This window comes from Vigna umbellata, chromosome 5 (assembly GCF_029865625.1).
Source record: "Vigna umbellata cultivar VRB3 chromosome 5, Vumbellata_1.0, whole genome shotgun sequence".
NCBI classification, from domain to species: Eukaryota; Viridiplantae; Streptophyta; class Magnoliopsida; order Fabales; family Fabaceae; genus Vigna; species Vigna umbellata.
In genome coordinates, this window is record NC_142169.1 from 65,661,064 (window position 1) to 65,726,263 (window position 65,200).

General features: G+C 32.4%; 8 protein-coding genes across 11 annotated transcripts; 6 read left to right on the plus strand and 2 right to left on the minus strand.

Moving 5' to 3' along the window:
• The first annotated feature begins 1,296 nt into the window (after positions 1–1,296).
• Positions 1,297–3,291, plus strand: LOC124832163 (endo-1,3;1,4-beta-D-glucanase-like). 2 transcript variants are annotated; one of them, XM_047306300.2, is made up of 7 exons: positions 1,297–1,532; positions 1,790–1,811; positions 2,048–2,174; positions 2,458–2,548; positions 2,637–2,726; positions 2,807–2,907; positions 2,978–3,291. In XM_047306300.2, exons 1-7 carry the CDS (start codon positions 1,382–1,384, stop codon positions 3,116–3,118), a joined length of 723 nt encoding a protein of 240 aa, XP_047162256.1. In that variant the 5' UTR covers positions 1,297–1,381; the 3' UTR covers positions 3,119–3,291. The 2 variants fall into 2 exon arrangements, with proteins under 2 accessions (XP_047162256.1, XP_087947628.1); XM_088091502.1 differs by having other exon boundaries at positions 2,982–3,130.
• Positions 3,292–6,611: 3,320 nt separating this feature from the next.
• LOC124832103 (uncharacterized) lies at positions 6,612–7,340 on the plus strand. Its single transcript, XM_047306230.1, has one exon. The coding sequence runs from the start codon at positions 6,612–6,614 to the stop codon at positions 7,338–7,340; it is 729 nt and encodes a 242-aa protein (XP_047162186.1).
• A 2,991-nt stretch (positions 7,341–10,331) lies between these two features.
• On the plus strand, positions 10,332–12,287 carry LOC124832381 (small ribosomal subunit protein uS8z/uS8w). Its single transcript, XM_047306580.2, has 4 exons — positions 10,332–10,478; positions 10,963–11,100; positions 11,194–11,354; positions 12,010–12,287. The coding sequence occupies exons 2-4, from the start codon at positions 10,968–10,970 to the stop codon at positions 12,106–12,108; spliced, it is 393 nt and encodes a 130-aa protein (XP_047162536.1). The 5' UTR covers positions 10,332–10,478; positions 10,963–10,967; the 3' UTR covers positions 12,109–12,287.
• Positions 12,288–19,575: 7,288 nt separating this feature from the next.
• Positions 19,576–27,395, plus strand: MPK16 (mitogen-activated protein kinase 16). Its single transcript, XM_047306540.2, has 10 exons — positions 19,576–20,360; positions 21,223–21,631; positions 21,745–21,872; positions 21,971–22,030; positions 24,457–24,606; positions 24,693–24,848; positions 24,936–25,147; positions 25,780–25,881; positions 26,033–26,193; positions 26,554–27,395. The coding sequence occupies exons 1-10, from the start codon at positions 20,337–20,339 to the stop codon at positions 26,841–26,843; spliced, it is 1,692 nt and encodes a 563-aa protein (XP_047162496.1). The 5' UTR covers positions 19,576–20,336; the 3' UTR covers positions 26,844–27,395.
• Positions 27,396–27,735: 340 nt separating this feature from the next.
• LOC124832367 (P-loop containing nucleoside triphosphate hydrolases superfamily protein) lies at positions 27,736–30,759 on the plus strand. 2 transcript variants are annotated; one of them, XM_047306568.2, is made up of 2 exons: positions 27,736–28,863; positions 30,464–30,759. In XM_047306568.2, exon 1 carries the CDS (start codon positions 27,959–27,961, stop codon positions 28,847–28,849), a length of 891 nt encoding a protein of 296 aa, XP_047162524.1. In that variant the 5' UTR covers positions 27,736–27,958; the 3' UTR covers positions 28,850–28,863; positions 30,464–30,759. The 2 variants fall into 2 exon arrangements, with proteins under 2 accessions (XP_047162524.1, XP_047162517.1); XM_047306561.2 differs by having other exon boundaries at positions 27,765–28,863; positions 30,396–30,759.
• A 5,597-nt stretch (positions 30,760–36,356) lies between these two features.
• Positions 36,357–39,190, plus strand: LOC124832323 (uncharacterized). Its single transcript, XM_047306508.2, has 2 exons — positions 36,357–38,657; positions 38,749–39,190. The coding sequence occupies exons 1-2, from the start codon at positions 36,594–36,596 to the stop codon at positions 39,172–39,174; spliced, it is 2,490 nt and encodes an 829-aa protein (XP_047162464.1). The 5' UTR covers positions 36,357–36,593; the 3' UTR covers positions 39,175–39,190.
• Positions 39,191–39,359: 169 nt separating this feature from the next.
• LOC124832356 (elongation factor Tu, mitochondrial-like) lies at positions 39,360–42,955 on the minus strand. The gene is made up of 12 exons (XM_047306550.2): positions 42,745–42,955; positions 42,229–42,304; positions 42,031–42,123; positions 41,822–41,896; positions 41,446–41,550; positions 41,242–41,332; positions 40,951–41,156; positions 40,630–40,713; positions 40,471–40,536; positions 40,319–40,381; positions 39,760–40,000; positions 39,360–39,641 (listed from the first exon to the last, which is right to left on the minus strand). The coding sequence occupies exons 1-12, from the start codon at positions 42,909–42,911 to the stop codon at positions 39,571–39,573; spliced, it is 1,338 nt and encodes a 445-aa protein (XP_047162506.1). The 5' UTR covers positions 42,912–42,955; the 3' UTR covers positions 39,360–39,570.
• A 2,010-nt stretch (positions 42,956–44,965) lies between these two features.
• On the minus strand, positions 44,966–54,614 carry LOC124832333 (uncharacterized). 2 transcript variants are annotated; one of them, XM_047306528.2, is made up of 14 exons: positions 54,180–54,614; positions 53,158–53,239; positions 52,485–52,588; positions 51,966–52,092; positions 51,418–51,512; positions 50,748–50,871; positions 50,335–50,415; positions 49,815–49,913; positions 48,979–49,137; positions 48,825–48,885; positions 48,640–48,707; positions 48,415–48,459; positions 48,069–48,242; positions 44,966–45,678 (listed from the first exon to the last, which is right to left on the minus strand). In XM_047306528.2, exons 1-14 carry the CDS (start codon positions 54,215–54,217, stop codon positions 45,214–45,216), a joined length of 1,722 nt encoding a protein of 573 aa, XP_047162484.1. In that variant the 5' UTR covers positions 54,218–54,614; the 3' UTR covers positions 44,966–45,213. The 2 variants fall into 2 exon arrangements, with proteins under 2 accessions (XP_047162484.1, XP_047162476.1); XM_047306520.2 differs by having other exon boundaries at positions 48,069–48,245.
• Positions 54,615–65,200: the final 10,586 nt, after the last annotated feature.

Sequence of the window (65,200 nt, forward strand, 5' to 3'; positions counted from 1 at the left end):
TATTAGGTTTTGACTATTATTTGCTAAATGGAGGTTTTAACACATAATGATATATTCACATGGTAAAATGGACAATTAATGATTATAAAGATACTCGGACAAAAGGAAAAAAACAAGATATGTTGAGGACTGGCTAGCCAAAGCTTCTTACATATTTGTAATGCATTAACTTGAAACTTTTTACGTATTTTCTTCAAGTTTTGAGAAAATTTCAATTGTTGACTATCAAACTTTTGAAACTAGAAGTGACATTTCTTTCGCCTTTATCCAAGATGTTTCAATAATTTTTTCATTGCCTATTAAAAAAAACTTGTTCAATAAATATATAAAAAGTTTCACAATTTGTTTCATGCATGTTGTGTGTCCTTATTATAACACAATTGGTAAGTAAAAATTTTCTCAAATTTTTTCCTTTTTTATGATGCCTTTCTCGTTAGGCTATTAAATTTTGATTCCGGTGTTAATTATAAGTTGTTAATATCTTCGTCACATTTAATATTTAATAGCACTTGTAAATATATAAGTCCCAAAAGGAGTGTGTAGGTTAACTTGTGCTGTGGCTAAATGTAAGAAACTCATAGCCATATTAATTTTATTATTAAAATTAAAATACAACCAAGGATGATATTTCATTTCATTATATACTATTTCAACTATCTTCTTTTTTACACAAAACAATAAGCAATTCAACGAAAACAATAACTAAATTATTTGAAAAAAGATGAAGTGATTAGTCACTTTCATTCTCAAATTTTCTTTGATCTAATTTTCCACGTGGTGTGCTTATTAATCATTGGAACTCCCACGTGATGTAATTTATAAATATAAAGAACTAAAATTAGACTATTTCAAACTTCAATCGTACAGTTTAAGAAAAAACAAAGCATTTAAAGTAAAACCCCGTCATTTTAATATGGAAAATGTTATTTGGACAACAAAAGTTTGACACAATTTTGACAACGGCGACGTGGCAGCTGTGCATTGGCTCAGTGAACCGGGGTGAGGGGTATTTTGGGTTTTTTCTGGTTTGTTTTCAATTCACTGAGCCAATGCACAGCTGCCACGTCGCCGTTGTCAAAATTGTGTCAAACTTTTGTTGTCCAAATAACATTTTCCTTTTAATATTTTTCCATATTCCTAAAGTTTTAAGGGTGAATCGATTTGTGCTTTGTCATTTTCATTATGGATTGGAGTTGACATTTTCAAATTATTAATATATTATGTACCTATCTCTCTGTCTCTGACGTAATCAGTGACGCTTATTTTATTTGTAAAAGCATTTGGTGACACCATTTTCAGTGAACTCCTTCCATGATCCATTAAAATTATTTCTCTTCTCTGACAAGACAACCTAAGTATCTACCAATCCCTCAATTTGGCGATGTCAAGTTCTCATTGTTTTCAGAACCCACCTAAGTTGAACTCAGGTATCCATGTAGCAGGAACTGTCCAACAACTTGGAGGACTTAGTTCTTATGTAACAGGATCTCCTGATTCCAAGTTGGCACTCATCCTTGTTTCTGATGTGTTTGGTAAGAAACCCATCTCCAATTTCTTATCTTTCAACATGTTTTACAGTAATCATATGATTAATATTTCGTTTAAATTGTTCAACTATATGTCTGCTGATTCAATCCTGAATCAAGGAATGTTTTAATCTTCAAACCATAATAATCTTCACTCATATGTTTTGGATCAAGGAAGAGGAATTCAAGATCATTAGAACATATCACATTTTGAAGATACTTCCCTTTAAATCTAACTTTCAGTTGTTTTGGAATTATTTCAGGGTATGAAGCACCAAATCTAAGGTAAATGAAAATTTCCATGAATATTGAACTCCTTGTTCCATGATTTCCTCCTTGAACTACCATGCTTGCACAAGGATTTGCAAAGAATGACCAAGTTTTATGTATGTGACCGGCTATATATTTGAAAACTCAATAACTTAGCTTATAGTGTTGGAGTCTAATACTTCATTACTGCATCATGAGATTTTCTGTATGGAATTATTTGTCATGAGCTTTGACATTCTCTCACTGTAAAGGAAACTAGCTGACAAAGCAGCAGCATCTGGATTCTTGGTTATTGTCCCTGATCTTCTGTATGGTGACTATGCTGACTTATTTAATCCTCAGTTCGATCGAGATTCTTGGCGAAAGGCTCACGAAAAGGTTTGTAAATAGTTCAGTTCTTATTACAACTGCAATTGTTTATACATCTAAATCACTGATTCACACCATACCATTCAGTGTAATTAATTACTTTGTAACACTAAGTATGATGGAACGAAATTCTCCATAAACATTTTTAAAGTATGAAAAATACCGACTTTAATTTATAACAAAATTAGTTTTTTTTTCTTTGGACACAAGTTCATCAAACACCTGCATGATACATGTAGTTTTATGTCTTTCTAAGTATGTTTATGCAAATATGATTGATGTTTTCTTATAGGACAAGGCATGTGAAGACACCCAACCCCTAATTGCTGATCTAAAGAGTAAAGGTGTTAAATCCATAGGAGCTGCTGGTTTTTGCTGGGGAGGTAACTCAATTTTTTTCCTTTAGTCAACTTCATCGTCTCAATTCACAACATGAAAAATGTTAAGACAATACCGATGAACTATGTGCAGGGGGTGTGGTAATGAAATTGGCAATTTCCAGTGACATTCAGGCTGCAGTTATTCTTCATCCCGGTCCAATCTCAGATGATGAAATTAACGGTAAACTTGAGTTTTTCATTCTTATAGGTAGATAAATAACTTCAAAGATTTTTGACAAACTTTATTTAGTTTTACTTCAGAGGTGAAGATTCCTATTGCTATACTGGGAGCCGAAATTGACCATCTTTTCCCAGCAGAAAGGTTGAAGCAAGTTGAAGAAAAACTGTCTTCAAAATCTGAGGTGAGAAATTGTGTTATCAAGTATGAATATGTGCAGTGTTCACTCCAAATTGTTAATGCTTTTGTATCAGTTAGAGAGCTTTGTGAAACTATTCCCTGGCGTTACGCATGGATGGACTGTGCGGTACAATGATGATGATGAAGCTACTGTGAAGAGTGCAAAAGAGGCGCATCAAGACATGTTGAACTGGTTTATCAAACATGTGAAGTGAAGGTTAGAATATGCACGTCCTTTATATATTGAAATAGGATGTGAAAGATTATCTGATTTGGTTGAAGAAAGACTAAAATTGTGCCACAATAAATCACATTTTGTGATCCTGACTCTTGTAAAAATTCATTTATTGCAAAATTGATACGATAAACAGACAATCTTAAATGTTCAGTAACATAAAGTCATACTCTTACAAGGATTGACTCAGTAATAAAGTTAACTATAAGGAAGAGTGAAAGAGCTTTTAGGTTTAATTTCTCTAATAATACTCTTAGAGATAAAATGTGAAGAGATTTTTCCATTCAGAATTTTATTTCAAATTACGATACTGTTAAGATTCACTCGTTATATTACTGACTTGAATTCAACATTAAGATACATAGTAATACAATATTAGATAAATAACTTCACTACTGTACCGTTTCAAGAAGAAAAGAAAATTACAGCTCAAACAATAATAGAAGTTGAGTTCATTACAATGGTAATTGAAGAATTAATATTAAGTAGATTTGGGTAAAGATAAAGGATAGAATTTTTTGTATACAACCAAGTACAATTTCATTTTGTCGTAATTCTCTATTCCATTATTGATTGAAACCTTGGTCAAATGTCGTTACCAATTTATATACAATAAATTTAAGTTTTATAATTTTTTTCCTTTTGCGATTTCTTTTATTTTTGTGTTTTCATAGTATTTAAACGGATTTCATCATAACAACTTTGGAAAAAAATTGATTTCGTTCTAAAAAAATTAAACAACCGGAATTTCGCATCTTTATTTTGAACTTATATAAACTAATTTTATAAGGAATGACCTTGATTTGCAAAACATAGAAGGACAAAACGTAGAAAAAGACACTATTTTTTTAGAGTAAATGTTGATTTCTAATAGACAACATTTATCAGTCTACTAACAGTTTAGTTATTTCTTCCTCATTTCAAACTATAAAAGTATCTAAAATGAATCTTATGTTTCCTACAATCTAAATAATTTAGAAAGTTTATATTTGACAAGATACAAAATTATACAATGTAGTTTTAATTAGAGAAGCTCCTAGATTTCTCCATGAAACACCTATAAATATTTCATATTGTATTTTTCATTTTCAAGTAAAGAGATTAGAATTCTCTTTTTTATGTCCACGAAATATAAAAGGACGAAAGGTAGAAAAAAACATATTTTAGTTTTTGGAGTAAGAGTTGATTTTTCTTAGACAACATTTGACAACACCCTAATAACCATTTTAGTTATTCCTCTACCATTTCAAAATATAGAATTTCCATTTTAAGTAAAATCTAAAAAATTTAGAAGGTTTCTGATTGAGAAGAGTGTAGAAAATTTTATAGTGGAGTTTCAATAAGAGAAGCTTTTAAAAAAGGGTCTATATCTCTTCATGAATCACTCATAAATACCCTATTGTATTTGTCATTTTCAAGTGATAAAATTTGAGTTCTTTCTTATACTTCTCACCTCTTCCTCTAACAAAGTGGTATTAAAAACTAAGTTTGAATTATAGAGAATTGAGAGAGAGAGAGAAAGATGGAGTTGAGAAATGACAAGCAATGGGTATACTACTTTCTTATTTCCTCATCTTACCAAAGAAAATTATGAAAAATGGTGCCTTCATATGAAATCATTGTTTGACTTTCAAGGTGCTTGATAAATTCTACAAAAAAACTACGAAGAATTTCAAGATGAAGATAAATGATCTCCAAATCAAATAAAGACTTTGTTGAAAACAAGAAAAAATGATCAAGAAGCTCTTACTCCAAAAGGCGTTGACAGAGTGAAGAAGATAAGGCTTTAATTGTTAAGGAGTGACTTCAAAGCTTTAAAGATGAAGGAATTTGAATAATTTAGGAATATTACTCAAAAGTAAATGCGATTGTCAATCAATGGAAGCAATATGGGATAAAATAGAAGATGTCTATGTGGTAGAAAATATACCATTCATTCCTTGACTCCAAAGTTCAATTATATGTCATGTGTGATTAAAAAGTCAAAAGATTTTGACTCCACGAGTATTGAATTATTGGAACGTTCTCTACAAGCTCATGAAGAAAGAATGAAAAAAAAATGAGAAAAGCAATTGAAACAAGCTCTCAAAGCTCAAACTTCTTTAAATAATAATGGAAGATTTATAGTTAACAAAGACGTGGACAAGAAATAGGACATGGTTGTGGACAAAGAAAGAGATCATGTTCAGATAAAGAAAGAAAGAAAAAGAAAATAATAACAATGGTTCAAACAATGAAAAAGAGAAATTATTCATCCTAAAGAGGAAGAGGTAATGGTTATTTTTAAAATGAAAAAGGGATGAGAAGTCTAAATTTGAATGCTAAATTATCATAACCTTGGCCATTTATCTTGGGAACTCAATGACATGGAGGAAAAACCTAATCTTGTGAATGAAGAAGAGCTAACTTGTTACTAACATTAATAGGTGGAAATGTGGATATTAATTGTTCCTGATACTTGCACAATAGTAATGTAAATCACATGTGTGGATAAAGAAAATGTAAATGGAAATATGACTTTGAGACACTCAACAAGTCTTCCTAAGCAAAATCTAGACGATTTAGAAAGTAGAACAGTGTACAAAACTTTATAAGGGAATTTGAATTAGAGAAGTACCTAAAAGAAAGTTTTGATCTCTTCATGAAACACCAATAAATGCCTCATTTTGTCATTTTCAAGCAAGTGGATTTGAGTTCATTCTTCTACTTCTCGTCTCTTCCTCTAACAAGAATGATGTTGGTTTATAAAACATAAGATGAAAGGTGGAAAAAAAAAACTCTTTAATGTTGATTTCCATTAGACAACATTTGATACCAACCCACCATTTCATAAAAACAGATTCTACTTCTATCTGGATTATTCATCCATGCGTCTACCCAAAATCTTCTTTTCTTATTTTTTATTTTTAACTTGACTTCCCTTACAAACCATTTATTTTAAAAAGGATATTTATGAATGTAAAAAAAGTTTATCAACACTTAATATATTTAGAAAAAATAAAAATAATAGATTCATAGATTATATAATTTAATATATATTTAGAAAAAATAAAAAGAAGAAAAAAATAAAAAATAAAAATGTAATAAGTATAAATAAGATAAAGATATATACCACTACTTTTGCCCTAATTATTGTCTCTATACAAACTTTTCCAAATCCATGTACATGTTAAATAAATAACAAAGAACTTCAAATTAATAAGACCTAAAGTTGGTTTTAATACACTTCCATACGTTAAATTTTAAAGGATTTTTTATATTTTTAAAAATGGTTTTTTAACTAAAATGTTGAATAGCCTAACTGATTTAGTAATTCTCAAAAAAAAAAAATAGAATACTTTTGAAAAAGAAAAGAAAACGGCTAAAAAATTTAAACAGAGTTGGTTATATTTTGAAAAAACACTCACAAATCAGAGATATATATATTTCGGTTTCTAAAAGTGCTCATATCATCTTCTAACCTAAACCAAGAAATGTCGAACCACAATGATAAGAATGATAGTGATGATGAAGGTTTGCTCACATTCTCCCTCTCATGCGGCACCAGTCGAAAGAGACCAGCGAGAGACTCTCCACCAACAAGGCAACTCGTGAGGGTACCATGCACACCCTCCATCGTTAATGATATCGACGCTCCTCCACCGGCTAAGTCAAATCTTCGCCCACCCCGCCGCCGTGGTCGCTCCTCATCCGGGGCGAAGAGCGAAACCATCCCTCCGCCGTTCCCCTGGGCCACGGACCGGCGCGCCACCGTTCACAGGCTGGCCTACCTTTATGAGAACGGGATCCACGCCATCAAGGGGAAGGTAGAGTGCAAGAGGTGCAAAAACAAGTTCGAAATGGTTCTTGATCTGGAGTACAATCTGAGACGGGTGATGAAATTCATTGATGAGGAATTCGAGAAGATGTACGAAAGGGCACCCGAGGTTTGGATGCGGCCTGAGCTCCCAAAATGCGAGCATTGCGGACAAGACAACAGCGTCCAACCTTCGTTTGAAAATACGAAGAAAAAGAACATTAACTGGTTGTTCTTGTTGTTGGGTCAAACCATCGGGTGCTGCACGCTCGCACAAATCAAGTATTTCCTCAAACACAACGACTACCATCGCACTGGCTCCAAAGATCATGTTCTTTATGATTCCTACATCTGCCTATGCAACCAGCTTATTCCTCACTCCTTTCCTCATCGTAACAAAACGTGATGTCCTCCACAAATCATTTCACAATCCATGCTAATTATTCTCATTATTATGTTTTTTCATTTCTAGTCCACTATATGCAAAAAGATTCTTGTTAACCAGGGTTTTCATATTTTATAATTTATGTGTTTGATGGAAGAATGTTATAATATCATGTCAAATATGGACCGTGAATATTACATTTCTCAAACAAAATATGGATGAAAGAACATTAATGTTGTAACGAAGAAAAGATATTTTTGACATTAGAACTTTCATTATAAATGGCATCATGCAAAACGATTAATCCTTGTGCTTTTTTCAATTACACTTACACCATGTTTTTAATGGGTTAGTGTTTGTATAGAAATTTTTTAAACGGTGTCTTAGAAGGTTGATTTACCCTTCTTGTCTAATGATTTCATCATGCAATTCTAATTTTTAAAAATAACTTTATATTCATCGAATTTCAAAATTTAAAAAAGAAAATCATTTTCTTCGTCTTTCTTTATCGAATTTCGGATGAAAAAATATTTTTTTATTAGATTTTGATATTCGATGAAGTAGAACAAAATGGACGTAGAATTTTCTGAATTTTATAAGACAATTTTAAAATTTTTGAAAGATTTGGAAGTGTACAATAAAATGATTGGAGATATAGGATAAAAACAACCTCTCTTGAAACTTGAGACAATTTTTGAGAATGTGAATGTAGGTTAACACACTTAACAGAAGGGGTGAAATGCAAAAGGTTGTTATTGAAATTAAATATAATAAAAAGCTTCTTTAGTGTAAAATTTATAACATCATATTAAAAAACTTGAGATTGGTTACAATATCAGACTAACTATTCAGTAAGATATTTGTTTTAACTGATTATTTATTTAATGGTATTTTAAGTAAAAATAACTAAAAATAATGTTGTATTAATCTTGAAACTAATTTAAGTGTTAGTGAATATCAATATGATATTAGTGATCTTGACTTTTCTTTCTCACAAGAAATAGATCAAGGAAATTGACAACATCCTATTAAAAATACTAAAATATATTAAAAAAAATTGTTAAGTGTTCAAATTTGACATGGTTTGAACTTTTATATCAATGGTAAAATAATGATTGAATAAATTACCCGGCTTTTAATAAAAGCTTAAATAATAAATACAATTCTAAGTATAGTAATGGAATCTTTGGAATAATTGGTAGGGAAAAATATGTTTTCATTCAGTTAAAATGATTACTCGCACTTCACACCAATTATAATAATATAATAATATATATTAGTATTTAAAATTTAAAAATAAAAGAAAGTTAAAACATTAAATTTTAGGCTATTTTTTTTTCTGATTTTTGCTTAGCTTATTCAATTTGGTTATTTTATTTATTTTTGAATTAAGTGTCGATTTTTATTAAAACAACTCAATTAGGTCATTTCAGTTATATATTAGTGTTAACATTGTTTTTCACATATTACTTTTCATTTCGTGGTATTTCAATTTTTTTTATTTATTTTTTAGTTTTTCTTTTACATGTCAGTTCTTATTATGCAATGTTACAATGATAGTGTTTATCAGAAGTCATTGTCACGTCACATTTTATATAAATGTAAGGAGATCTTTTTCATTAAATTAACATTAATATAATTTAGAAGTAATAAATTTAAAAGTAATTAAAAAAATTAAGTCCCAATTGACATATAATATTCAACAACACTTCCTATCCAATAATCCAATAATAATTTTCTATGATGTCTGCTATTGCTTAGTTAATATTCTCTGTCAATTAAAATTGTAATATGTTATGACTATGCTTACCTTTTATGAAATATGCCTTTTTCATCAAAATATATGAATAAAATTGAAGTATTACATAAATTAAACTTTAAAAAGTAGTTCAAATAAATTAAATGAAATTATACAATAATTTAAATTGATTAAATAGAACTAAATTAAATATTTTAAATTATTTATAAATTTAGATGTTGAATTATTGTTAATAAATATTTTAAAATATATTTCTTAATTCTATAGGTTATAAATTTAGCTCACTTCTGTTTAAGAAAAAAAAATTGATATAACGATTCAGTTTATTTTTTAAACAAATCAATTTTTCTATAATTTAATTAGCAGTTCATTTTTTTTAATAAACAAAATATGTTTATAGTTTAATTCAATATCACTTTAGTTTAATTTAAACATTTGGAAGAACTCTAACCATGATACTTTAAATGCTTTGAATTTTCGTACCACTAAGATAATATTCAATCGACAGTTTAAAACTAAGAAAATACTAATCCATGCTTTTTAAGTCACCGAGTAAAACATATCATTGTTTTCAAATTATTCATGTAAGTAAATTGTGGTTAAAGTATTCATACTAGGATATTTATAAACTGTTACACATATTTCAACTGAAAATTTAAAGTTATATTGAAAAATAAAACTTTATATGCACTGGTAACAAATTAAGAATGCAAACCAATTAAAATTAAGTGAACAAAAATATGAATAATTTTTCTTTGAGCTTCATATATACATACATACTTAAACTCAACTAAATGTTTATTTTGTATAATTAAATTTTATAATAAATAAATATTTGAACATATATATTATATTTTATTTATTACAAATGGTTTATATTGTGATTCACTATTATTTTTAGTTATTGATAATTTATTGAAAAATTCAAATTAATGTATAAATTAGATATATTAAAAATTATAGATTGAGAGAGATAAGAAACTAAGAAAAATCACCAAAACCAGTCTATCATAAAAAAAATTTAAAGAATTGTCATCAAAGATTGATAATTAAAAATACGGTTCTAATTATTTACACAGAAATCAATTAAAAGTAAGAATGAAGTACAATTTTCATAAAATATTATTGCATATTTAAAACAAGTAGGACGATTTATTTATTTTCGAATAAATGTTCTAATCTAATTCGTTTTCATATACTAACAATGAGATATTGAATGCGCCAAACAATTATGGGCCTGAAGGAAGGGCCCAACAAATGGAAACTGTCATGGGCTCAAAACCTTTGATCCCTTCCAAACCCTAAACACACGTAGAAGTTGCTTTATACCCAGTGTCCTCCTAAATTGTTTGCCTTCTTCAGCACCCAAGCCGTTTCTGTGCCTCCATTGTACTATCACGGTAAGATCCGATTCCTGTTTCCCTGTTACGAAATTTGGTTCTGGGATTTCTAGATTTGCTTTGTTACCCTTCTTATCTAACCTTTCACGATGCAGAAATGGATTCTAAAACTTGTTTATGGTGTTTAGATTCATGTTGAGATCCTTGACCTTTGTATTCTTTTTTTGTTGCGGGAGCATGTTAAAGGATACCTTGCTAGCAAAATTTTACCTTTTGTTGAAACACTTTGCTATTTTGTTATTTCTGTTTTGATCACGAAATGCATACACAACTTTACTACTAGTATTATTGGCGTTTAGAATGATGTTTAGTATTAGCTTTTGTTCTTATTACATCTGTTGTATCTCCTATATCAAGGGGGTCTAGATACGGGTGTATTGTGGGACTGTGGCGATTTAGGATTTTGAAATTGGAAAACGTGTTTACATTGATTGGTATAATATTGGTTATGCCTTGTGGTTAATTCTTGTGAAATTCCTGACAGTGACAATGGTGAGGGTCAGTGTCTTGAATGATGCTCTCAAGAGCATGTACAATGCTGAGAAGAGGGGGAAGCGCCAGGTCATGATTAGGCCATCCTCCAAAGTGATTATAAAATTCCTCTTGGTGATGCAAAAGCATGGTACATGTTATCCCTTATTTCTTGGTAGATATTTCTATTTGACCACTATTTGATTCTTAATTTTTCTATATATTTGCTTTGGTTTCTTTCTAGGGTACATTGGAGAGTTTGAGTATGTTGACGATCACAGAGCTGGGAAAATTGTCGTTGAATTGAATGGTAGATTGAACAAATGTGGGGTTATTAGTCCCCGTTTTGATGTGGGTGTCAAAGAGATTGAGAGTTGGACTGCTAGGCTGCTCCCCTCAAGACAGGTTAGTTCAAAAGCATTGTCCTTTTTCGAACATCAGAAATGTTATTGTTCTTGGTACTTGTTATAAAAGATAGTAATCTGTTTTTGACAACAAACTTATTCGAGTCATTTTCTTGTAACTTTCTTGTTTACAATTTTGAACTTAAAACCATTGTTTGATAATTTGAGAGTTTAAGTGGCATATGATTATTTCAGCTAGTTACATTCTGAATTATCAATCTTTCTTTTGGATGATTTTGTTTATATTTTACCAAGATTTTTCATAGAAGGAAGAACACCTTTGAAATGATGGCATAATATTGGCCTCCAGTGCCATTAGAGTCAGATACTCGGGCACATTGGTTTGATAAAATAATCACTGTTTTCAATTTGTATCGGTATAAGTATTATTAATATAGAGATAGCAACTGGAAGTTATTTTTATCCTCATGTGTAAAGTTTTTAAAATGGGGAGCAAAGTTAAGCCAACTGACCAATGGATTGGTGTTATGCTACAATTTTCTTGGAATATTTTTTGTTCTGTTTCATTAGTATATTCGTGTTTCTTTAACAATGTTGTGCTTGTATATTAAATTTTTTAATAGTAAGGTACACATAGTGGCTTTCGACACAATTTAATTGCTGATGCCTAACCTTTGATTACACAAATGTTTCAGTTTGGGTATATTGTGTTGACTACCTCTGCTGGCATCATGGACCATGAAGAAGCTAGGAGGAAGAATGTTGGAGGGAAAGTGCTTGGTTTCTTTTACTAGTCTATAGTTTCCTTTGAAAGATTTTGTGTTGATTTCAGTTTTTTTTAAACTTACCGTTGTAATGATCAATGTTAGACCCGTAGATTGAGTATAGCATAGCAGGAGATGTTTTTCTGATGTGCTTTGTTTGTTTGCAGAACCAAATTTAGCTATAATTTATCTAATTTTTGGCAGTTTTAGCCGAGGCTCGATTCCTTATTTTTATTTTTATTTATTTATTTTATTTTATTATTAATAATAATATTATTACTATTATCTCTATAAAGGAAATTACAGTAATTATCGAGAAGAGGGGAGTGAATAATTTTATAAATAACTTTTGGTGTTCAGTAGTTTGAAATTTAAATTTTAAGATGGTGTAATAGTTCATTATGCTTGAGATTCGTGGATCTTCTCAGTTTGGGTTAAATTTTTATCTCAGTTTTGATGTGATCGAGAGGTGTGTATGAAAAGAGTGTGGGGGAGTAATCCTTAGCTTCAGAAGTTATAAGCAAACTTTAGATTTAACTTGTTTTGTGAGAAACTAAATTTAATTGTTTTTAGTTTATGAAATAAGTTTGTTTAGTTCCTTAAAATCAGAAGTTATAATTTGTCTATTTAAGGGACTAAAGTGTATTAAGATATAAGGATTAAAACTACTATTAATTCTTTGAATTTGTGATCATTTTGGCTTGTTTTGAATTAAAAGAAATTATTATAGTTTCTAAATACTAAATTTAAGGGACTAAAATGTGTTCTAGGATCTGCGGTTTTAAATTATTTTTAATTTCATCATTTTAGTTCAAGTGTTTAGGGATTAGAATTGTATGAGCTGGACTACAGGAATTTAAATAAGAAGAACTAAATTTAAGATTATTTGGAGGAACTAAAGGTCATGATTAATCTGATAGATTATTTTTCTACTATTATATAAGTAGTTTCGTGTGCCCTTTATTCACAATATATAATGTGTATTGTTATTAGCACAATATTAAAGTATTGATCTTTAGATATTGTATTCACAAATTACTTGTCTTCTCATGCAAGTGGATGGATTTTGTGATCTGCGATGTTGAATTGATTTCTGGTGATAGAATACTACAAATAAAAATATTATATATTTACTCGACGTGTATGTAGATAAGAGCACACAACACATGAATTTAATGCTAAATTCGATCAATTCTCTTTTAAGATACAGTCATTCTATATGATTTCTGAATTCGTAAAACTATCTTAATGAAATCTATATAATTATACTATTATTGTTATAGTTATTATTATCCTGATGTTTAGCTTCGAAAAAAACAAAAGCGAAAAAAAAAAGAATAATAACAAACATGGAGTTTTGATTTTTGATGTTTCAACGTCTAACTCAAAAGCATTTCCCAGCAAGCTGGGAACTAATAATAATAATAATAGTTTTGATTATGCATGGGACATTGGATCTTCACTATTTGTGAGCACGTGAGAGTAATCATCAATAATGAAAAATAATTGAGATACAAGGACTTCATCATCAACTTCCATTGTATGCATAAATATAAACCCTGTTTCGAAAATTAAAAAAAAAATAACCATCATTATTATTACAGCACCGAGCTAACATGTTTACAACATTGATATACGAGGATTAAAAGCCTTAAAACGAGTCTGCACATTCCAAAACAGCAAACATAGCATACATATCTGTGTTGGATTGAAGAAACCAAGCGTTAAGTTGATTTGGACAGTTTAATCAGACACAGTACGATAATAATTCAATCTTACGACGTATTTAATCTGAAAAATAAATGTGGTTACTACTATGATTGTGGTGGACCTGATTATAGTACAAACGTTGAATCACCCATTCGTTGACCTTCTTTGGTTTCTTGGAGCATCTCTTGCAATTGCAACCCTAGTGTGGAAGAACAACCCATACTTTGTCCCCACTCTAAATTTTTCATGTCAGAAGTTTATATTTCTTCTGTTTTCTCCATTTGACAAAAGAAATTGACAACTCTGCAATGATTTTTGGTTCCCTGGGAACTATTTTGGGGCAAAACAAACAATGATTCAGTTTCATAAAAAAAAATGAACAATATTTTGTTGATAAACTTCTTTTTAATACGTATATTTTCAGTACCGAGAGGATTCAAAGCTTTGTTTTACTCGAAATAACATAGGTCGGTGTTTATCTGTTTCTACTCCAAATCAGAAGCAACAAGTGTCTTTTGCTTGAAGAAAGGATTTTAAAATTCTCCCAATAAAGATATATAGCATGATTTATTTATTCAAGGACAAAATCGTTGCTTCACTGTTTAAATGAAAAACTAATTTTCAATATAACAACACGAAGAATTCTTGCCGTTCGAAGTTCCACGTCAAGTCAATTTAGAAGATACATGCAAATATCATTTTATAAATAAATCAATTTTATAAGATTGAATTAAATTTAAAATTCAATTAAAAATTAAGTTTTTTAACCATTTATGTAAAACTTAAAAATTAATTTTTTTAATTCTATTATATAAACCAAAAATGCCTTAAAATTTATGAAAATTAATGAGAACAGCTTGAAAAATGTCATAGTTGAATTTAAAAGATAAAGTTTGGCAGAACCGAGTCTATGTATTATTTTACACCTAAAAGCCACCGATTCACGATTTAAGAATTATTCAAGCCATGTGAGGCACATGCCATATGAAATTACTGAATCCTAACTTTGATTTTTTCACATCAATATCCATACTTGCCTTATTTTGTGGCCTTTCTTGAATAAAACCTTCGTCAATGTTCTTGTCTCTATTATTTGTCTTTCGCTTTGAAATACGAGGAATTCGAAGGAATGATATATCTATTAAATTATTTCATGATGTTCTTGTTGTTGTTAACAGAACAAGAAATATATCAGTGACCACACTAATTCCCTATGTACGTGTATGTTTTCGAAACAAGTAGAAAACTTTTAAGAGTAAATAAATAAATAATTATGTTTTCATTTTTTTTCTTATTTTTGTGTGAAAAGAGAAATAATTGCTTATTTTTTCTCTGGTACCAAAGATATCTAATTTTAGACATCCAAAACCAATTCCAGGAAGCGGGACCTGTTAAGATATGCTAAATATTCTATTAAAGGATATTAGGCAATCAAATATTATGTTAGTTATAATTTAGATATTATTATAATTTGTGCAGATTTGTGCACCTTTCATTCCTTTAATAGATGAAGGATTATAGGATCCTTAAATGTATATATATGGTACTCTACTCTTTGAAATAAAATATCAGAATTATTCTTTAAACCTTTTATTATGGTATCAGAGCCAACACTGATATCCTCTAAGATATAGGAATCAGTGCATATTTCTGATGGCTTCTTCCGATGACAATCAATCGGAGAAACATGATTCTGGAACTTCCGCTGCTTTCAAGAGTTATATTTCTACTGCTGTCGGATTTGTGACCAAGTCAGGTGTATCTAACTCTGCCCTTAATCTTTCTGTTGTTACTAAGGATAGTAATTAGATAATTGATTCGGGTGCTACTGATCATATGACTTGTGATCCTCATATATTTACTAATTTTTCCTCTAATTGTTCTAAAACTGTTATTATTAATGCCAATGGGGTCTCATCTCCTATTGAAGGTATAGGTACTATATCCCTCTCACCCTCTTTATGGATTCCTGATGTTTTATTTGTTCCTACATTAAACTGTAATCTTATCTCCGTCAGCAAGTTAACCAAATCACATTCTTGTGTTGCCTTATTTTACCCAACCCATTGTCTTTTTCAAAACATCCATTCCAAGGAGAAGATTGCTAGTGGTAGAGAGAGTGAAGGACTGTATTATCTTGAAAATGTCTCACAATCAAACCATAATAAAGGATTGACTTGTCTTGCGAACGATCACATACAAGATAAAAACAAAAAAGAAATTTGGTTGTGGCATAGACGGTTGGGACATCCCTCTTTTGGTTATTTAAAAAAACTATTTCCATCACTATTTCATAAATGCAATATTTCTGATTTTTTTTGTGAAACTTGTGTTTTGGCAAAAAATCATCGTGTTGTGTTTCCTTTAAGCAATAACAAAACTAATTTTCCTTTTTCATTAATTCACACAGATGTTTGGGGCCCTGCCCCGCAATCTACACATAATGGAAAAAAATGGTTTATCAGTTTTGTTGATGATTGTACTCGGGTAACCTGGGTATATTTGCTTAAATATAAAAGTGATGTGTGTGATGTGGTTCGTTCCTTCTATCATTTGATTGTTACACAATTTAACACATCTATTAAGGTCATTCGATCAGACAATGGAGGAGAATATTTTAAGACTGAATTAATAGAGTTCATGAACTCTAAAGGCATCTTGCATCAAACTACATGTCCTTATTCACCACAACAAAATGGAGTGGCTGAGAGGAAAAATAGACATATATTAGAGATGACAAGATCACTTTTGATAGATGGTAATGTCCCATCTCATTTATGGGGTGAAGCTGTGAGCTCTGCCGTTTATTTAATTAATCGAACTCCTTCTAGTGTGCTTAACTTTCGAAGGCCTTTTGATGTGTTGTCTGATCATTGTATCCTTCCTCCCATAGTTTATTTACCACCTCATATTTTTGGATGTGTTATATATGTTCACTTACACCCACATCAACGTACAAAGCTTGAAGAACGAGCGATCAAATGTGTTTTTGTTGGGTATGGATCAACTCAAAAAGGTTATCGTGCTTACCATCCACCATCAAGGAAATTTTATATTTCTATGGATGTGACATTTAATGAGCATGAATTTTTTTATGTTGATTCTCCACTTCAGGGAGGCAATGAAAGTGAAGTGCATAATCGTGATGTTGGTATGTTTGATTGTGAAGATAAATTATTGTGTGAGGATCATTCTGCAGGAAGTGAGCCAATCCTAAATATGGACCCTTCTTTTCTGGATAATACAGTGTCTTCTGATCATAACCAATTGGCTCAATCTTCTCCACAGGTTCAACTTGACTCTTCAGAGGTACCTTCTGATACTATCTCTGATAATACTAATGAAATTGATCATGAAATTGATTCTTGTCTGCGTGAGACCACCAGCACACCAAACACTGAGTCTACTACTGTTCAATATATTCTTCCACCTCGTTCTAACCGTGGTCAACCTCCAGTTAAATATGAACCAGACCTCCAAGCCAAAGTTAAATATCCCATTAGTAAATATGTGTCATCTCACAGGTTATCTCAGTCATATGCATCATTTGTATCTCAATTATCTTCAATTTCTATTCCTAGTAATGTACAAGAAGCTTTGGCAGATCCTAGATGGACCGAAGCAATGGTTGAGGAGATGGCAGCTTTAGAAAAAAACAACACTTGGGATCTTGTGTCCTTACCAAAAGGGAAGAAAACTGTGGGCTGCAGATGGGTCTTTACAATTAAGCATAAAGCTGATGGAACTGTTGAGAGGTATAAAGCACGACTTGTGGCTAAAGGTTATACTCAGTCTTATGGTGTAGATTACCAAGAGACGTTCGCACCAGTAGCCAAACTCAATACTGTGAGAATACTTTTGTCGCTAGCTGCAAACCAAGATTGGCCTCTTCTACAATTTGATGTGAAAAACGCTTTCCTACACGGAGAAATTTCAGAAGAAATTTATATGGATTCTCCACCAGGCATGACTGATTCAATTGGAATGAAGGTTTGCAAATTAAAGAAGGCTCTATATGGATTAAAACAATCCCCAAGAGCATGGTTTGGAAGGTTTACCAAGTCTATGAAGGCTTTTGGCTATAGAGCGAGTAACTCTGATCACACCTTATTTTTTAAGAGAGGAAAAGGAAAAATTACAGCTTTGATTATATATGTAGATGACATGATTGTTACAGGAAATGACCAAGATGAGATTTCTAGTTTACAACAATACCTTGCATCTGAATTTGAGATGAAACAACTTGGAAATCTTAAATATTTTTTAGGTATTGAAGTAGCTAGATCAAAACATGGTATTTTTCTATGCCAAAGAAAATATACTATTGATTTACTATCGGAAACTGGGCTGCTTGGGAGTAAACCAGCTGATACACCAATTGAACAAAATCATAAACTTTTTCAATGCTCAAATTCAGAAAGCATAGACAGAGGAAGATACCAAAGGCTGGTAGGAAAATTAATTTATTTGTGCCATACACGTCCAGATATCACTTATGCAGTGAATGTTGTTAGTCAATTTATGCATGACCCACGGAAGCTTCATATGGATGCTGTTGAAAGGATTTTGAGATATTTGAAGTCCGCTCCTGGAAGGAATTTTGTTCTCAAATCATGAAAACTTAAAGGTAGAAGGGTACACTGATGCAGATTGGGCAGGTTCAAAAGATGATAGAAGATCTACCTCTGGATACTTTACTTTTGTAGGAGGGAATCTTGTAACTTGGAGGAGTAAAAAACAACCTGTAGTAGCAAGATCTAGTGCTGAAGCAGAATTCAGAGGCATGGCACTAGGTGTATGTGAACTTTTGTGGATTAAAAATGTGCTATCAGATTTGGGCTTTACACAAAATGAACCTATGAGTTTGTACTGTGACAATACTTCGGCTATAGCAATTGCTCACAATCCTGTGCAACATGATAGAACAAAGCATGTGGAGATTGATAGACATTTCATCAAAGAGAAGCTTGAAGCTGGAATAATTTCATTTCCTTTTGTAAGATCAGAATTGCAGTTGGCTGATGTTCTCACCAAAGGAGTATCAAGAAGATTGTTTAATGAGTCTTTATTCAAGTTGGGAATGTGTGATATCCATGCACCAACTTGAGTGGGGGTGTTAAGATATGCTAAATATTCTATTAAAGGATATTAGGCAATCAAATATTATGTTAGTTATAATTTAGATATTATTATAATTTGTGCAGATTTGTGCACCTTTCATTCCTTTAATAGATGAAGGATTATAGGATCCTTAAATGTATATATATGGTACTCTACTCTTTGAAATAAAATATCAGAATTATTCTTTAAACCTTTTATTAGGACCCAGGGAAAAATAATGGCCCACATATATGACAATATAAAATCAATTAAATAGTTAAATCAAACTAATAAATTGAAAATCTTACAATTGATTTTTATTAAACATTAAATTAAAACATGTATTACTCTTAATTTGTTTGGATTACCTTCTTCACTTTTCACTCTTTGAGATTAACAATCATAAGAGACATGTAAATTTTTTATCTCTGTGAATCAATCAGAAGCTAGTTAAGCAACAATTATTGACCATGAGTAAGGAATGGCACAGGATTCAAACACCCCCTTCCACATAATATCTTATCCAATATCTTAGAAAAAAAAGATGAATCAAAAACGAGAAAATAAATTAGAAAAAGGGAGAAATTGAGTGGCAAAGACACACTCATACTTTTCTGCAATAATACTCTTCCTTTACATCACACTCCTTTTCAAAATTATTATTATATTATTAAATTAAAATTGTTAGTATTATTTTTCTTCTATTCATCCCTCTTTCTCCCTTGCACTTTCCAAAGCTCTGCACCACAATCTTCTTCAAGTTGAACTTGTAGTACGCGACTTGTGTGAGATCCAAAAGTTTATGTACCTTTATTCACTCAAATTTTCCATCACAATCTTCTCCTTCAATACCCCATTAACGAGAATCTTATTCTGCTAACTTCCACCCTTTGTTCTACGCATCTATTTATTCATTTCCTTTAGCAGCGTTAGTGGTTATCGCCGTAGCAGATCTTCCAAGATTAGTTTTTTCCGCTGATTCTTAGCTTAACGCTTTCACACTCCAGCTTGATCTGCTTCCTTGGCCTTTTCAGCTACATTTCGACTCTTTCTCCATTTGTTTTTAGCTTTGGGGGTTCCTTGTTCCCCATTTTTTTAATTCTAACAGAGTTGTGTTCCAGTACGTGTTCCTGTTTTTTAATTGCAGTTGCTGTATTCGCCGCTAAAATTTTCTGGGTCGGTTTTCTTGTCGAGTTCCATTCAAGTTTGAAATGAAAGATTTTCCTTTTACTTATTCCTTTCGATTTTCTCTTTCTTGGTTTGCATTTTGAACACCCTCTTTTGATCTGGGGCGTTCTGGTGCCGCTGGGCTTGTCTCTTTTATTTTTCTGGGATTCTGAAGTGGAAGTGGGAGTTTGCGTGATCTGAATTTGAGTTGAGTTGAGGGGTTTGTTGGATGCACCTACTGGCTTAAATCATTTGTTGGGTTTTTATGCTTAGTTGCAGAGATGCATCCTGATCAGAGAAAAAAGGTAAAGTTGCTTAACTGATATGTATGTAGCTTAATTTGTGTTGTGTTGTGTTGTTGATTTGTATTGTTCGGAGAGAAATTGGGTAGGTATTGAGGGGAGTGGATGCCTTTTTGTTGAGTTCTGCATCTCTAGGACATGGTTGGAATTTGTATTCTCTATGATTTTAAAAACATGTTTTTTTTTAATACCATCTATCTAGCGTGGAGGTCTAAATCTTCCCTGGAACTACTTTTTGGTTTTTGGACATGAGAACCGTTTTTAGTTTAGAAGAAACAACGTGACTAGTAAATGTCTATATTTCTCTGCCATATGCCCAAGTCTCCAGTGTTTGTTTGTGAAAGGTCCTGCAGAAAGTTTTCCTTCATTTAAGATTTGGTTGTCTACTTTTTTAGTTTCTATGGTATCTGCAAACTATCGCAGTGGATTATTTTAGTCCCCACTTCTCCTTTTTTATGTTTCATTTCATTTTAATATTACAAAATCACTAACACGTAATAACGGTTTTTATTTTATCTTCACAATTCAGCTTTTATCCCTATGAAATTGAATCGTACCTAGCAAATTCGGCATCTGGGATTTAAAACCTCCACGAAATACGTTTTCTTCTCTTTGAAGTCTAATGTACACTCCGTGGCTTTTGTGCAATTTTAAATTAACTATCTTGATATCCATCTTTAAAAACTTTGGAGCTACTTTTATCCTCTGTCGTTCATGGTCCCGTCTGCAAATTTAAGACACTAATCTAGCAACTTTCTGGTGTAAAAGTGTGGAACATAGTGTTGTCTTGTCTCCCTTCACTTAAACTATTGATGTTGAGTTGGAGTTTGCTTGGTACAATAACTTGGTTTGTGTGTTTATGCAGTCATCCGTGGATGTGGACTTCTTTACAGAATATGGTGAGGGCAGCAGATACAGAATAGAGGAAGTAATTGGTAAAGGAAGCTATGGTGTTGTCTGCTCTGCATATGATACACACACTGGAGAAAAGGTTGCAATAAAGAAAATCAATGACATATTTGAGCACGTTTCTGATGCTACTCGCATTCTTCGTGAGATTAAGCTTCTTAGACTTTTACGCCATCCAGATATTGTGGAGATCAAGCATATTCTCTTACCTCCTTCTAGAAGGGAATTCAAAGATATATATGTTGTCTTTGAACTCATGGAATCTGATCTGCATCAGGTCATCAAAGCTAATGATGATCTGACGCCAGAGCATTACCAGTTTTTCCTGTATCAGCTTCTTCGAGGCTTGAAGTATATACACACTGGTCAGTTAGGGACTCTTTGATAGATTGTTTGCTATAGCCTATATATTTTTTACTGTATAAACCTAGTTGCTACAATCATTTCGGATAATTTAAACTTTTTTATGAACTTGTAGCAAATGTATTTCACCGTGATCTAAAGCCAAAGAACATTTTAGCAAATGCTGACTGCAAGCTGAAGATTTGTGACTTTGGACTTGCCCGAGTGGCTTTCAATGATACCCCCACTGCTATTTTCTGGACAGTATGGTTCTTTTTCCCTGCGACTAATAAACTAATACCTTCAATTGAACATAGCTGTCCTCAGTTCATTGCTTCTCAATTCTGTTTGTTTGCTTGCAGGATTATGTTGCAACCAGGTGGTATAGGGCTCCTGAGTTGTGCGGATCCTTTTTTTCCAAGGTGCAGTAAATGCTACGACTATTAGTTAGTATCGCTAGCTAGTCATATTTATCAAATATTTAACTTTTTTTATGTAGTGATTGTTGAGTTACGTAATCAAAACCTTTTATTTTTCGTGATGAATGTGTCAGATACTGATAGAACACCCAATATTATAGAAAAGATCCAAGACAGGTTCTTGGATGATGTTATTATGAATTTTGTTACGCTGCCAGTGTAGCAGGGTACAACACCAGATATTCCAAACAGAAAGGTGTTTCGAGAGGACCTAAACTCTCCCAACCCTTTTCCTCATAAACCCCAAAAACTGAAACTAGCAACAGCCTACACACAGACTACTTATAATAGTCTGTTTTACAAGGTTAAAACCGTAGGGATTATAACTGCAACCTTTATTTATTTCTCCTAGTATAGAATTTGCCACTGAACCTATCAATACCCCACCCTTGAAGTTTCACCTTGTCCTCAAGGTGAAAGTCTGGAAATTCTGTGTTGATGACAGCTGCAGACTCCCAGCTATATTCACTCTTGGGAAGTTGCTGCCATTTTGGTAAGACTTCCATTTCACCAGCTGCATTCTTACGGGTATCCAAAAACTTTTCTGGAGTAACATCCAGCGTATATTCTTTGGATAGCATAGGGGGTAAAGGTTGAGGGGATAGCAACGAAGTCCTGGCTGGCTTGAGTAAAGACACGTGAAAGACAGGGTGGATGTGACCGTGTTCTGGTAGGAGTAATTTGTAACCAACCTTCCCAACTCGTTCCACCACTTGATAAGGTCCATAATAGTGTGGACTTAATTTTTCATTTGGTTTTCGTGCTAAGGATTTAAATCTATATGGTTGTATCCTTAAGAAAACCCAATCACCTTCATTATAAACCACAACCCTCCTGTGTTTGTTGGTTTGAAGCTTATTTTTCTCTTGGGCTTTGCGCAAATTCTCTTTCAACTCTTTCAAAATCTCATCCCTTGCTGCCTGCATCTGATTAACACTTTCTACCTTGGATGGGATTGCTGTGCCTTTCAAAATGACAGGAGGATCACATCCATAAAAAGCCTTGAATGGTGTCATCTGGGAAGAGAGGCGCTGTAGTTGGTGTTGAACCAAAATTCAGCCCAAGGGAGCCTAGTGGGCCACTGTTTTGGTTGAGTGCATGTCATGCACCTTAAATAGGTCTCCAGACAGCTATTCACAACTTCCGTTTGGCTTTCCGATTGCGGGTAATAAGCCTTGCTGTACTCTAGTTTAGTGCCTGCTTGTTTGAAAATCTCCTTCCTGAATTGGCTCAGAAAAATTCTCTGTCTGAAACAATGGATGAAGGAAATCCATGCAATCTGACAACTTCCTTTACAAAAAGCTGAGCCACCTCCATTGCTGAATAAGGATGAGATAAAGCAAAAAAATGAGCGTACTTCGTGAAAATGTCCACCACCACACAAATGGTGTCTTTTCTCCAATAAAATCCATGGAGATGTCTGACCAGACTTGTGTTGGAATTTGTGGGGGTTGTAGGAACCTAGCAGGGGCCAAGGTCTCTATTTTATTTCCCTGACAAACTTCACATTGCATAACAAAAGATTTTATGTCTTTCCTCATGCCTTCCCAGTATAAAACACCCGCGACTCATGTAGGAGTACGAAAATAGCACTATGTCCTCCTATAGGTGTTTCATGCAGCTCCTTAATAATTGCAGGAATTTTGGAAGAATTACTATTTACCTTGGTACAACATTGTAAGTATTATAGCCGTGGTACAATTTCCCTCTTTGTTTGAGTTGTACCCTTTTGTAACAGATAAAACTTGAAGCATTCATCCATTTTATCCGCCCTTTATGGTTTTTACATCCACGTGGTCCACGAAGGAATGTGTGCTGCTCCAAAATTCCAATTCGTGTTGAGTATAATTAATTTGAAAACAACTAGAAAGGTAGGAAATAATAAAAAAATTCATAACATTCCTCCAGATCAGAGTTGCCATTTGCATGAGTTTTGTCAAAGTACCCATTTTATCTTCTTGATATTGAGCTGTTTCATCAACTATGGTTAACAAGGTCTTTTGATGTCTTGTGGTTAACTCTCAACTGGTTTTCTTCTTTACTATCATTCTCTTGTTTTCACAAGGGTACTTGTGTTGAAGAACAATATTTTTCACAAATACTTAGGTCCTTATCTTGTACAGGACACTTTAGACCTCAACAACCTGGTTCGGGGTCATTTTTTTTACTTTTAATTACTTTATAAAGTCTATTTTGGATAGTTCTAAGACTTAAATAGGAATCAGTATCATTGTTTGTTTCACATTCTAAAGTGTTAAGTTGATGATGTTTGTGAAATGAAAATGGATAATGTCTCCATGTGTCTTAATGTTTTATTGTCTGATGTTGGAGTTATTAAATAAATTTTATCATGAACTTTTGTTTTTCAGTATACACCGGCTATAGACATATGGAGCATTGGCTGCATATTTTCAGAACTTTTGACCGGAAAACCTCTTTTCCCTGGGAAAAATGTTGTTCATCAACTAGATCTTATGACCGATCTTCTTGGAACTCCGTCTCCTGAAGCCATTGCTAGGGTCTGTTGTTTAATTTTCGTTTAGCATTTTTGTTATCTGTTTGCTCTATTTAGTCACTTAATGCAACCTTGGTATTGTATTAATAGGTACGAAATGAGAAAGCTCGTAGATATTTGAGCAGCATGCGTAAGAAGAAGCCAGTTCCTTTCTCACAAAAGTTTCCAAATGCAGACCCCCTGGCTCTTCGTTTGTTAGAGAGAATGTTGGCATTTGAGCCTAAGGATAGGCCTACTGCTGAAGAGGTTAGATTTTGGTGTCCATCTATCTATGGATCACTTGCTGTGTTATATCTGGTTAATAGGGTTTTTTTTTTTTGTGTATAATGTTAGGCTCTAGCGGATCCATATTTTAAAGGCTTGGCCAAGGTCGAGAGAGAACCATCTGCTCAGCCTGTTACCAAGATGGAATTTGAGTTTGAGAGACGTCGGATAACAAAGGAAGATGTCCGTGAGCTTATATACAAAGAGATTCTGGAGTACCACCCAAAGATGTTGAAGGAATTTCTAGAGGGAGCAGAACCAACAGGTTTCATGTATCCAAGGTATTGTCTAAATCTCTACCCAAATTTTGTTTTACACCTCATTAGCACTTCATGAACATAACATATTTGGATGTTGCTTTCACCTGATAATGTTGCTTAACAGTTCATAAAATTCTACCCTTGTGGGTTTTTACAATTTTCAGTTTCACTCATTGAGGATTCTATATTTTTTGCAGTATCTTGTACAGTTTAACGTAACTCCTATAGTGTTTACGAAGACTTGAGTTATGGCTAAAATAATCAATTTATTGAAGAAAGCACAAAAGAAAATGCTATGGCAACCCATATATTATGGAAACAATCTCCATTATCTTTTTCTCATAATGTTTAAGCCACGTCATTTTCGAGTTTCATGTTAATTTCATAGATATGAAAGTAACTACGATGTATGGATACTTGCTGTTCAGTATCTGCTAATTTTCTTTTTTGAAATAAATTACTTGGGATGTTCTGATGAGATGTGATTTTGACTACGAATTGGTTATTTTTGGGATTGTAAATTTGTGATTTTCTTGCATATTTTATTGAGATTGATGTATTTTGGAATTGGCTGGTTTTGTTACTCTTATTTCTCTAAGGTTAGCTTTTGGTTTCTCCCCCTGATTTCTTTACCTAAATTCTATTTCGGGTAGTGCTGTGGATCACTTCAAGAAGCAATTTGCATATCTTGAGGAGCATTACGGCAAGGGAGGAACTGTTGCTCCACCTGAGAGGCAACATGCATCTTTGCCCAGGTATTCTAATTTTCTGTAACTGTTTTGGAAATTGTTGCTTTCTTCTTTGGTCACATTATTTTATTATTTATATTGCCAAACTCCAAATAGAATACACCCTCTGTATCTGGTTTGGAATTGCCAACTCTACTGATTTGTTGCTGTCATGCAGGCCTTGTGTGTTGTATTCAGACAACAAAATACATAATACGTCGGACGTTGCAGATGATTTGTCCAAATGTTCCATCAAAGAAGTTGAGAAACAACCAGTAGATAGGAGTAATATTATCCCTATGTCCCGGCTTCCTTTACCAGCACCTCAAAATATTCAAGGTGTAATGATTGACTTTTACATGCATTTTATCCCTTTTCTGTTTCCCTTCCTATTTATTGGACACACAGATATGACTGGTATTATCTAACAAGAGTGTTGTGCCTTCATGATGCTTGTTTCATTTTAAGTCATCTTTCTTTTAACCAATAAGAGATTATATTTGCATCTTTACACACATGTACTTCTTTCGTCTACCACATAGTGGGAATTATTGTGTGAGCTGAAAGCTGAGGAATTTTTAAATTTTTTTGTTGATTTTTTTTTTTTGTGTGTGTATAGTTTTAAGGGATTATAGTGTAATTTTCATCCTATGATGTTATTCTCATCCGATGTACCCATTTGTGGCTCACTGTATGTAGGTGTGGCAGCAAGGCCCGGAAAGGTTGTTGGTTCAGTGATGAGATACAATAACTGTGGGGTAGCAGTGACGGCAGAGACTGAGCAGAGGAGGATGGTCAGGAATCCATCTGTTTCAGCTCAGTTCGCAGCGTCGAATTGCTCATATCCTAGGAGAAACCCAGGCTATAAAAGTGAGAGGGGGGCAGAGGATGATGGGATCGAAGGTTCAAATGGACTGCAGCCAAAGCCTCAATACATGGCAAGAAAAGTGGCTGCTGCTCCAGGTGGACCTGGTGGTCAATGGTATTGATATTGAATTATATTGAATGTGTGGCCAACTAGTGCCTTGTATTGTGCCATGAAGCTCTGATAGATAGCTGAGGTTCATGTGGTACACCTAATGTTGATCGTCAGAACTGAAATTTCACATAGCATCAGACAAAGGGGAGAGCTAAAGGGGCTCAATTCCCAGTGTTGAAGTACCTAGAGGATGATTTCTAATTCAATCAAATGCATCGTCAATTTAAAGGGTTCGCATGGTCCAATTGATGATTTTATTGTACTCTAATGTGTTAATAACAGAGTACATGGAAGATCTGAAAAGCCATGAACTTGAAGACAGACCGGTTGCTTCATTGCAGAACTGTAGTTGTTATTATACCCCAGTTTTACTTGGGTACCATTACCAAGATAATGTATTTTATTTTTTAAACAAAGACATATAGCCAAAGTCACACTCTCTTGTCTCTTTCTCTATAGCACGTCTTTGCTGTTAGGAACTTGATTTGATGTTTAACAAAAGAAACTAGTGTTGGGCCCCTATGAAATTTTAACTCCTTAATTTACACCTATGCTTGCTGAATTCCACGTGTGCAATCTGATATTTCCCTGCAAATCTTTTCCTCGGCCAGTGGAATCATATCATATTATGGACAAAAAAGTGCGCACACTTGTATGCCGATATACAGAAAACAACTAAGTTATCCAAGAGATAAGGAAACGGTTTCTTTGCAGGCCAGGCCCTGTTTGAAGGATGGAGGGTTTCCTCTGCCATTCAGATTTAACAAGTCACACTTGTTGCTCACTAACTCATCAGTCCCATCCATTACATCTTTCTCGACCAAACTATTCGCCAAGAGGTCCCAACCCAAGACTAAGAAACAATAAAACAAGTTTTCATTTTACTCGTTTCCCAGGAGCAAGCTAAGATATTTTTGACGAATAGAAAAAAAATTCACAGTTTGACGAGTTCAAAGGCATTTTTTCTACACCTCATCAAATCAACAACAAATATTGGTGAGTAAACCGAAATACCTGTTTTGTGTATAAATATGAGAAGAGTGAGTATAAAGAGCATTACGCTGTAGAAAGAAAGTAGTATGTATAGTTGTGAGTAAATTAACGACCTCGTCAATCTGATATGTGATGTGGATGAGCAGTGGTATTTACAGCGAGTGCTCGATGCTCCGCAGGCTCGTGTGCACAACTGTTCCTCGTCTTCCAATAATCTCACCAAAACCAAAACCTTACATTCTCAACTCCCTCACCCAAAAACCCCTTTCCAACGCCATCAAATCCTTCTCTTCTTCCAAAATGGGGGACGCTCGCAGACCCTTATCCGTTCCCATCCCCACCTTGGAAAAAGCCGAACGCGCCGATCTCCTCCGCGCTCTAGAAGCTTCCCTAGGCTCCCCCTTCAGCTCCGACCCTCTCTCTCCCAACCCCAACCCTCTCATCATCGTCATCAGCGGCCCCAGCGGCGTCGGCAAAGACACCCTTATCGCGCGCCTCCGCGAGGCCCGCCGCGGCCTCCACTTTGTCGTCACCGCCACATCGCGCCCTCGCCGCCCCACCGAAGTCCACGGCAAGGACTACCTCTTCGTCTCGAAGGAGGAGTTTCTCGGGATGGTGGAGCGGGAGGAGCTGCTCGAGTATGCCCTCGTCTACGGGGACTACAAGGGCGTCCCCAAGCAGCAGATTCGAGAATGCCTTGCCAAGGGCTGCGACGTCGTTCTTAGGGTCGATATTCAGGGCGCCGCCACGCTGAGGAAGGCGCTCGGGAAGTCGGCGGTGTTTGTGTTCGTGGCGGCGGAGAGCGAGATGGCCCTGGTGGAGAGACTGGTGGACCGGAAGACGGAGACGGCGGAGTCGCTGCTGGTGAGGATCGGCACCGCGAGAGAGGAGATGAAGCATTTGAAGAATTTTGATTATGTTGTGGTGAATGCGAAGGGGAAGCTGGAGAATGCAGTGAAGTTGATGGAGTCTATTATTGATGCCGAGAAAGCTAGGGTTTCGCAACGGACTCCTCTCATATAACGGACACTCACATGGTATACAATTGAAGACTATTTTTTTTCGCAGTGGTGTATCATGGGATTTGATTTGTTAGCACTTAGATAGAGGGCTGAGGGTAAATGAACTAGAAAGAATCTCTCTGAAACATTTTCTTTTACTGATTTCATAAATTGTTCATTGTGGAAGGGATTGGATTGGTCATTGGTGTTTTTGAGGGAACGACTGTTCATTCTTTCAGAAACTGGTTTGGACTTAAACTAAAAGATGCATTAACATGTCAACATTGATTCCACTATGCAGTTTGTGTTCAGAACTGAAAAATAATACGGTATGCCTGTGCAAGTATGACAATTTTTAAGCAAAATGGTACCCAGCTGCCGGATGAAGGATGGGTTGTGTATATGAAAAACTTTAACCGTAAACTAAGTAATAGAATGTATCATATGCAATATTTATTATGTTCTAAGTTCTCAAAAGAACTCCTAGAAATATCGCTGGGAAGCAAAACATCTTAAGAGGGAACATAATTTGAAGATATGAAGTAGCTGGTTCTTCATTTAGTAGCAATACATACAATTAGTATAGAAATTCAGTGTTTTGCATGAACTAACATGAACTTGATTGATATTACCAGCTCATTAAGATGTTTAATCGAGATGGGCCCAAAGGTATTTTGAAATTTGGAAAAGAAAAAGGTTTTTGAGTGATATCTGCTCATTGTAATGCTCATGCCTCTTGAACAAGGGTTAAGTTTAGATAGTTGATACTTGTCAGACTTTGGTTAAAATTGGGTGCTTGCTATATTTCACTAAGATTGGATTGTTATAAGCCGCACACAAGTTTGTGAATGGTGGTCACTTCAAATATCAGAAACACATTTTGCACATTGAAATTTTGGAATTATGAATGCAAAGTTGAGATTCACTGTATTATAAAGATGCATTTTTACATGGTGAGTTTGTTTTTGTTGGATATGATCTATGCTCTATCTTGATTACAAGTAACAGTGTTTGCTATTTATTTATTTATTTTATTTAACAAGTCAGAAGTTTTCCGTAATTTTTTATTAAATGGATTGATATCAACTGTGTTACATCTCATATGCCGTGTGGCAGTAGTTTGCAGCTGTGTTGTAAAGGTCTTGAATTCTTAATCATCAATATTTCAAGAATTTTCTATTTCCTTTTAGATTTTTGGCTAACACAACTGACTTTAAGCTCATGTTTCTGGTACTTGTAACCAGAGGAAAACACCAATACTTTGAAATAATCTGGGCCAGTATTCATGTTGAACATTTAACAGGTGTTTCAAACTCCAAGTTTCGTGTTACAATTTTCCTGTTCAATTCTATATTTTGAACTTCTATACCAATATAAATGGGATTACAATAATAATTTGACAAGTGGGATTTTTTTTTTTAATTTAATTTATACTATTTTATTGTTGTATTTCAGTTGTAATTGTCCTGTAATTTTAAGAATCACCGTAGTATTATTATATTTTGTGTGCTTTCTAACTTGCAAGCTCCAAGCACGTATTGTTATTAATGCCTTTTTTTTTTCTGTAGAATTTATGACGGATGATAACGTGGGAATGATAGCAAAATTTTAATTTTTGAGCTCCATTTATTGCCAGTGACGAGCTTGGTGTTTCTTTCCTACAACTGGTGTGATAAAGAGAAGTGGATAATGCTGGTGTGATTCTTTCAATACTGCCATAGATGAAGTACAAATGGTTAGTAGAACTTTTAATTGCAATGCCTAATATCATTTATTTATTTTATTTTATTCAGTGACATAGCTATGTAGGAAGCAAGTTGAATGTAGTGAATGAAACAGTGAATTGCACTTACACTGATACCCTTGACACAACATGTAAACCTTCTTATGAAGAAGTGATTCAAAAAGCTTATCACATCCGGTTTTTGTGCATATACTATCTTCCACTTCGTCTCCTTTTTCTCTCATTCCTTTTATTCTTGTTTAAACCCTAATATTTTAGGTATGCGTTTTTAAAAGATGAGAATGAGTGAATTGCTCTACTTGTTCTAAATCATGCAATAAAGGTGGGAAATTAGATGGCTCCTATTTGCCTCTTTTCTGTCTATTTACAGCTGGATTTGTGCGCAATGATTGTTTAAATGATTTTTTTCTATGAATTTCTCTAAGTAAAAAGTAAACTATACACGAGTAAAGTTATGATTTTCAAGAAATTAATATTGAATAGTTTCTACGAACTATTATATGCATAAATTAATTTTAATTTGCATAAAAGCTATGTCATTTCTTCTCTTTTTATGTTCTTCTTAAAATATTTAATCAAGCATATCTCTAGCATCTCAGGTCACTTTGGTTATCACCACTTGAATTTTATATATAACTAGTGTGACTCTTCAAACATTTTCTTGGTCTATCACATTGTATGTTAAGTTTTTCTAATCCATTAGTTAAGTCATATATGATATGTCTGAAAGATCCAATCCATTTTTTTGCCTTTACTGAAATGGATTGGATGTGATGTCTCTATATTTTTTAATTTATTAACTATGGGAAGTTTGGCATTTTTGTCAAAAGTTTATAAGCCCAAAATCTCTTATCATTGTTGCCATTTTTATTACTTTTTTCTTCACAGTTTTTACATTATATTAAGAAGATTCTGCCGTGGAAGTGACGTCTAAATATTATATTAAGAGTAGTAGAAGATGAATGATGATACAATTTGTTCTCGTTTAATTTAAAATATAAGTGCAAATTAAAACTAAACTTCTAAAATTTTAAATTCCTATGTCTTATCGATTATTTAAAATTACGTGTAAAAGTTAATAAAATGACCATAAATACTAATTTTCTATTAGGCAAAGCTAAAATATCTTTTTATCATTCAGCTAGTTTAACAAATTTTGGTCAGGCTCTCTGGCAAGATAAATTAGAATCAATCAAACACCTAATACGTAAGCATAATGATTAAATTAACACATAATATGATAAAAACTAAAAAAAAGTAGTATCTTTTATATTATGATTTCAACCATTAATTAAAAAAATAATTATTAAAAAATAAAATAATTGGCGCATAGAAGAAGAGAAAGGAACAAAAAAATATCTGAATTGGCTTAAGCTTGTAGTTGTAGGATAACATAACGCAGATCTGTTATACGTGTACGCGTAAAATAAAGGCATTATATTCTCCAAGCAAAATTGTGTGGCCAGGGTTACTTTAAGAAACCAAATAATCTACAATTCATTCTTCTAAATTTTTGTGGTCCTTATTTCTTTGCTCTCCCTTTTTTCTGTTTCACTTTCTTCTATTTTCTCCCTTTTTCCTACGCTTTCTGGGACCATAAACGAAAACTAAAGAACACTTCACCAAATCCTAGAGATGTCAAAATGGGAGTTGTAACCGAGCTAATTCAGTTTATCACATGTCTAAATCAGGTTGAATTTGAAAAAAAATATAATTTTTGTATGTGATTAGTTTTTAACCCGGTTCACTTAGAACCTGGCTTACCAGATTGAACTCGTGGTGAGTCGGATTGGTTAACTAATTTAATTTAATTATTTATTATTTTGTGTTTTAATATTATTAATTAGCATTTTTTTATTATATTGTACATAGTGATAAAAAAATGTTTAAAGAGAGAAAAATATTATAGATTTATCTATTTAAGACTCTAATGTTTGTGAGACAAAAATTAACAATATTAAAAACTTATTTGTTTGTCTTTGGGTGTTGCTCCCTCCACCCCCACACATCTCTTCCTCCACCTCCCCTTTACTATTTTGCCCCTTCCTCCACCTTTCCTTTACTATTTTGCCCCTCAGTAAAATTTTATTTTTAAAATTGTTGTTTTTTAATTTTATTCATTTATAACATATTTCACTGATAACCTACGTAGTTTCTTGTATGAGTAAAATATTTTTCTACAAAGCTTGGTGATCGTGAAAAGAATTATCAAACAATCTTCTTCTTGTTCTCGGTGCAGTACGTGGTGCAGTGCGTTTATGGTGTAGTGTCCTTGTCGTGGTTCCTCTCCAGGTACGTAGTCATAATCCTTCCAATAATCCTAAACCCTAAATCCTTCCCAAACTTCCAATAATCCTTTTAATATCCAAGCCTATAATCCTTGCATGAGCCGCAAAACGTAGTAAAATAAAAACGAAACGTAAAAGGAACACTGCCTATGGACGGATGACATCCTTCAACGGATGTCAACATCCGTTTAAGGCAAAACGGATGTCAACATCCGTTTAAGGCAAAACGGATGTCGACATCCGTTTAAGGCAAAACGGATGTCGACATCCGTTTTGCCTTCAACGGATGTTGACATCCGTTGAAGGATGTCATCCGTCCAGAGGCAGTGTTCCTTTTACGTTTCGTTTTTATTTTATTTGTTTATTTTATTTACAGTAATTTATATTTAAATTTATAATTTTAAATGTTATATATGGTTAGTTTTTAAACGTAATAATTTTGTTAAAATATGAATTTGTTAAAATATGAATTTGTTATAGGTGGAGAAGAAGCTTAACAGAAGAGAGAAAGGTAAACGAAAATGGAAGAGAGGAAGAGGTGCAGAGGGAAGTAAATCAGAAGTTTTAAATAAATTAAAATATTAAAATAATAAAAATAAAAAATTTTAACTTTTGAGGATATAATTGTCATTTTAAAAGGATATAATTGGCATTTTAGAAAATTGGGGAGGTGGAGGAAGAGACGTGTGGGGGTGGAGGGAGTAACACCCTTTGTCTTTTATATATGTTTTTGGATTACGCTTGAATTGTATGATACTTTTTTTGTTTGTTTTTGAATTGTCTTTTGAGTTTAACATCGTTTTAAAGTGATATTTGTTTAGATTTGAATTAAAAAAAATAATTTTTTTACTTAAAAAAAACTTATAATTAAATGAACCAGTGAGTCAACCCGTTTAAATCACCAACTCGAGTGGATCGAGTTAGGTTCGAATTTTTTCAATTTGCTAAATTGACTCACTAAATGACCAACCTGTAGTGGACCACATCTAATCGAATCGAATCAGATTACCCGTTTTGACAGTTTTACCAAAATCTTAATTTCCTTCCTCACATCATAACTGAGTACTCTTTGTTTATGTATCTGTTTTTCCCTTTTTTTTATCAAATAATAAACAAGATATATTATCCTTTATGATTATAAACAACTCTTGTCACTGTTTTTTTTACACATGCTAATCCCAATTAAGTAGTGATACAGTAACACATTTTTATATTTATTTGACATAAAAATAATAAAAAAATATTTTTTGTATTTTTTTCAAGAAAAAAAGTAAAAAAAAATATGGAATAAATGTAAAAAATTTATGTGTCAAATTATATTTCTTGTTATTCAAGTAATTCTAGGCTTAAATTCTACTGTATTGGATGAAAATTGTGGAACCAAATTTATACATTCTGATATTCTGTTATGGTTTAAGTTTAGCTCTAATTTTATTTCCAAAGACAACTCATAATATAGATGAATGTCTGACATTATGTGATCAGAACAAAATTATATAGCAAACAATACACAGTTAATGGTTATGATTAGAGATTCCTAGTTGATTAAAGATAAAGTTAAATAATGATATATAAATAAGATGCAAATATCATTTTGCAAACTAGTTTTGTGATATTAAATTATACACTGATTCATATAGTAAGATGGTTTCAGAAACATATAGAAAAATTCTACCTATGAAGAATGCTTGAGGTTGAATCTTAACAAATATTTGGATTTTGTTTATTGTAGAAATGTGTAGCACGCATGAGCAACGTAACTAACCATAAGCTACGGCCTTATGAAGTAACTCGTTTTGAATGAAAAATTGTGCGTCTGCTAATGGTTTATCCGTGCACTCCAACAACAAACCACACAGACACTTCTCCCCTGTCTTATAGCTTTTATTTAGAAAAACTAATGATAAACAAACTCAATTTTCTGTCTATTTGTTCTTCCTTTACCTTCACATAGGCCAGCCCAGTTTATTTATTATAAGTTTGGATAGGAAAAAAATCAGTTTTTTTTTTTAAAATATGGATTAAATTCAACCTAGTTTATCTAACCAGTGAGTTAAATAGATTTTAATCGGTAAAATAAATTGATTCATAATCTACCAACAACAATATTTTATTATTTATTCATAATTTTTGTTTATATTTTTAAAATTAAAATATTATTCAATAATATTTAACTAATTTTTTAATTTATTTGTTTGTATAATTATATAGTTGATATTTTATTTTTTAATTTATTATTTTTACAATAATATTTTATCAAAACTGGTGAACATTTTAAATAAATTAATTTGCTTAACTCATCAATATGTAATGAATGAAAACAGATTATAATTTTTTATTTATTTCTGATTTACTAAAAATATAAATAGAGTTACTCATTTTTAATTTAATTCATGTGAAACAAGCTTATGACACCACTTCTCTAATGCTTTTGCAATTCTTTCTCGTTTACGTGATTTTGCACACCATTCAATTCATATATATATATATATATATATATATTAACGTAAACTATGAGGAATACATTTTCTATTTGCTGTATTGTTAATAAAAATCACTTCTTGCTTTACATTTTGGTTTTGTTTTGTTGAGTAAAGAACGATGGGAAATGTATTCTTTTTTTTTTTCTTTATGTTGTTTTTCAGAAGGATAATATTGAGTTATATAAGCTTAATGTAGGAATTGAATCGTGTACATATGAGCTTAAGTAACCCACTTAATTTGTGTTTAAAAATTAGACTATAGGGTTTTTGTATGAAAGAAAAATTCGTGCAAGTAGAGTGGAATTAAGTACACCAAAATTAATGTCTAATTGTAATTATTTATTAATGTTAACCACAAGTTGAACATAAAAACTAATGATAAATTAAAATAACAACAACATCTCACTTTTGTTCAACAAAAACATTTTTAGATAAAATTATGCTGCCAAACCACAACTGGTATTTTTTTTTTTTATTTTAGCTTTTACTTAGTCGACCAATACTTTTCCATTGACAATGATTAGTAGATTTCATTCTTTTGTTTTGTAACAGCGACACGAATCTAATCAATAATGATTGCGACGGAAATCAAACTAGGTACCAGGTTATTCATACATGGTTTTCGTGCAGTTCAATTCGTAAAGACAACTTGAATTGTTTGTTTTCCAAAATAATTTATGTTTAAAAGAAAAAAAATAAGAACTAGAAATTCTGCTCATGCACAATTTTTTAGTTTAATTTTGTGTAGTGTTATTCGTTGCATAAATTTTAATTAAATTAGTATAAAAAAAGTAAATATATTTACTATGAATGATGGTTGCAAGTGCTTTTTTTTTTCTGCCTTACCAATTGTTAAAAACACTACGATAAAGGGGTTGACTTGTTACTCCTTTGAATGAAAAGGGTGTGAATGTTTGAAGCTGGTATACTACGTACTCCCTTCAGATTGTCACTTACAAGAAACTCTCCAGAAAGAGAAAACAATGCAAGCTTTGCAAGAGATAGAGAAACAAGTTAACCCTTCTTCACGTTACCAAGATTGCTACCAAAGCATAACCAACACCATCTTCAAAATAGACGAAAGTAGAGAGAGCTTGACGTCACTCTTTCCCCAACACGCCTCATTGTAAACGTGCCCTCTAAGCTCTTCATTCTCCTTCATTTCATTCCTATATATAACCCTTTCACCCTTCTCATAGACACAAGAAGCTTAGAAACATTCACTTCAAAGGTGTAACATACCATACTTTCATGGATCATACGCTTTCTGTTAAGACAGAGGGAGAGGGGAGTGTTTGTGTGAAAGTTTCTGAACTCCGAAGGCTAAGCGAGACAAGCAAAACCATCACAATGTTTGAGCCTCGTGGCCTCGGCAGCATTGAGAAGAGAGACAGCGATGCAGATAACACTTTTTCTTCCACCACGGTTCGAGCACCGGAAAAGAAGCTCACCCTCTTTGCACTTCGTCTTGCAGTGCTTGAAAAAGCAGCCACTAGCCTTGGTACTCTTGGTTTCATCTGGGCAACCGTTGTTCTTCTTGGCGGTTTTGCCATCACCTTGGACAAAAGCGATTTCTGGTTCATCACCATCATACTGTTGATTGAAGGGACACGGATTTTCAGCAGGAGCCACGAGCTTGAGTGGCAGCACCAAGCCACGTGGTCTATAACTGATGCTGGGATCAATAGTTTCAGGATGCTCAAGTCCAGTCCAAACCTGCTTCTTCAAGGTGTGAAAAGTCTTTTCAAGCCATTTGTAATGAAGAGGCAAAGGAGAGACATGGTGGAGGCTAATGTGACCCCCAGGTATAGGGATGGTACCTTTAACATAAGGACACCAACTCGCACGTGGATTAGTTCAGATGTTCCACTTCTACCGTGTGCTAGATGGTTTTTCATTTCAAGGCACATAAGCAAGCTTTTATATTGGCTTCAGCTTTTCTCTGCCACGGCTTGTGTCGTTCTTTCGTCGATGAAGCTCATCAAGCGTAATTATGGGGAGGTTGCCAAGGGAGACGCTGACAGGAGGAACCGGGAGTCTGCTTTGAATATATTTTATGCCTTGGCTTTGGCTGAGGCTTTGTTGTTCTTGATGGAGAAAACTTACTGGGAATGGAAGATCAGTTACTGCAAACTGTTGGATGAGGTTAACAGAGAGTGTGAATTGGGGCCATCGGGGGTGGTGTCAATTAGAAGGTTCTTTTATGATGCCTATTCGAGGTGTGTCAATGGAAGCATATTTGATGGCTTGCAAATGGACATTGTTTGCTTTGCCATGGATCTCTTGGCCTCAAACTCGCCTGATGAGCAGCTCATTGGAGCAAGGATTCTTCGCCAATTCGCTCTCAGCGAACGGTTTTCAGATGATACCCTTCAGAAGCTTGGAATTTCCATATCTGTTGTGGAGAGGCTAGTTGAGATGCTGAATTGGACAGACCACAAGGAGGAAGAAATTAGGCTCTCAGCTGCAGAGATTTTGTCAGCACTAGCTGGCAAGAAGCAGAACTCTCTGCGCATAGCTGGGATACCTGGCGCTATGGAATCGATTTCTTCTCTTCTCCAAACTAACAGGAACTGCATTCCCGCAGCTGATGAAATTGGAGAAAAGAAACTCGTATTTGATCATCCAAATTATGGCTACTGGACATTTAACCATTTGGGACTCCTAATTCTGAAGAAACTTGCCCGTGATCATGACAACTGTGGAAAGATTGGAAACACTAGAGGCCTGCTCCCAAAGATCATAGACTTCACACATGCTGAAGAAAGGTTGCTGAAGAATGAGAATGTTACGCCATCTCAGATTCTGACCGTGAAGAGATCACTGCAGCTGGTGAAGATGCTGGCTAGCACAACGGGCACCAACGGGAAACTTCTTCGAAGGGAGATTTCGGAGATAGTTTTCACAATCAGCAACATCAGAGATATTTTGATGCATGGAGAGAAACACCCCTTGCTACAGAAACTGAGCATAGAAATTTTAACCAGTCTGGCATTGGAAGAGGAAGCAAGAGAAAGGATTGGAGGCACAGGTGGAGTACTTAAAGAATTGTTCAACATATTTTTCAAAGATTGCATTGCTGAAAATCAAAAAGATGTAACTACTGTTGCTGGGGAGGCCCTAGCAATGCTGGCATTGGAAAGCAAGAGCAATTGTCATAGGATTTCGAAGTTAAAAGTAATGGAAAGGCTGATTGAAGCATTGAGCATTCCAATGCTTCGTGTTAATGCTGCCAGGATTCTAAGAAATTTATGCAACTACAGTGGATCAGAATGCTTCAAACAGTTAAGGGAGGTGACAGCTGCCGCACCCACAGTAAGCATTCCTCTACCGTCATAATTTTTGGCTAGTAACATGTGAAATTTATGCTTCAAACTTAACTTTTAACTATTGCACAACCTTGCAGATACTTCAGGCAATCATGTCTCAAGAAAACAAGCTTCAAGAAGTGATGATTGGACTGGCAGCAAGTGTTTTCACATTCATGGATTCTTCCGAATCAAGCACTGTATTTGAAGAATCTCGAATCACTGAGGCTGAACTAGCAAATAAACTAATCCAGATTCTCAAGAAACACCGATATCCTCCAACGAAGGTCCCAAGGATAAGAAGGTTTGTGATAGAGCTAGCAATTTGGATGATGAAAGAGAGGGAAGAAAACATTCACACTTTCAAGGGTTTGGGGATGGAGGAGGTGCTGGAGAGTGTCTTGGAGACCACTTCAGAGCTCGAAAGCTTTAATGTTTTCTCTGGTACTGTTGGCCTGAACAGGCACAATCTAACAATTCACTCACTGGTTGAGACAGCATTGAAGTTTATGGAAGATAGGTGAAACAATCAATTTAATGGTATACTATACCTATACGTGTGTGTGGAAACTAGTAAATCTCTAGGAAGACTACCTTGTCTGGTGGGTCTGGAAATAGAGCCTGACTCAATGATTTATTCATTATTTGTTTTTTCAGATTCAATGTTACCATTTGAATTAAATAATCCATATTTCCCTTTAAGGTTGAATTCCTCCCTTCCTGCATTGAAATTGAACAAAAAAATTCCATATAATGTTGAGTTTTACTTCATTAGGCTAGACTGATGAAACTGAATCACCCCATCAACCACAAAAAACAGTCACATCATAAAATCCTCCTAGAAGGCTGCTCTTAGTCCCTATTCATGACTTATTTACAAATTACAGGTAAAAAAATGTTGTAGAATTCAGACCAACATCCTAGGAAATCACTTTGGAGACAACTCCTGCACCAACTGTTCTGCCTCCCTCTCTTAAAGCAAATCTTTGTCCTGTTTATAAATAAAGTGACACTGTTAGAAATCATAATGCTGGATGTAATATGAATAACAGAGATCCTGTAGATAATATGCGGCATCTTTATGATCTATAATCAAGGACTCTACCAACCTATTTCAAGAGGAACAGGTGACATCAGCTCAAAAGTTGCAGCCACATTATCACCAGGCATAACCATCTTAACATTTTCTGGTAATTCCACCTTTCCAGTAATATCTGCAGTCCTCAGGTAAAACTGAGGCTTATAGTTAGAGAAAAAAGCTGTATGACGGCCACCTTCATCTTTGGAGAGCACATAAATCTCGGCTTCAAACTTCTTATACGTTTTCAAAGAACCAGGCTTGGTCACGACCTGCAATTTCACCAACAGAAAGTTTATACACAGAAAAACAAAAATAAATTCATTCATTTTCGTAAAATGAATGACCCTCGTAAAACTTAATCAAACAGTGGTTGCAGTTTCTCATATCATGCATCTTTCTATTCCAGAACTTGTCTTAGTTGCAATATTTGAATGTTATTAATCACCAATTAAGTAACAAAACTCACCTTTTCAAATCAAGAGTGAGACCATTACCAGATTTTCACTACCATATGAAGTTTTAACCAAAGCTGAACATAAATTTGATACGTTAAATATTACTATACACCTTGAGTTACTCCCACTCACCATTCCTCGCTGAACATCATCGCGCTTCAGACCACGAAGAAGAAGTCCCACATTATCACCTGCCTAGAAATGGAAACACAACTAATTATCCATCGATTCAAATTCAGATAAAAGGAAGGAAGAAGAAGGGAGGGTTCTATGATTTTACTTACTTCCCCTCGATCCAAAATTTTCTTGAACATTTCCACACCAGTTACAGTAGTCTTCAAAGGTCCACTCTGTACACAGACAGAGAAATACAAAATCATATAAAGTAAAGCAAAACATTCATTAACATGACATTACAATACATATTTGACTTCCATGTGTACCTGTGTTAGTCCCAATACTTCAACCTCCTCTCCCACTTTGATGGTGCCTTGTTCTACACGACCCGTCACAACAGTTCCACGCCCCTTCGCATAAACAAAACATAAGGATGGAACATATCAGGCAGTTTACAACATTTGTTGAGTGCATATAAACGAGCAAACAGAACGGAATACGTTAGAGGTTAAAGAAATTCCATTTACTTGATTATCATACTAAGGGAAGCGTTTGAACTGAAATACTATAACTGCTAGACAAAAAAATGAAGTACCAAGACTACTTATTATGTTTTGTTTCACAATAGTTGTGATCTTTTTGCTTACCTGAATTGAGAAAACGTCCTCTATAGGCATTAAGAAAGGCTTGTCAAGTTTCCTTACAGGACTAGAAATGTATTCATCCACAGCATCCATTAGTTTTAAGATAGCCTTCTTTCCAAGTTCTTCATTTGTCCCCTGTAGAGCAGAGAGCGCAGAACCTCGCACAATTGGAATTTCATCCCCAGGAAATTTGTAGAAATTAAGAAGTTCTGCAAAAAAGTTTGGTTTGTCAATGGATGCACATCCATTTAGTAGAAAATTTATGATCATCAGTACACTAAATTTTCTTCCCACCACGAAGCTCCAGTTCAACAAGTTCAAGCAACTCTGGATCATCAACAGCATCAACCTTATTTAGAAAGCAGACCAATGATGGCACACCAACCTGACACAGGAAACAAGAAAAATACCCATGCATGTTATGGTATTTTGGTTTCGTAATTTAGTTAGATTTTATAAAAACTGAGTTTTACTTTCGCATGTTGACAAAATAACAACCTGCCGAGCAAGCAGTATATGTTCTTTTGTTTGAGGCATTGGCCCATCTGGCGCAGAAACCACAAGAATTCCACCATCCATTTGTGCAGCTCCAGTTATCATGTTCTGCGATTTCAACAAATAAATTAATTGAAGATGGAGTCCATGCGGATTATAGAACATAACAAGAGAATCAAATAATCAATCATGCACAGATAAGATCAGACATTCTTCAGAGTAAGGCAAATTATGTTCGTTCAATTCAATATAGAAGGAAAAAAGCATTAGGATCATAATTCATACCGAGAAAATTGGCCCATATGAATAAAAAAAACAATAATCCGTCTGTTCAAGTAGATACTTAACCAAGTCTGATCAAATTTCCAACTAACGTTACCTTAACATAATCTGCATGTCCTGGACAATCAACGTGGGCATAGTGCCTCTTTGCTGTCTCATATTCTACATGAGCCTGCAAGATCGTCATGATAAGAGGCCCCAGAGAAGCTTACAAAATTTTCTTCATAAAACATTCTAGTTATTTATCGTTCACAATATGCATAATTTGAAAATGGACTTCCAAAAAAACAGTGATCTATCTCTCACAGTAGCAATAGTAATTCCTCTCTTCTTCTCCTCGGGAGCCTTGTCTATTTCCTCGAAGGCAACGGCCTTGGCTTTACCTTCTTCAGCTAGCACCTGCAAGTTTCACAAAAGCACAAAAAATGTTCGTCCCTTAAAGAAAATAAAAGGTGGAATTCCTCTGCACTGTTTAACTATGAAGACAAAGAAATTAACCCAAACCTTGGTTATTGCAGCAGTTAGTGTAGTTTTTCCATGATCAACATGCCCTATTGTGCCAACATTAAGATGTGGCTTTCTGCAAAGACAAACAATAAAAAAGAAACACACTTTAAACAACACTCATAACAAAATTTACATGGGTATTGAATACATGTCTCTATCTGCTCTCTGTATTTCCATATCCATAATACCCTATGCCTCCAAAAGGATTGGTTGAAGAAGAATACATACATATACATACATACATACATACATACATACATACATATATATATATATATATATATATATATATATAATGAAGACTATATAAAAAAAATACGGGTTACTTTGGCGATCTGAGGCCAATATTTTGCTTACATACGTAGATGAATCACCACATGCAAGGTTAGGTATTATCATATTAAGTAAGAAACACCCATAACAAAAATATAAATCGCTTTGGCACCACCAAAAGAAACATACAAAAGAATCTTCAAGAAAAGAAAAATATTGTTGTCCCTAGAAAGGTCTTACGTTCGAGTGAAGGTGGCCATGGATCTTCGTAAAGAAACAAGATCCAATGTAGATGCATGGTAGTTTTGGGATATGGTGCCACAAGAGAACGAATGAAAAGCATTTGTGAAATGCAAAGAGGAAAGAAGACGCTTAGAATATAGGTTTCTGATAGCAACAGAAGCCATAGGGATGAATTATAGTAAAGGAGAGGAAGAAGAGACGATGACAAGTGAAGTTTCAATATTACTTTCTTTGTCATTGTCTACTTTTGTTATTTATAACAAACACGTTGCAACAGAATCCATAAAGATCTTATCGTACAACCTGGTTCAATCAGTACTAATAAAATAATAATATAATAATTAAATAATATTAAAATACAATGATATTAGATAAAACACGTTAACATATATATCATAATGTTTAAAAGTAATGTTCAACCATATATAATGATAGTTTTTAAAATAACAATTTCTTAAACAATGTATAAATTTTCATTTTTTTAAAAAAAATAATAATAATTATATTAAAAAAATTGTCGTGAATTATGCTTTAAAAAATTCCTCAACTAGTAATTTGTGACCAATTTTATTTTCTTAAATTTTTAAATCAATCTTATTAATCTTTACCATTTTCTTGTTTAACTCGCTGGGCCAATTTTTACAAAAGTGACAAAACTCACTTACACACTAAACTGTTTTTTTAGAATAAAAGGAGAAAAGTATATCACAACTTTAAAAATAGAATGGGTAATCCACTAAGTTAAAAAGTTCATGTTTGAATGTGACTCAACCGTTACCAACATGCCTATATGGCTAAAAATTTGTTTATCTGATTATAAGTTGACCCATTTGATCACAAGTGAGCTTATTTCGTTATAAGTTATTCTATGCAATCAATAAATTGATCTCTATTTATCTGGTCATAAATAAGTCTTTATCAATCAAGTTGGTCTCTACTTATTGGGTCATAAGCCGACCACTGTATGCTTGATAATAAACTAGCCTCTATCTACTTGGTCACAAGTCAATCTCTACATGTCAAGCCGTACGTAGGCCTCTACCTACCCGGTCACAAGCCGACCTCTACATACCTGTCCACCCACAAACTAATCTCTACTTATCTAGCCACAAGTGGACCTTTATATGTTCGGTCATAAACCGACCTCTACCTACCCGGTCACAAGTCGACTTTTGCATATTTAGTCACAAGCCAATCTCTGTATGCTCGACCATAAGTTAGCTTTTGCATGCCCAACCATAAGTTGGCCTTTGCATACTTTGTCACAACCTAACATGTTCTTGCCCAGCCATATGTTGGTATGTTTCTACGTGTTCTTAATCCGATATGTTATACAATCTTTAGCTTAGCACATTCAGACAAATGACTCATGAGGTAAATGGACCACTGGCCCACCCAGACCCATAGATAGGTAAGGATTCATAAACTCATAATTATTCTATAAATAATACACTCATCAAAGTAAATAGTTGACGTTCACATTTATAATATTTTTTGTTATTCTATGTATCCGACTAATTTGGGCGTCAAATTATCTTTTGCAAACACACCATCATCCATAGAAAACGAGTATCGAGAGAGGAAGAATACTTAACACATAAAGGATTTAGAAAATCCGTTAAACTCATCTTTTTTCATTATGAAAAGCCTAACTTTTTTTTCTTTATTGTTAATAGTATTTCTTTTTCATGCATTTGTTATTGATTTTCATTTGATAGTTTTGTTTAGTGTCATGGCTGCCAAGTATTCCTTTTTTATTTTTTTAGTTTCATCTTACAAATATGAATTCAATTAGAATATATGTACACTGTACGTATATTTTACATTGTTTTACACACATTGAATTTTTTTATTTTATTTTCAAACTAAATTAATATAGTAGAAATTTGTTGAGATTGGAAAAATGAATAAGATTAATTAAAATTGGTTAATCTTATTATTAATATTAAAGGAAATTAGAATAGTGTTACTACTGGGGTTAAAAGAAACAGTAAAAAAAATATATCAACGAGGGTAAAACATTTTGACATGAGAAAAATTGTTGTTAAATATTGCCCCCATTTTTTTGCGCTCCAAAATGTACATATTATTATTATATGAAAAGAAATAGATGGATAAAAAAACCATTTACAAAGCATTATAAATTTACCAAAAGACCGTGAAAGCCGCCCCCACAATAGTTGGATACGATTACACCAATCTTTGATAATAAGAAGAATGAAAAAAATTAAAAGAAAAATCAATAAATCATGAATAAGCAAGGATCAGTAATGAAGACTCCAGAAATTACAGTTTGAAGGGGTAACAACACAACAATTCTCTCTTACAGTGAAAGAATATTAGATAAATGCTACATGATAACCTAAACATGCAAAACTTTAGTACAAACAAACTATTTCTTCTGTGGGGCATTTTACAAACTATTTTAGTAATTTTTTTAGTTATAAAAACAATGACTCTGTAATGTTATCGATTGTGTCTGTTTCTGAAAAAGTTGAAATCCCAACGCCGCATTAAGCTGTTCAAGACATTGCCTGTTGGATTCTTAATAACAGTTACTGTGGCTTTTGTATTGTGTGATATGTCAGTGTCAGATGAACTGTCATTACTAGTAGAAGCACTTTCTGTAATATTGCCAGTGTCTAATGGTGATATTTTGTTCGAAGAAAGACTTGGTACTGGAGTTGGAATCATTGAAATGGAATTTGACTCGGCTTTCAAGGGCTCACGTACATCAGATGCAGTGGAAATTGTTGAAGATGTGGAATGCACACAGTTGTTAAGTAAAGAAGATTCTATCTCCATAGGGTTCGAAATCTCTTGTGAAGAACCATGTGAATCCTTCTTGTCTGATGGCTCAACCGACATGGTACTAGCACTGCTGACATTTGGTTGCTCTATCTCTGGATCTATCACTGTTTCCATGAACATCTGAATAATACAAATGCATGAAAAGTTTCAGTGCATACCATCATGCATTCAGAATTTTCAATAATGTTATGTGATAATTTTTGGATATCAAAGTAATAGCACAAGTACTCAACTAGAATAAAAGATGAAAATAAAAGGAAATAAAACAGATAATAGACAAAAAAAATGTCATTTTATTAAAGAAATATTGCCTACCTCTTTCTAGTTCCAAGAAGAAAACAATGAGAACATCTCTTGGAAATAGAAAAACAAATACAAGGAAAACCTTAAAAGGTAAATCTACCTCCTTAAATCCGAATAAGAGATTACGTTCTGTAAAGGTTTGCAGACCTTGCTTTGATATATGCCTAAGTCTACGATGTTACATCATCATCGCTTCTTCTTGACTTACTAATGTCATTGTTACATTAGTTTCTTGCAACGTATCTCCATAAGCACATACAAATTCCCCATGATCTTCTTTACTTTCATCACTACTAAATTCCCTCTCACCACTTTTAAGATTCCACCTTTAGCGTGGATCTTACACCCCAGGTCATCTAATTGTCCAATAGACAATAGATTATTCTTCAAGTCCTTCACATATTGTACCCCTTGAAATGTGCAAATAGTATCATCATACACTTTTATTTTGATAGTACCGACTTCAACAATCTCATGACCATTCCTCATGAACACTAATCCACCTTAGATAGGTTCATAAGTGTAAAACCAATCTCGGTTTGAAGTCATGTGTCAAGTTGCACCTGAATCCACTATCCACCAATCATGTAGTTGTCTTCCACTACTAGAGCTAATTATTGCTTTGCTCACCAAAATATCTCCATCCTCTGAGGTACTTGCGAACAACCTTGTGAGACTGAGTTCTTTCCTCCACTCTTCTAGTGCCAACAATCTTTCTTGACATGCCCTTTTTTGCCACAATGGTAGCACTTGAGATGCTTCTTACTCCGAGACTTTGATCTATCATGAGTTTGACTCCCACTAGATCCATATTTTGTTGATCTACATCTCATCATCATCAAAGCCTCTACTTGCTTTGAACTTTCCACCTTATCTACTTTGTTCTTTCGCTTGGATTCTTCCTCAAGAATCACTCCAACAACATCCTCAAATGTAGGTCCATCAATGTTGTAATTTGTTACGTTGATTACAAGTTGATCATACAAATTAGATAAACTCTATAGTAGAAGCTTTGCATATTCATTTTCAACAATGTTGTAATTTGCCTCTGAAAGTAGGACAAACAACATATTTAGATTGTTGATGTGGACTCACTCATTTAAAGAATGTAGAGTTTTTCTTTAAGAATATTCTTGTGTGAAGTGACTTAACCTCATACAGTTTGATAAGAGTATGCCAAATCTCCTTCATTGTAGTCTTCTCCACAATGCTAGATAAAACCGCATCTTTCATTGCTAAACTCAAATTTTCTATAGCATTATCATTCATTTCCTTCCACTTTTGATTTGTGATGTTCACGGGATTAATCGACACTAGACAATTCTCCTTTCTCAAAATTGCCTTGTCATTAAACTTCTCTATCTCATATTTTGTTGCCATGACTTTAAAACCAACTTATGTACTTCTCACTATGAATAGTATTGTCTATTGGAATAATGGAGACAGACCGTGAACCAGTGGACCAGTAATTCTAGGAAAGAGAGGTGGATCACTAACGGACACATTTAAATACCAAGTCTTTCCTAGCTAGAACTTTACTATTCATGCACTTTCACACTACTACACTATATCCACTAACACAACACTATTTTAATGACAATAGCAGCAAAATATAATCACACGAACCAATGGCTCTGATATCACTGTTTTGGTTTGAAGTGGTGTCCTGGTCTCTTATAGGCATGTTCACAACTCATTGGTAACAAATCTCTTGGTGCCTCCCCTAATAAAAACCTTAATGGTTTCAGAGTTGATGGTTCATCCTATTGATGGTTTAGATGAGTAAAGTGTAAAAGTAGGTGAAGGATCCTAAAGTTTAAAGGTTCCTTGTATTGAAAATCTTTTTTATTTTAGGAAAGTGTGTCCCATTGTAGAATGACGGTACAAAGGAATGTTCACCACTAGATACTTGCTTGAGAGGGAGGTGTCCCAATATGGAGAGACTCACACTTGAGGAGGAGATTGTTAAGATTTCAAGGGGAGTTAGAAGTCTTACATTAAATAATGAGAAAGATGACTAATATATATATATATATATATATATATATATATATATATATATATATAAGTAGAAGGACCTATAAACCTATTATCTAAAATGATGTCTTGATCTCTTTTATAGACATGTTTACAACTCATTAGTGTCGAATCTCCCGGTGTCTCCCCTCATAAGAAAACCTCAATAAAAAATTGTAATATGGACTCACTTTTTGTTCTTCCTTTGCGGTTGATGGAATGCCCGTGAAGTCATCGAGTTGAAATTCCACGTACTGGTCATCTCCTAGATCGGTTGGGACAAGGGGACTATAGAGACGACCATTTGATAATTCAAAACTAATCATTGTAGTAGAGGAGGAGGAAAGATCATCACATTTCTGTGCCTGCTGCACAAAGTTATCAGTGAAATTAGTGACTTTAGTTCCTTTGAATTTGATCATCTAACAAATATGCCATGCCATAAATGCCATAATGTATAGCACTAATTTGGTATTCGTATGGTGAAAGAACAAAATATATTTTAGTACAAAGACATAAAAAAAGATAAAACAATACCACACAATCACGGTATCCCTCTTTTGAAGAAATATGTGGTGGAACCTGAGAAAGTCAAACAACAATTGTTCAAGAAAAACAAACGTTAAGAAGCTAAATCTTAAATTGAGTCAACATACGCCAGTCGATGTTTAATGTTACCAAGTGAATATTTTTCCAGGAAGTTGTTGGAAATTGCATGCTATTTGAGTTCTGACAGTAAACAAAGATTATATAAATACAAACCTCCATCCTACTCATTGGTCTTTTTGAACGGACTTGCTTGTCATCCATGGTACCGCTTGTTGATGATTCTGCAATTAACAAAGAAACAAATAAGAGCTTTGCATTAGTAGCAGGGTTACCAAATGCATATCACGGATACCAATGCATAAGGAATAGTTAAGAGACATTGGGTATTTGAGTCATGCCTTTGTTTTGAAATGACGGTTCATTGCCATAGCCAAATTCAGGCACGGATCTCCAGACATCCTGTATAAAAGACATAAACATCTAAAAAATGTTAAAGAATGGAACTTGGCCTTCTGACCAAAATGTACGCAAAGATATGCATGGTGAATTTACCTTACCAAAGTAATCATTCATAATGTCAAAAAATGATTCCCCAAGCTCATCGTCTGGAGGTTGCAGAACATTGTGAAAAAATAAGTTTACAGAATCAAAATAAAACTGAGGACGGGGAGAATTGTGATCTCCATCAAATTTAATTATGTTTTTGTCTCCCTACAAACCATAAACAACCCATATTTAGATCAAAAAAGTCAGACATACAAGAATGAGTAACTAAGAAGATAAAAGAAAGACAAAATCTGATGTATACAACGGATTATTCGTAGAAGACCCATTAACATGTTCTGTTTGAGAAACTATCTAGAAGACATTTTAGAATTCTAAAGCAGCAAACATGTATAAAGTAACAGAGGCTTACGAAAATGACAACACTGTTTGATCAGAGTTGGAAGACAGAACTCTAGTTATGTAAATCAGTTTAGTATAAGACAAATACTAACTAATGTCCTTTAAGAAATTAATTAAAAACACATTTTTATTGATACATGTAAAAATCCATTTTTCTATAATTTTCAATGTGTTTCTTCATAATTACCAAAAAAAGTTTTTAACTTTTAATTTCTTAATCATGTCTTGATCAGGAAGACCCTTAATTTAATAAAGAAAAAGGAAGCAGGAAATAAGAATTCTTGGTGGAATATGTTTTAGTCCATCTAAATATAGAAATATTCCTTTTTTTTTTCTAAAAAAATGGGTCTTCTTTTGGTTCCTTCCTATCAAAAAAGGCATTACACATAACAGATTTTCATAAATGAGAGATTAAAAAAAGGGACTAAAACAAATATTGCCTACTAAACATATTTAATCCAAATTCTAGCAAACATATTTACCATATAAGCTTCAGATATACGATCCGAATGATGAGGACGAATAAAATCATCTTCAATGGCATGCCCAAGTAGAGCAGGAACAAAACAAGATTTTGCTACCTGCAACGCAAACAAACAACGAATGAATGAGGTGAAGAATGTAAAAGTGTGAAAACCCAAAACAAATTGAATATTGTAAATTTCCCCGAAATTATTTTTTTCTAATGAAATATTGTATTTGGTTCAGTTTTTCTTTTCGCTCACTAAAGGTTTCCTTTTTTAATAGAAAAAAAAAAAGTGTTCCTTAAGCACATAAGAGAAAATTCCTACACGTTTTGAAGTCATTGTTTTACATCTTCAATTCAGGAGAACAAACTGGGGTGGATTTGAACTAAAGTTACGTCAAACAAATAATGATGAAAGCAACGAAAGTTCACCAATTACTTTTCTGTCAAATCAATCAATTATTTACATACAATGCACAAAGGGAAAAAAAAATTAAAAATTTTCATTAAACAAAAAAATCAAGAGAAAAAATAACCTTTACGGTGTTCAAGTCCATTATGTCAAATTTTGCCTTCTTCTGGATTGCTTTTCGCATGTATTGAATTGCAAACTTCACCTGTAAAGTGAACCAAATATAAATGAATTATTAATACATGGAAAAATTGTAGGGCAATTACTATCTATTCTCATAAGAGAGAAACCAGGGCCACGACAAGTCATGTATTTAAAGATTCATTGGAAGGGCTAAACATGCTTATATGTTGCAAACTTTTGATCATTACGTGTGGTTGGTAACAGACCATAGACTAAGCCTGGAGGTGATTTTAATAACTTAATGTAAAGAAGCATTAAGATATGAAATGAGAGCATAGATTAATAGTTTTGGTTACATTACTTTAGTAGAAGTATTCTCATTTTCATCCAAAAAATGTAATACATTGTACTCACTGTGAATTTTGGCAGACGGACTCTGTAGGTACCTACAAGTTCCATCATCAAATCAACCAAATCTGAGAAGGGACTGTCCAAAACCATCCCTGCAATTGAAGGATCCTCAGCTCCATACATAAGGCTGCAAGCAATGACATAATCAATGGAAGAAGGAAAGTGATATATATGCTGGTAAGACTGAATTGCGATACAATCAGGGAGTTTATACACTAAAAATCAAGAGTGATTATTGTTGGAATTCTTACATTGACTAGAGATAATGTCAATCCACTAGAGATAATGTAATGTCAATTTACAGATTATCTATTAATGTTTAGTTTCACGCTCTTTTCTTAGTAATGGTTTGGCTAACAACTTAAGGATTGTGACCCTTCATTGTTATTTCCAATGCCATGATCATTAACAAACAAAAGAAAAATCGTAATGAACTTTTTTTTCATAGTTCACCTCAAGCCACACTAGCTCTTAGTAAAAGGTATGCCAAAGATGAGGTCAACTATGTGATTTCTAATCTTTAACAAAGTAATCAACTTATTGACAATTAACTACAAGGTCAGAGTTTTAATGGACCATATACAACCCTATGTACAACCACTACCTATGAGACCTTTCTTTAACTTTGTTTACAATGTAAGGTCGAACGAAGAAGTGGGTGATGAAAAATTACCATGTCACTGCACCCATCGAGCGTCCCCATAAGCCAATCAGAGAGACATTTCCCTCTGCCCGCAGATAGTTGACCACGGACCTCAGATCATCCTTCTGAAAACACAAGAGTGTTAAACAATATTCATAACGAAAAGGGAAACAAAGCAAATGATAATAGTGCATATGCAAACTCATAATATAGTACAACCAGAAATATTTCATTTACACTATGATGTGATGTAAGCATTCTATTAAAAAAAATGAGGATCATAAGCACCCTGCCTCTGGCACATGGTAAGTTTCATATTTTCTCATGAGTTACAAACCCCACCAATCTGCCTATTGCTTTGGAAGATGGAATCCAGATACCTAAATCATGCAAATTATGTCATTTGTTATCCCTAATTATCACTTCCAAAATATCGAGTCACTGGTTCTGACATGGTCAAGATGGAGAAAATTAATCCCCGTCAAAGGCAGCAATTAAAATCATATTATATCAATGGTGATGATCCAATTAAATATGAAATGTTTCAAAGTTCAAACACTTAATGAACAAGCACTTACTTCATTCCAACCTAGAGTGACATGCTCTCCTCCAGAGATTCCCGATCCTGAGAAATCCAGGGTAAAAACTGTAATGTTTGAAGGAAGTAAAATTATAGCAGCTTCACTAGCATCAGCCCTGCATCCACTGCCATAAACATTGCACAAAATAAGCAAGACCGTATGAAACTTAAATAAATTAAAAGTGAAGCAACAACCAAGCAACCAACAGCAAAGAACCTCAAAAAGTATTAGAATTACAAATATCTGAAATTTCACAATCAAATCCGAAAAAGTGAATATTGTTTGAAATCAGAGGGAAAGTCGGTCATATAGATTCAAATGGATTGAAACCTGCTGGGAATTCATGTGAGTCTAAATCTCACATTGAGAAAATTGAATACTATATATAAGAAAGAAGATACCACATCTGAATTGGGTCCATACCACATCTATGTAATTTCTTCCTAATAAATCCTCCCATGAAAAAAAACACATCAGTAATAACCAACAAAGGAATGAACTTTATCCCAGAATTACCTGTTTCCATGGCAATATATAACGCATGGCAGAGGCTTTCCATCGGGACTGACAATTGGCATGTAATGACTGCATTGAAGAATATCCCCATGGCTGTTTTTTATCTGCAGAATATCAAGTATTACATGAGAATCTGTTAATTCAATAAATAGAATGAGTTGATAAATCATTTGGTACATAAAAAGAAGATCATATGCATTCATTTTATGTTATAATAACATATATAAAAGTACAGAGTAACATACTAATGTTCATACTTGGCTAACCCGTTCTTTCATTTTGCTGAAATCCTAGTCAAGAAACACTTTGTGACAGTTCTCCGAAAGAGCAATCAAATAACTTGGGATTAATGAAATTAACTTTCTTTCATGATTAAACTTATGATTACAAAAGTGGAACTATTTAGACGAGCTTGTCCATAAGTTCAAATTAGCTTATGAATAAGCAAACTTATAGAAGCTTTCTCCTGTAACTTAGCGAAAACTTTAATTTCATGTAAATAAACTAATTTTAACTTGCGAAAAAGTCAGTTTCATTGTTTCCTACACATTTTTTTTTCTTTCCAAGAAGTTCATACAAAAGTTTGTCCAAACAAACCTTGTGAAACTAGATAAATCAACTATCTCATGTATTTCCCGGATTACTAACACACTGAATTTATTTTGAACTGTACCTCCACATCCTTCCGTTGAAACCACTTTCCTTTTAGCATGAACTCATAATCCAATAAATCACTTTTTGGATCATATTCAGCTCTGCATACCAGAAACAGATACAGTCATATAACACAATGTCACTGTTACATTTGAAACATAAACAGAGCAAAAAATTACTTCTTATAGATAACAGAACTCAATGCCAATTCCTCTTATAACATAATTTCAGAAAGATGACCTCAAGAATGTAGATATTTTAAGAAGGTCATATCAGATACAACTGCATAATTAGAAGTATGTCAAAGCATGTCGTGAAACTGAGATTCGCCTGATATCTTCAAAAATAAAAGAATGTTCCCGTTCATTGTAACTCTGAAAAGATTTCTACTAACATGATATTCCCATTTCCCTTCTTCCTTTCTTTTAGGGGAGTCCATATATTCTCATCTATCACCCAAAAGCCTAAAGAAAGCGTAGTGTTCTCGAGATTCAGAAGATAATTGTTAAATGATGTACATATCTCATTTTCACAGCAGGAACTTGTTCTAGTAATACAAATAGAAGGTATGAATTATAACATAAAAGCTATTTCCAAATGCTTGTTTGGAACAGTAAGAAATTTGCAGAACAAGCTTTGCCGTGGCTATCAGTGTTCACAGCATAGGTACCACGTAAAGGTTTACCGTATACTCACATTACACAAATGTAAGACTTCAACGGCAGCGTAACAACAGATCTCAAAAATTTCCAACAAAACAGGTTAACAGGATGAGCACACTGTACACCCACCAAAACATAAAAATAACTCCATGATCTTACGGAGATGCAAAGGAAATGAAAACACTAAACTGAATATACTTGTATCTTGCTCTAGTAGCTCTTTGCTTTTGAAAAAAAAAAGACAGGGATGATTACAATTATACTAAAAATCAATAAGAAGAAGCTTAAGTAAATACCAAGATGAGAATGTGAAGAAAAAAAAGAACTTTGATTGAAAAAGTCGATCCCAGCAGAGAGGAAGAAGGAGAAAAAATGGTACCTGGGCGGCCGAATTATGAAGTTGACAAGCTGTTCCATAATTTGAAACGATCAGAGATGTGATATGTTTGGGTGTTCAAGCAAACGTATAAAACATTTGAAGTTAGAAGGAAAAGAAGAAAGAAAAAGTGAGGAAAGAGAGAGAAAGAGAGAAAGTGCGTGTAGTGAGAGAAAACAACTTTGAGACAAAGAAGAATGAAACAGAGAGAAAGGGACCGGAGGGAACAGCCTTTTGTTTTTGTTAGTCTTTTGTTTACTTCCAAGCTCCAACTGTGCTTCTTCTCTTCTGTTGGAAATAACAAATAAAATAATAATCATAATAGAAAATTTGATGTTGTTGTTGTTGTGAACCTAGTCTGGTCGTCACCTAGCTTGTGCCAAACTTCCAACTGAATGCAGACAGTACATAAGCTGCTGCCGTGCTGCTGACAGAATGAATGGACTGAAAATGCAAGAATACGATACTGTAGTAAATCATTAGTCCTTTCAAAAAATAATACTAAGTTCCTGCCAGTTTTTAATATTTTTCTTTTCTTTTATATTTTCTTAATTTTACTTATATTACAAAAGCATCAATGCGGTGCACATGATCCAGTATGCTTTGCTGTGCTGACGAGGAATGATACATAAGCGCTTATGTATCTATTAATCTTTTTTTTTTATGATATCATATTACATTTCGTGTTTATGTTTTCTCTCCTTCACTTTTTAGAGATCATGTATCTTCTACAATGAAAAAAAAGTAGAATACATAGATATTAGGGATGAATTTATATAGAAGGAAAAGGAATTTTAGATTGTTTAATGTGTAAAAACTTTAAAGAAATATTGTGAAGTTGTTTGATTTGAATTTTAATGAAAATACTGCTTTACCGTTAGATACAAAGTTTGACACATTTTATAACAGATTATGCAATAGGACAAAAACAATCGATACAAACATTTATTTCGGTGAAAAAATATATATATAATAGCGAGGACAACCAACTTACGATGTATGCACATCAACCTCTCATGCGAGAAATTCAAGAGGACAGACTAATAATTTTTAAAACAATTATTTTAGAGTACATTTTTTTTTTAAATTTTACCTATAATTGTTTTTTCTAAATTAAAATAATTATTTTATTAATTTTATTTTAAACCAATTATTTTTTTAAAATTAAGTGTATTTTTTATTTGACTATTTTTTTAAAATTCAATTATTCTTTTAAAGTTAAAATAACTATTTATAATTATAAAAATATCTACAAAATAAATAAAAATTACAAAAATAAAATTGGAAAAATATTTATATTTATTTTTGTAATTATAATAATAATAAAAAAATTATTATTTTTTATTATCATGAAAAAAAGTAAACATATGTGTATATATGTGTATTTGACTAGTATATATAGAAAGACTATGTGAGTTTCTCTCATTCTTCTAATTTTATTAAAAAATAAAATTTACATATAATATAAAATCAATTTAATTTTTATTTCTCTAAAAGATAAGATTTATAAGTTTTTGTTTTAAATTGTGGTATCATTTCTCGTATTTTCTTCAACCACAGTATATGGATTAGAAGACAGCATGGTAGAACAATTAAACTATACCATTTTTTTGTTTCTAAATAGTTTTTTTTATCTATTTTTCATATTTCAAGTTTTATTTCTAAATTCTTTTGCATGAGAGAATAGATGAATTTGAATTTATTTGAAACTAATCTGATGACATTTTAATTTGGTTTTGATACGTGAAAAATCTAGAGTTGGATTTTGATGTTTATTTGACAAAAAAATATATGAAAATGAAATTGATTACATGATCTTGTATAAGTTGTTGAGATATAGTATTTCATAGAATTGAGATTATAAGTTTTTCTTCTAAATACTTGTATCACATTTTGATGAGTTTGGAGGTTACTTATATAAAATCGACAAAAATTCTGAAAACTCAATAATAAATGTATAATAAATTCAATAACATACCTCATTACCTCAAGTCTATATTTATAAATTTCAGAATAGATTTTATATTAATATCGGTTTAATCATAGTTCAACTGATAATGAATGTATTTTGACTTAAGTTAATCGTTATCGATTTTTGTTGCTGTTGTTTAAAAATAATCGTTTGATCCATAAGATCAAATCACTCAATCTCAAAATATTTAAATAGAGAATCCTAATTATGTTAAACTGTCTCGTCCTGAACTGATTAAACGGTTATATGATACATATAATTTATACAATACTCTTACTCCTACTAATTATATTGATTTAGATGTGATTTTATCGCTGTTACATGTTTCTACCTATAACACCACAAGATTTGAATATAAAATATTTTTTACTAATTAAATTCAACTTAATTATAATTCAAATTAATGACACGTAAAAAATTGTTTTCCAATTATATGTAATCAATATCATAAAGTTCGTCGATAGTAAGTTTTATTAGAGCTCTAACGCATTAATCTATAATGGGATATTCTATTAATGGCCTCGTCGTTGATAATACTTAAAACAAATTTTTCTTTAATGATTAAGCCTATGGAAGAAGGATTATATCTCCCATATGTACTTTTTGGTTACTAAGAAGAGAAAAAATCCATTGATACTTTTTGATAAATGCGAAAAGAAAATATATGAACTTACCCAACAATAATCAACGTGTGGTTCCACCACTTATGTTGTGTTTCGTGTGTTAGAGATACATTATAGGTTGTAACAGCCTTTTCTTCTTTCTGAAAACATGGCCATTTGAGAAATTATGGTAATTAATTATTGATGTTGGAGTTATATAGAAAACCGTGACTTTAACATCATGAAAAGGTAAAACCAACATGCCATGTGATGTGAGAACATACAAGTGCTAACCATGATTGAGGTTTGGTTTCAATCATATCCTTCAATACATTTCATCTGTTTTAAATATATAAAAAGGATTAAAAATCGCTTATCTTTTCGTGTTCCGATAAATTTTAATTATTTGATTTTACTATGTTTTTAAATTAATTACTTTCCCTTGTTTTTTCTTCAAAATAATGCTTTTATAAAAAGGAACAAGGCTATTTTTGTCAAATTACTTTAAGAAACTGCATTATTAAAGGTTTATATATGACTGAAAATTGGTCCAAGGAAAAGAATCAATTAAGTCAAAAAGGAGAAATAACATTTCGTGTTCATACAATTACTTAATCTCAGTTAAATTTTAATCTTTGTTAAAATGTGGTTTACTATTTTAAAGGTAATATTTTTTACATTTAAGTATTAGAGGATTTGGATCTCTACTATTAGTTATCAGAGACAAATCATGAAAAAAAGTGATAAAAAGAAAAGTGTCGCAATTATATTTTAGTAATTTATTCAATTCGGAGAAAACAAAGTGAAGGAAAGGTGGTTTGTGGTTTGTGTTTTAACATTACTATTTTTTCCTATACATTGTCTATTTATCAGGATTTTCTTATAACATTTGTGTGCATATTTAATTTATTTCTTACACAACCGAATAAGTGATTTTAGTATAATATCGGTGAAGGTATTCCTTTTAATAAATATTTTAGTATAATACACTTCTGAAAAATATAACTAAAGTTTGATAATAAAATCACACGATATAAAAAATTCAATATTAAACTAATAAAATTGAAGTTGAACTTGAGAATTATTAGATCTGTAACATTACCAAATTCACATTAAAATTCATATTTTACTCAAATACTTATATCACTGAATAGTTATAAATTAAAACAATAACTCGTCGTATTGTCTCTTTAAAAAACCTTTGTATCGGACATGAAAGGATGGAGGAAAAAGCGATTATGCCCCACTAGTAGGAACTGGGTCATACCCATAACATTTTGTAACAATAAAAAGAACAAAATGAAAAGTATACGATAATATGATAGAAAAATTAACGCTTAATCAAGTTTTAATTATCTAATTAAGTTTGTATTAAAGTTTTTATTTTATTATTGAATGTTTAATTTTTTCTTTATTTTTTATTTACGTACCTTTTTGTTTAATTTTCTCAATGATATGATAGTTGTATTTTTATTATCTTTAACTTACTAATCAATTCGTATAATCTTCTTTAACTTTTTTAGTTGATCAATTTGGTTCTTAAAAATGAAATAAATCAGTTGAGTAATAAATTAAAAAAACAACGAATTAATAAATAAGTTTAAAACAAAATCACACTATCATGTTATTACTAACAGAAAAAATCAGATAAAAAAAGTTCAATGTTTAATAAAATACATTTATTTAATAAAAATAAGAAAATAAACGATATATTTAAAAAATAATTAAACCTAAAAAATTATTAGATTAACCAAAAACAAAACTCAAATAGAAGCATTACATTACATATAGCCTTTCCTTTCATTTCACTGCGTGAATATGTGTACACGTGTTTAAAGGTAAACTTCAAATAATCATAAGATGACAATAGTGAGGTTAATAATAATAATAGTGTTTAAAATGCATTAAGCTTTTAAATGGCATAAATTTTACAGAACATTGGTTTTTTATTTTATGTAACATTTGTACCTTAAAACGAAATATGAAGTTAATTAGAAAGCGAAAGAGGATTTAATTTTCGTATGTTGTTCCTTGAAACCCTAAGAAAACCTTTGGAATGCGTGGTAACTGAAAGCACAAGACAAAGTAGTTTTATCAGTAATTGATTGATGAGGAAGCACTGGCCAGCTTTTTCAGAACTTCTTTATAGGACATATAAACAAAATGCGTTTGACTCATCAGTGATCAATCAATCGCTGCGACTACAAATGTTTTAACTTTCCAAAAGAAGGGATTTCTTCAATACCAAATTTTCTGAAGCTTGTGGTGCATACTTGAAAGGTCATGTCATAGGCTACACTTCACATAATCCAAACCAATTGAAAATTTCTATTTTGTAGAACAATTCAAATAGACAAATATAAAATTTAAATATATGCAATATATTATTCTTGTGTAAAATGTGTGAATAATACAAATTTTGTTTTCAAATATTATTTTTACAATAACACTATACTAACATATTTAACAATTATAAAATTAAAATAGAGAAAGATAAAAATGTTGATACAGAAAGTCATTTAATTGACTTAAAATGATCAAGATGATTCTTAACTTGGTTTATGATAAGTGAATAATTGTTTTTTATAATATTGAATAATGTTTTTGACTTAATAAATATGTTATCAATTTATGTTGATTGTTTAATGATATATACTTAAGATTCAAAAACTCTGAAGAATTTATGAACTCTCTTTTAATCAATTAAGAAAATCAGTTAATTAATTAAAATTGTATGTAAATTTAAATCGATTAAAAAAATAATCTAATCGATTAAATCATATTTAATGCACATAAAAAATATTATTTTCTGTTATAATTTATTAAGAAAATAATTTAATTGATAAAAAATTGTGTAAATTTTAATCGATTAAAGAAATAATTTAATTAATTATATATGTGTTTTTGTTATATACATGTGGTTCATTTTTTTTCAAACACGAAAAGAATACTTAGAGCTTTCAATTGTGAAACAAAAATAGGTCTTAGAGCATTCTTGGAGAAACCAAACATCAATTAAGGAAACTCAAGTTGTAAGGCTTCAAGAGTGAAAGAAAATATTAAGGAAGGATCCGAATCATAGTTTCTTTGTAATATTAGTTTTAGAGGTCTATCAAGTTTTATTTTTCTATAGTTCTTTGGGAATTGTAGTTACCTTTACTGTGTAGACAATGTTCCTAGTGTGAGTGGGTGTAGTTTCACCCTTAAAAGTGTGTTCTTGGTTCATGGTGTGAGTGTGTGTATAGCTTCACCTTTAGGAGTGTGTTATTGGTTCCCTAATTTGAATTTGTGTAGCATCACTTTTAGGAGTGTGTTCTTCTTTCCTAGTGTGATAATGTGTGTAGTTTGTTTGTGTTGTGATTAGAGATTTATAGTACATAGGTGAATCTTGTATTACGTAATCTTGATACTTGTTATTAGTGAATTTTCTTTTCACTAAGATTGTTGAAAGAAATTTATATGTAAACTCTTGAAGAGTTGAACCAGTGTAATTTTTTTATGTTCATTTTTTTCATTATTCTTGATTAATAATCTATTTAATCTTTGAAAGATTGAATGAAGTAAAGATTGAATGAAGTATTGATTGAAAATGGTTTAATACACCTTAAATTTTTCAAGAAAGGTAAAAAGAGTTCAAACCAACTCCCTCTCTTTTGATTGATTGAGATATATTGTTCTCACAATTTAACAAAAGAATATATATAAGATGGAGAAAGTAATCTAATTAGACCAGAGAGATAAACATAAATTGGTGTACGAAAACCTAAAAATACGATATCATTAATGTTGTACAGATTGCTATATAAACTAGAAATAAAGAGAGACATCTACTTAACTTTAATTGTTTTCTTAGATTAAATATTATAACATTTAATTACACAATTTAAAAATAATTGTTATTTTTAATTTTAGAGATATTTTGTATAGGTAAAATCAAGATGAACTTTAAAATTTTACCGTAAATATCTTATTGATCTTAACAATATTATTTTTAATGTATTTGAGATCAAAATATTATAGTAGTGTTTAAAAGATATTTTAAATACAATTTGTCTTTTCCAATAGAATAAAAGAATTAATTCTAACTCTAACTTCTTTAACTCTCAACTAAATTAAATAGAAGATGAATCCTAATTTCTTTTTAAACTTAACTAATGAACTGGTTCAATTATATTAAATAGTTTTATATTATTTATAAGTCTATGTTAAAGATAGCTTAAATATAACTTTTTTCATTAACTCTTCTAAGTACATTAAACATAAACTTGATGACGGGTTAAAAATATCTCAAATACACTAATTAATATTGATAATATTATTCCAATGAATTAAAAGTTCGAAGTTCTTTAATAAATAATAATAAATTTAATAAATAATAATAAATTGATATTATCTCTAGTATGAGACTTTCAACACAATTCTTCTTGCTGAAGTATAGATATGATCTTGAGCGTGAGACTAGATATTAATGGGTGATCCAATAACGGCCCGATACGGGTGGAACAACCTGCCCAACAAATAATAAATATCGTTAGGATATGCTCTAATAATAATAAGAAGCAAACTTTAAACCTAATTCAAACCTACAAAACCGGTTTGTAAGGTGTTTATACCCACTTATATATTATAAATTAGTTTTATCTTTAGTCAAGGTGAGACTTCAAACAAATATACTTACATAATTTATATAATAATTTTTTTAGTCATGAGAACATTATTAATATATAATTATTCATTAAAATTTAATTAGAAAATTCCCATCTTGATTTTTATATAAAAATTCAGTTTAATTAGTCAACTAACATTTTCTTATGAATATAAGTATATTTTAAAAATTTAAAATTACTGACTGAATCAATTCCTACATATAAATTAAAGAAATTGGATTTGATTATTTTTTATATATTTTTCTAACAGAATCAGATGACTTTTACTTATGGATTAACCTCACATACAAATAGTTAAATTATTCTTTTATCAATTGAATTAGTACAATTAATTGGTTCCACATATTTATGATATAGGGTTAAATATGTTTTTAGTCCCTAAACTATTGGCCGTTTCTGGTTTTCGTCCCTCTTTCAAAGTAAGGTACAATTTGGTCCTCATTTTTTTCAAAACGTTCGTTTTAGTCCTCGGAATTTTGGTTTTAGTTCTCATTTATTGCTAAATGAGGACCAAATTTTTAAACAGTGTTTAGTTTTCGAAGACTAAAATGAACGTTTCGAAAAGAATGAGGATCAAATTGTACCTTATTTTGAAAGAGGGACGAAAACCAGAAACGACGAATAGTTTAGGGACTAAAAGCATATTTAACCCTATGATATATTATGATGTATGATCTAGGTGGCATTATTTATCCCCTGGCACAAATAAAGATGAACCAAATTAAAAGGAGTTACAGTCCCGTTACTAATATTGGAAGGTTTTATAAAAAGAGCAATATAGATGGAAGATTTGGTATTAATGATTTTTGAACAAGTTTATATATAAGATATCACTTTCAATTCATTACTATCAATATCAGACTTTCAACTTATATTGAATTCTTACACCATATTATATTGTATAGTAAATTTGATGGTTAAAACAAGATTGGATTCACGATATGGTTACTTGAAGACGAAATTGGAGACTGTTGTTTAATCATACGCAACGACGAAATTATAAATTTTTGAAGTGGTCGTTCTTGCAGACCCAATCCGTTGAGTGGTCCTGCACCCTTTTAAATTTAGCCATGTGCACCTACATCTCTACAGATTTTCTTTTTTATTATTTATATTAATATTCTACTTTTTATATATTTTTCAATTTAATTCTTTCTCACAGATTGATAATTTTATCAACTTTGAGAGTGTCGTATTTTCTTTTCTGCCACGTGTATGCCAAATCATTGGATTACGGATTTATACCACTTATAGCGTGTTGTGACTCGGAAATATTGAAAGGACTTTTCATTTTCACCGGTTTACTTTAAAGTTAAGTTCTCCTAAATTTGACCTTTATCTTTTTATAGTATTAGATCTTGTATTTGTTTAACATTAGTTGCATCTTGATACGTAATGGACTATTTTATAATTAATAAATCATCGGCATGGTAGTCTTGCTCTTAAAAAGTAAATAGAATATTAAAAAAAGTTCATCCAAGACTTTAGCAACGAGTCTCTGTGTTCAATATTCAATTTTAGTGAACATGTTCCATAATTATATTCTAAAGTTTTTTCTTTAACTAATTTGATTTATCAGGGAGAAAGTAAAATTGGTTTAAAGAATTTTAGTTAATCGAACTCGTAAAGTATGTCTTTTTCGTTCATAGACAAGTGGAGCATTTAAATCACAATAATTAACTCAATATTTTTTATTACAATAATATCAAATATATAGTTTACAATTAATAAATTACTCAATTTTATAACATTATGCTTGTCGGGACTTACAAATGAAATTTTAAAATTGACAATGGTTAAGATTCAGTTATTTTAATATTAAAAGAGTTTATGTCAATAGAAAATTCTTCATTCTCGATTAAGCTGTTTGACGATTTAAGTCATCATTGCAGTTATTTAAGTAAGTTAATTTTCTACTATTTTTTTGAGCTTAATATATTTTCTCTTTGCATATTCATTTCCTTTCATTTCCATGTGTCGTTTTAGTCTTCTATACAATTTTATATTGGTTAGTAAAAATAATGATAGGTTATAATCCTTCTTGTGGCGTTTCTCGTGTGTAGATAAAATGTTATAAGTTTGGAGATGTTAATCCATCTTAGATCTGTTTGAACAATTTTGTAAGGTGAGAAAAGATAGATTTTGTGATTTTAATTATGATTGATTGTTTAAGTTTTTGAATTGTGAATTGATTTTGGTGTGATATTGTGTTGATTTTATTCTATGAATTATTGGTGAAGTTGTGAAATTGTGCATTGTAAATATGAAAAACTTTTTAAAATTGTGAGGTGTTGTGAGTATTTTTTACTTTGTGTTAATGCGTTGATTTGAATTATTCAAGCTTAGATGTTGGAGGTTATTCTATTGTTCTAACAACCATTTAAGTTAAGGTAGAGTTAAATATAATATATGGTAAGGGGTGTAAGAGGTCATAGTCTAAGAGTTTTACTTTATAGTTAAGGATATTAAATGACTAATATTGTGTGTAGGAGAGTTAAACCAATTATGTCACCACAAATATAAGATCCCTTGAAATTTCACACCAATACTTGTATTCCATAATTGAGTTTTGGTTGAGTATTTCAATGTGATATTTTTGTCTTTATTAATGATTTATATAGTTGACTAAGTATTGGATATAATTATTATAATCATATCTTTTGGTTGATTATATTAATATAAGATATACCTCATATAAATTGTTTTTTTATATTTGTAATGAAATACTTTATTTTAATTGTATTATGTTATTAAAATGAAATATTATAAAATCGACCTTAATATTAATGTTAAAATACATCTACTTTAATAACTATTGAATCAAATATATTATAAAGTTAAGTTGCAAGATATAAATTTAAGGGTTAAATATGTTTTTCGTCCCTTAAGTATCATACGATTTTGGGTTTAGTCCCTACTCGAAACTTTGATGGCTTTTAGTCCTCATATTTTGAAACTCTTACTATTAGTCCTTAAAAATGAACGACGTTAACTTTTATGTGATGTGACAAACGACGAGGACACTATTATGCCAGCTTCCATCTTCACTCTCTGACACGTTGGTTGTTTAATTTTTGAAATGAGATTAAGTATGTTTAATTTGGAGAACCTTACTTCGTCATCTCTTATAAATGAAATTTTAAGAAGTTGGGTTCTTCTTCATCATTGCAGTTGGGGGCAAAGAAAATTGAGGAGGTACATCTGAAGGTCGTCTTCTTGAGGAGGTAAGTTGATAGGTTTTGTTTTGCTCTTCTTCGTGTGAATATAAGGATTGGGGATATAGGGTTTGGTGCTGCGGAGTCAGTCTCAGAAAATTCCATCCATGAATTCTCGGTCAAGGTAGAGGCAATACTCATAATCTCAACATCAGAAAACCCTTATTTTTTTATTATTTCATTTTGGAAACAATTATAGAAACGTGAACCTCACCACCCTCCCAGATCTCCTTTCCCCTTATTTCCTAAACCTTGATAAATAATATTAACAGTGAACGATTGCTTTCGTTTGTTGGGATTCTAAATTTGAAGCGTCAGCCGTTGGAATGCAGGGAAGTGGCAGTGACGGTGGCGCTGCTCCGTCGTCTACGCCGGTGAAGCAATATTTGCAGGAGTTCTCTAAGCTGTTTCAGTACTATCTCGACAAATCTACCCTCCATTCTGTCTACAGATGGATTAGGACATTGGTCATGGCATCCATCTATGTCTTGCGTATTATTTACGTGCAGGGGTTTTACGTTGTCTCTTACGGCCTCAGAATCTACCTCCTCAATCTCTTGATTGGTTT

Coding starts and splice junctions, on each gene's coding strand:
- LOC124832163 (XM_047306300.2), top strand. CDS start 1,382: ATGTCAAGTTCTCATTGTTTTCAGAACCCACCTAAGTTGAACTCAGGT. Junction 2,549..2,636: donor TGCTGGTTTTTGCTGGGGAG/GTAACTCAATTT, acceptor AACTATGTGCAG/GGGGTGTGGTAATGAAATTG. Junction 2,727..2,806: donor CTCAGATGATGAAATTAACG/GTAAACTTGAGT, acceptor GTTTTACTTCAG/AGGTGAAGATTCCTATTGCT.
- LOC124832103 (XM_047306230.1), top strand. CDS start 6,612: ATGTCGAACCACAATGATAAGAATGATAGTGATGATGAAGGTTTGCTC.
- LOC124832381 (XM_047306580.2), top strand. CDS start 10,968: ATGGTGAGGGTCAGTGTCTTGAATGATGCTCTCAAGAGCATGTACAAT. Junction 11,101..11,193: donor CTTGGTGATGCAAAAGCATG/GTACATGTTATC, acceptor GTTTCTTTCTAG/GGTACATTGGAGAGTTTGAG. Junction 11,355..12,009: donor GGCTGCTCCCCTCAAGACAG/GTTAGTTCAAAA, acceptor CAAATGTTTCAG/TTTGGGTATATTGTGTTGAC.
- MPK16 (XM_047306540.2), top strand. CDS start 20,337: ATGCATCCTGATCAGAGAAAAAAG. Junction 20,361..21,222: donor ATCCTGATCAGAGAAAAAAG/GTAAAGTTGCTT, acceptor GTGTTTATGCAG/TCATCCGTGGATGTGGACTT. Junction 25,882..26,032: donor CAACATGCATCTTTGCCCAG/GTATTCTAATTT, acceptor GCTGTCATGCAG/GCCTTGTGTGTTGTATTCAG.
- LOC124832367 (XM_047306568.2), top strand. CDS start 27,959: ATGTGGATGAGCAGTGGTATTTACAGCGAGTGCTCGATGCTCCGCAGG.
- LOC124832323 (XM_047306508.2), top strand. CDS start 36,594: ATGGATCATACGCTTTCTGTTAAGACAGAGGGAGAGGGGAGTGTTTGT. Junction 38,658..38,748: donor TGACAGCTGCCGCACCCACA/GTAAGCATTCCT, acceptor ACAACCTTGCAG/ATACTTCAGGCAATCATGTC.
- LOC124832356 (XM_047306550.2), bottom strand. CDS start 42,911: ATGGCTTCTGTTGCTATCAGAAACCTATATTCTAAGCGTCTTCTTTCC. Junction 42,305..42,744: donor ATGGCCACCTTCACTCGAAC/GTAAGACCTTTC, acceptor TTGTCTTTGCAG/AAAGCCACATCTTAATGTTG. Junction 41,333..41,445: donor ATATACTGCTTGCTCGGCAG/GTTGTTATTTTG, acceptor TTCCTGTGTCAG/GTTGGTGTGCCATCATTGGT.
- LOC124832333 (XM_047306520.2), bottom strand. CDS start 54,217: ATGGAACAGCTTGTCAACTTCATAATTCGGCCGCCCAG. Junction 52,589..53,157: donor TTCAACGGAAGGATGTGGAG/GTACAGTTCAAA, acceptor GATATTCTGCAG/ATAAAAAACAGCCATGGGGA. Junction 50,416..50,747: donor TCCGTCTGCCAAAATTCACA/GTGAGTACAATG, acceptor TTCACTTTACAG/GTGAAGTTTGCAATTCAATA.